This window comes from Pristiophorus japonicus, chromosome 12 (assembly GCF_044704955.1).
Source record: "Pristiophorus japonicus isolate sPriJap1 chromosome 12, sPriJap1.hap1, whole genome shotgun sequence".
Taxonomy (NCBI): Eukaryota; Metazoa; Chordata; class Chondrichthyes; family Pristiophoridae; genus Pristiophorus; species Pristiophorus japonicus.
In genome coordinates this window covers 158986702-159058790 of record NC_091988.1, presented here as the reverse complement: position 1 = coordinate 159058790, position 72089 = coordinate 158986702, and the positions used below count along the sequence as shown (strand labels likewise).

At 45.5% G+C, this 72089-nt stretch overlaps 1 long non-coding RNA gene across 1 annotated transcript; it reads left to right on the top strand.

The window, feature by feature from the left end:
- The first annotated feature begins 27700 nt into the window (after positions 1-27700).
- LOC139277024 (uncharacterized) lies at positions 27701-39307 on the top strand. Its single transcript, XR_011596016.1, has 3 exons — positions 27701-27841; positions 30160-30308; positions 39020-39307. It is a non-coding gene; the product is annotated as an uncharacterized lncRNA (long non-coding RNA).
- The last annotated feature ends 32782 nt before the right edge of the window (positions 39308-72089 follow it).

Genomic DNA, 72089 nt, shown 5'->3' with positions numbered 1-72089 from the left:
TTGACCAGAAGAGCTGAGAAATATTTACAAAAATCAACTGGGATAAAACCAATTTAGATAGCTGTTAACCGTCAAAAATCTGCTAAATATATATTCATACCAATACCGTAAGATTGTTACATTTGAATTGAATAGCTTGACCCATCCCGTGAACACCTATCAGAGGTAAAATGACTAAAATGTATAGCATCTGTATCAAAATAAACACCGTGCTAAATCTTAGCCAAAAAGGAAGCATTTTTTTCACATCATGATTGCGTATTTTTTTCAGAGACGCAAGTTCCTGCAGATTCCTTAATGGGTAATAAATTACAATGTAACACTGGCATTTCACCCTTTGAACAAAAAGGAAAACATTGCCTATTAGGAGGTAATGGGTGACATTTAAGCGGAGGATCAATAAAGATCTGTCGAGCAATATTTTGTAATACTTTTTGCAGGTTTAATTTGTTTCAATTGAAGCCTTCACAGCCAGCCCATGCAATCAATGAGCCTCTAGAGTGGCATTTCTCTTCATTCTAGACTGAGACTGAAAGCTTGGATATAACAACATTCAGGTTTCTGCTTCAAAGGTCCAGTCATTTCGTGATTTGCGAAGCCAAAACAAAAGAAGAACAAATCTGGACCTCAACCAAAGCCCTTCCCTGAGACTCCAGCACAGAAAGTTACACCTCTTCCTCCCCAACCCTCACAGAACCACCAGCAGTTGACAAAGATTTTTAATATGAGGGAGAAATTGGAAATAGCAATTTCCTTTGTTACAGTTATTTCAACCACAAAACATCACAGGGCAGAGTGTTCAAGGACTTCAGTGTATACCCCGGAGAACCAACACAGACCCCCCGAGAACCAACGCAGACCCCCCGAGAACCAACGCAGACCCCCCGAGAACCAACGCAGACCCCCCGAGAACCAACGCAGACCCCCCGAGAACCAACGCAGACCCCCCAAGAACCAACGCAGACCCCCGAGAACCAACGCAGACCCCCGAGAACCAACGCAGATCCCCGAGAACCAACGCAGATCCTGGAGAACCAACGCAGACCCCCGAGAACCAAGGCAGACCCTGGAGAACCAACGCAGACCCTGGAGAACCAACGCAGACCGTGGAGAACCAACGCAGACCCCCGAGAACCAACGCAGACCCCCGAGAACCAACGCAAACCCTGGAGAACAAACGGCGATCCCTAAGAACCAACGCAGACCCCGGAGAACCAACACAGACCGTGGAGAACCACGCAGACCCTGGAGAACCAACACAGACCCTGGAGAACCAACGCAGACCATGGAGAACCAACGCAGTCCCTGAAGAACCATTGCACACCCTGGAGAACCAACCCAGACCCTGGAGAACTAACCCAGACCCTGGTGAACCAAAACAGACCCCCGAGAATCAACACAGACCACCGAGAACTAACGCAGACCCTGGAGAACCAACACAGACCCCGGAAAACCAACATTGACCCCCAAAAACAAACACAGATTCGGGAACCAATGCAGACCCTGGAGAACCAATGCAGACCCTGGAGAACCAACAGAAACCTTGGAGAACCAACACAGACCCTGGAGAACCAACGCAGACCCTGGAGAACCAACATAAACCTTGGAGAACCAACACAGATCCCCGAGAACTAGGGAACTCTTGAATTCCCTCCGTTAACCTCTCAGCCTCTACCTCTCTCTTTTCCTTCAAGACGCTTCTTAAAACCTACCTCTTTGACCAAGCTTTTGGCCATCTGTCCTAATATCTCCTTTTGTGGCTCAGTGTCAAATTTAGTTTGATAACAATCTTGTGAAGCACCTTGGGACGCTTTACAATGTTAAAAGTGCTACAAAAATGCAAGTTGTTGTTGTTGTGAATGGGCACAAACCCCAGAGAATGTCGCAAGCCCCGGAGGAAACAGTCATTTACGCCAGGGTTTCCGCTGAAGTTATGGTGGGGGAGCAGGAGAGCACCTGCGGAAATTCTACCACTACTTCCCAGCCCTGAGTCACTATTGTAACAATGACATTATTCCAGCAATGGCAAATCTCATCGTGCAGTGAGACATTTTGCCACTGTACAGACGCAGCCCAATATGGACGTAAAATGATGTCAGCTCTGGAGAAAAATTACCTTGCAGTAAAAAAAAAACATAATGATCCATTTTGTATTAAATTCAGATCTATGGTAATAAACTACATAAAAGGTAGTCTTGTTTCAATTAGTAGCATTCGCACCTCTGAATCTGACAGTCAGTGGTTCTTGTCCCAATCTTGGACAGGAGCTTTTAATTCAGACTGACAGTACCTGGAGGTGCTGTCCTCTGGATCAGCATTTACGGAGGGAGGACCTATCTGCTTTTGTGAACCATGTAAAGAAGAGCAGGGAGACAAAAATTCTTCCCGTAACCAATGGGACCAAAAACAGGTCGTTTTCTAAGATCAGGATTTCCCGTCCTCAGTGCATCAGGAGGTAGGACCAAGTGCAGCAATCAGAGTGGGAATTGCAGGGGAGAGGAAGATGGCAACAGGAACTGAGGAAAAGTGAAAGATGCAAGTGGGAACTGAGGGGTGGGGGTGATTAATGGTGCCAGTATGATCTGGAGTGAATGATGTCGGTATGAACTGGGGGTGAAGGGTGGCAGTATGAATTAAAAGGCACCGGTTTGAAAGGAGGGCGAGAGTTCCAATGGATGTTGGAATAAGAGGAATAATAGGCCGTATAGAAATACAATTTTTTCTTTAATCAAACAGCAGTCTCAATGTTAAATACTGTTCTGAAACAAAAAACGATTTGACTTCAATGGAAAAGACGATCGGGCAGTGTGTAACACGGGCAGCCAATTCGCTATCACCTGTTTTGCGCTCCTGCCCAGGCCAAATTTATACCTCACGCTCATCTTTATAGGCAGGCCCTCAAAATCGAGGAAGACTTACTTCCACTCTAAAAGTGAGTTCTTAGGTGACTGAACAGTCCAATACGGGAATGACAGTCTCTGTCACAGGTGGGACAGACAGTTGTTGAAGGAAAGGGTGGGTGAGGAGCTTGGTTTGCCACACACTCCTTCCGCTGCCTGCGCTTGCTTTCTGCATGCTCTCGGCGACGAGGCTCGAGGTGCTCAGCACCCTCCCGGATGCTCTTCCTCCACTTAGGGTGGTCTTTGGCCAAGGACTCCCAGGTGTCGGTGGGGATGTTGCATTTTATCAAGGAGGCTTTGAGGGTGTCCTTGAAACGTTTCCTCTGCCCACCTGGGGCTCGCTTGCCATGTAGGAGTTCCGAGTAGAGCTCTTGCTTTGGGAGTCTTGTGTCAGGCATGCGAGCAATGTGGCCCGCCCAACAGAGCTGGTTGAGTGTGGTCAGTGCTTTGATGCTTGGAATGTTTGCCTGATCGAGGACACTAACGTTGGTGAGTCTGTCCTCCCAGGGGATTTGCAGGATCTTGTGGCGACATCGTTGGTGGTATTTCTCCAGCGATTGGAGGTGTCTACTCTATATGATCCATGTCTCTGCAGCCCTGTAGACCATGAGCTTGGTGCCAGATTTGAGGGCCTGATCTTCGAAAACTCTCTTCCTCAGGTGGCCGAAGACTGCACTGGCACAGTGGAGACGGTGTTGAACCTCGTCGTCGATATCTGCTCTTGCTGATAATAGGCTCCCGAGGTATGGAAAGTGGTCCATATTGTCCAAGGCCGTGCCGTGGATCTTGATTAATGGGGGGCAGTGCTGTGTGGCGGGGTCAGGTTGGTGGAGGACGTTTGTCTTACAGATGTTTAGTGTAAGGCCCATGCTTTCATATGCCTCAGTGAAGATGTTGACTATGACTTGGAGTTCAGCCTCTGTATGTGCGCGAATGCGAGCATCGTCTGCTTACTGTAGCTCGACGACAGAGGATGGGACGGTCTTGGATCTGGCCTGGAGACAACGAAGGGTGAACAGGTTCCCACTGGTTCTGTAGTTTAGTTCCACTCCAGCAGGGAGCTTGTTAAATGTGAGGTGGAGCATTGCAGCGAGGAAGATCGAGAAGAGGGTTGGCGCGATGACGCAGCCCTGCTTGACCCCAGTCCGGACGTGGATTGGGTCTGTGGTGGATCTGTTGGTCAGGATCATGGAGCAGGCGGAGGATGGTGACAAACTTTTGGGGGCAGCCGGAATGGGGGAGGATGTTCCATAATCCCTCGCGGTTAACAGTACAAGGGTTGGTGTTGTTCCCTGCATTTCTCTTGCAGTTGTCGTGCCGTAAAGATCATGTCCATTGTGTCCCATAGGGGACGGAATCCACACTGTGACTCCATGAGGAGCTCCTCAGCCATAGGGAAAAGATGGTTGAGTAGGATTCTAGCGATGACCTTCCCAGTGGCTGATAACAAGGATATTCCTTTGTAGTTGCCGTAGTCGGACTTGTCCCCTTTTTTAAAGATGATCATGATTACTGCATCTCTGAGGTCTCCCGACATGCTCTCCTCCTTCCAACTGAGAGAGATGAGGTCATGCATTTGTGTCAATAGTGCCTCTTCGCCATACTTTAGTGCCTCAGTGGGGATTCCATCCGCTCCCGTTGCCTTGTTGTTCTTGAGCTGACGGATGGCCTTTTCCACCTTGTGCAGGGCTGGGTTTTTGCTGACATGTTGCCGAGTAGCATGCTGTGGGATGGAGTCGAGGACACTTGAGTCAAAGGCAGAGTCTTGGTTAAGGAGATCTTCGAAGTGCTTCTTCCAGCGGGTCCTGACTGCCTCCGTGTCCTTGATGAGTGTCTCCCCATTCTTGGTCAGCAGTGGGGTGGGACCTTGGGTGCTTCGGCTGTAGGTGGATTGACTGCAGTGAAAAATCCTCGCACATCATTGCTGTCGGTCAGCTGCTGAATCTCCAGTGCTTTCTCCACCCACCATCTATTCTTTAGATCGTGGGTTTTTTGTTGAACCTCGGCATTAAGCCATCTGTAAAGCTGCTTTGCTGCTCTTGAGTTGGGCTGTTGTTTTAGGTTCAGAAATGCCCTGCACTTGTGATTTATTAGCTCTTGGATCTCCTGGTCATTCTCATCGAAACATAGAAACATAGAAACTTGGTGCAGGAGTAGGCCATTCAGCCCTTTGAGCCTGCACCACCATTCAATATGATCATGGCTGATCATGCAACTTCAGTACCCCCTTCCTGCTTTCTCTCCATATCGCTTGATCCCTTTAGCTGCAAGGGCTACATCTAACTCTCTTTTGAATATATCTAACAAATTGGCCTCAACAACTTTCTGTGGTAGAGCATTCCACAGGTTCACAATTCTCTGAGTGAAGAAGTTTCTCCTCATCTCGGTCCTAAATGACTTACCCCTTATCCTTAGACTGTGACCCATGGTTCTTAAAAAAATAGCAATGTGATAATGATATAATGTTTTTTTTTTAAGTGATGTTGATTGAGGGATAAATATTCACGAGGATACCGGGAATAACTCCCCTGCTCTTCGAAATAGAGCCATGGGATCTTTAACGTCCACCTGAGAGAGCAAATGAGGCCTCGGTTTAACGTCTCATCCGAAAGATCAAACCAGTCCTGGTGTTTCCTGGTTGAGTGACCGAGCATCTCTTCGCAGGCACTGATTATGATGGCCTGGAGGGCAGACCAAGCGCTGTGGGCATTCTGCATCTCAAGGTCGTTAAGGATCGGCAGGTTAGCTGTGAGGCACTGGCTGTATAGGGCTCACTTAGCTGGGTCTTTGAGTGTTGATCTTTTTGCGGCACTGCTTCTGCTGCCGTCACCACTTTGAGGCTACATTTATGTTGATGATAGAACGGATTAGGCAATGGTCCATCCAGCAGTTGTCAGCTCCTGTCATTGCGCAGGAGAAACGTTTAAAATTCTGACGGGTTTAGACAGGTTAGATGCAGGAAGAATATTCCCAATGTTGGGGAAGTCCAGAACCAGGGGTCACAGTCTAAGGATAAGGGGTAAGCCATTTAGGACCGAGATGCGGAGAAACTTCTTCACCCAGAGAGTGGTGAACCTGTGGAATTCTCTACCACAGAAAGTTGTTGAGGCCAATTCACTAAATATATTCAAAAAGGAGTTAGATGTAGTCCTTACTACTAGGGGGATCAAGGGGTATGGCGAGAAAGCAGGAATAGGGTACTGAAGTTGCATGTTCAGCCATGAACTCATTGAATGGCGGTACAGGCTCGAAGGGCCGAATGGCCTACTCCTGCACCTATTTTTTATGTTTCTATGTTTTCTATGTGCACATCCTTGCGATCCCTGGCTCGAATTATGACATTGTCGAGCAGGTGCCAGTGTTTGGAGCAAAGGTGTTGCCAAGATGCCTTGTACTTGTGCCTCTGTTGGAATAAGGTGCTAGTGATGACAAAGTCATGTTCTAGGCATTTTGTCAGGAGCAGGGTACCGCTGGAGTTGGTTTTCCATACCCACTCTCTGCCAATCACGCCTCCCCAGAAGTCTGTGTCCTTACCGACTCTGGCATTGAAGTCGCCGAGGAGGATCAGTTTGTTATCCATAGGGATGTAGAATAGGGATTGTTCGAGGATGGAGTAAAATCCCTCTTTGGTCTCATCTGTTGCATTGAGTGTTGGGGCGTACGCATTGATGACTGTGGCACACTGATTCTGGGATAGAGTGAGTTGGAGAGTCATGAGACGTTCGCTAATCCTGCAGGGGGAGTCTCTGAGGCAGTCGACCAGCTCGTTCTTGATGGCTAAATCGACTCCATGGAAGCAGCGTTTTTCCTCTGGTTTGCCTTTCCAGAAGAAGGTATAACTTCCACCCTGTTCCTTGAGCTGGCCTTCCCCTGCCCGCCAGGTCTCACTTAGGGCAGCGATGTCGATGTCGACCTCAAGCTATCCAGCGACATTAGTATTAAAGAGCAATCTTGCATTGTGAAAGTCAACCTGTTTAATTGTGGCAGCCTCTTGAGAGAGTCAGCTCTATTGATGGTCTGGACTGTCATTCTCCACATAATTGGAAGCTGTCAAACCCCGGTATTTTAAAAGCAAAATCCTTGCTCTGAGTCTGTCAGACCTGTCCGTGTAGCTTTCCCAATGCTTCTGTGTTTCCTTTGGCTTTTCTCTATATCTTCAGCATGACAAGTAAACCTGTTAGGTATTTAGTTTTTGTCAGAATGGCTTAAGCAATTTCACATCAAACTTAAAACCAAGGACAGGGCAAAAAAATTAGATGTGAAATGTACTTTACATCAACATATATTAGATTGCTTTCCTGGCTGTTTTCAAAGTTAATGTCATTAACTTGTGCCTGCACAAACAGAATGATGCAGAATGATTGAAATATGGAGAAATGTTGTCCTGCAATCAATACTGAGACAGTTTCTGTCAGCAAATGCCATTATCTTTATGCCACATTAGGCAGACACTTACACAAAGTAATATCCAAACTCCCACACCAGCCAATGGCGACATATTTCAATCTGTCACATAATCTTGTTTATTTAAAATTATAGGCTGCCATATTTGCCATGGCAACCCACTACCCCTTTACTTTGACAGAATATAGGCTGTTACAGTGTTTGTATGTATGTTCAATCAACCAAGTTATGCGCCCATTTTGAGCAAATAGATGTTTGCTAATGACCCTTTCTGTTTAAATTAATGAAAAGATTATTATAGTCATGAAAAATGTAGCCGTTTCAGTAAAAACATCTTAAAAGATACTGAGTAAATTTATTTCTAAATTAACTCATGTCAGTGAAATGGTGCATGCAAATGCGACTACAGGCGACTCCACACAAGCGCTTTATTGATCGAGGCACGAATCTTGTACATGCATTGAAGATAAATGCTTAGAGGTTTTGAAATTGGGGTCTTGCGAAGGGTAATGGCTGATCTCCCCCCCGCCTCCCTCACCCACAATATGTGTCATAACATAAGTCTCAGTAGATTATCAATGAACATTAACCTATTTTCCTGTCTCAAACCTTCAGAGAATAGACAGTTATGCTCATCAATACATTGGGCTGAAAATTGTGCGCACACACCCGGCGAGGCCGCGCACATGCGCATGCGCCGAGGACCAGCTTTTCCGAGCTGTCAAAATGTCTTTTGACAGATCCAATGCATCCATGTGAGATTGACATCTGTGTGGCAGAGATTGGGCTATTTGCCCAACTCTTGCCCAGCGAATGTCTTTCAAACTCTTACGCCTGGTAAAAGCAGCCGTATAGTCTACTTTTATCAGCTAAGAGTTTTAAAACATAGAAAAATTAAATGTAATCACATTTTTATATTAAAAACCATGTCCATTAAGGTAAGTTTATTTTTAACCCTATTAAAATACATTAAAAACAAATTCAACAAGTTGTTTTTTTTAAACATTTTATTTATTGTGCTGTATTTCTTGTTTTAGGGGTATAAAGAATACAAAATGCCAGTATCCTCATTCTGATATCCCACAATCTCTTCCGATTTACAAGCTACACATGGTGTAAGCATGCAGATCTTGCTTTTCTGCCCCCCTCTCACCACAACCCTACCCTTGTGCCTTCCTCATTTCAGCTACCCAAAAGATCCAGCCTGTCCAGCCAACAGTTGACCAAGAAGAGGGAAAGTAAAAGAAGAAGATGACGACACCGGCACTCGATTTCACACTCCCAGCCACCAGCTCCTTAAGGTCATCCAGCAAGGCCGTCTGCAATCTCCCCCACTGCAAGTCATCAGCTTTCCACCAACCATGCAGCAGTCACTGGAGTAGCACTGTGTAACATCACTATAATAGGCAAAGGCACATAAAAGACAATCATTAAGGGATTGCACAAAAGCGATTTTGATGCAATATTTGCTGTGTATATGGATAAAGTTGGATTGCAAAGTTTGCTTTGTGGTGGCTTTCAGCAATGTGGCCAAGAGGATACGGTGATGGTCAGTAACAGAGAGAAGGTAAGGAGTGGGACAAATGTTGAAAGGGGAATTTGGGTAGTACATACAAGTACCACAGATGGATGATTTGATCCCGGATACGCCGGCTAGAAAGGGGATGTCTCGGCTGCCTCCTTCCTTCTGCTTTTTCCTCTTCTGCTTCCTCCTCTTCTGATTCGCCCCCCCGCCCCCCTCTCTGAGCAGCTTGTCCCCTTTTCTACCTCTGCTCTGTCTCCAAGGGGGACTGCAACTAGAGCCCCCAGGACTGGGAGCAAGACATCTTCTCAGAGGCTTTCCTTTAACAGCCAAAGCCTTGTAAATGTACAGCAGCACTCTCCAAATAATTTAATTTCTTTTTAAATGAATTGCACCAAGCCACTATTCCAATAAAATGTAGAAAAACAGTCCAGAAGCAAAAATTTAAACTTACCTGAAAGTTGTGTATGTGTCCCTTTAAGACACTCTGACCATTGTACTGCTGCATGCACGTTCTTCCTTGTGGGGTGTGAGAGGACGGTATTAAGAGTGGCGATGTCGAAAATCACAGATCGTGCGTTAATTAAGAACATAAGAACAAAAGAAATAGGAACAGGAGTCGGCCGTATGGTCTCTCGAGCCTGCTCTGCCATTTAATATGTTCATGGCTGATCCGATCATGGACTCAGGTCCCCTTCCCCGCCCGCTCCTCATAACCCCTTATTCTCTTATCAGTAAAGAAAATGTCTATCTCTGTCTTAAATTTATTCAATGTCCCAGCTTCCACAGCTCTCTGAAGCAGCGAATTCCACAGATTTATAACCCTCAGAGAAGAAAATCCTCTTCACCTCAGTTTTAAATGGGTGACCCCTTATTCTAAGATTATGCTCCCTAGTTCTAGTCTCCCCTATCAGTGGAAACATCCTCTCTGCATCCACCTTGTCAAGCCCCCTCATAATCTTACATGTTTCAATAAGGTCACCTCTCATTCTTCTGAATTCCAATGAGTAGAGGACCAACCTACTCAACCTTTCCTCATAAGTCAACCCCCTCATCTCCGGAATCAACCTAGTGAACCTTCGTTGAACTGCCTCCAAAGCAAGTGTATCCTTTCTTAAATATGGAAACCAAAACTGTACGCAGTATTCCAGGTATGGCCTCACCAATACCCTGTATAACTGTAGCAAGACTTCCCTGCTTTTATACTCCATCTCCTTTGCAAAAAAGGCCAAGATTCCATTGGCCTTCCTGATCACTTGCCGTACCTGCATACTATCCTTTCGTGTTTCATGCACAAGTATCCTCAGGTCCCGCTGTACTGCGGCACTTTGCAATCTTTCTCCATTTAAATAATAACTTGCTCTTCGATTTTTTTCTGCCAAAGTGCATAACCTCACACTTTCCAACATTATACTCCATCTGCCAAATTTTTGCCTACTCACTGAGCCTGTCTATGTCCTGTTGCAGGTTTTTTGTGTCCTCCTCACACATTGCTTTTCCTCCCATCTTTGTATCATCAACAAACTTGGCTACGTTATACTCAGTCCCTTTATCCAAGTCGTTAATATTGATTGTAAATAGTTGGGGTCCCAGCACTGATCCCTGCGGCACACCACTAGTTACTGATTGCCAACCCAAGAATGAACCATTTATCCTGACTCTCTGTTTTCTGTTAGTTAGCCAATTCTCTATCCATGCTAATATATTACCCCTAACCCTGTGAACTTTTATCTTGTGCAGTAACCTTTTATGTGGCACCTTGTCAAATGCCTTCTGGAAGTCCAAATACACCACATCCACTGGTTCCCCTTTATCCACCCTGTCCGTTACATCCTCAAAGAATTCCAGCAAATTTGTCAAACATGACTTCCCCTTCATAAATCCATGCTGACTCTACCTGACTGAATTATGCTTTTCCAAATATTCTTTAATAATGGACTCCAACATTTTCCCAACCACAGATGTTAGGCTAACTGGTCTATAGTTTCCTGCTTTTTGTCTGCCTTCTTTTTTTTGAATAGGGGCATTATATTTGCCGTTTTCCAATCTGCTGGGACCTCCCCAGAATCCAGGGAATTTTGGTAAATTACAACCAATGCATCCATTATCCCTGCTGCTACTTCTCTTAAGACCCTAGGATGCAAGCCATCAGGTCCAGGGGATTTATCCACCTTTAGTCCCATTATCTTACTGAGTACCACCTCCTTAGTGATTGTGATTGTGTTCCTCCCCCCTATAGCCCCTTGACTATCCACTGTTGGGATATTTTGTGTGTCCTCTGCCGTAAAGACTGATACAAAATATTTGTTCGAAGTTTTTGCCATCTCCATGTTCCCCATCACTAATTACCCGGTCTCGTCTTCTAAGGGACCAACATTTACTTTAGCCACTCTTTTCCTTTTTATATACATGTAGAAACTCTTGCTATCTCTTTTTATATTTCGTGCTAGTTTACTTTCATAATCTATCTTCCCTTTCTTAATCATTTTTTTAGTCAGGCCTTTTTAATTCAGGCCTCGCATGCCAAATGATATCACAATATGAATCATTTAAATATGTGCGGCGAGCGCAGACAACGGCAGCACTGCCGACCCGCCCAAAATGGCGGCTGCCGCTTTCCTTGCTGGAGTAATTTTAGACTTTGCTGCCTGAGCAATAATCTGGCGGAGCACTTATAGAATCTTTATAGAATCCGCTCGATTTTCATTCCATTTATTTCAATGGAACGAAAACCAAGCAGGTTCTACAACTGCAACCACCAACTAATTACTGATAAGGAAGTGACAGCAATGTCCAAGGCACTGAAAGAGATCGGCAGGAGTAACTGATGAATTAGGTCATGTTCTGGTGAGGAATCATTAGAACTGGGAGTAGTACTAATGAATTGAAGACTGCTATCTTTTAAAAAACAGCAAATGGACTTTCCTGGAAATTACAAGGCGGCAAGATTATTTAAAATATTAAAGGCTCTCCTTCTTTTTCGTATGGTAGCAGCAAAGCAAATTACATGTCAATATCTAAGTCAGATATCCAGCCAAGGCTTCCGGTGTAACAGCATGGATGGTGACAACCTTCTCGCAGCCCACCCTGTTGCGTGATCTTAGATCACAACTAATGTTGTCTCAAAGGACACCGAACTGGTGAAATCGACCTCCCGGCGACAGTCGCAAACCAAGCAAAAGCTAACCTGAAAAGGCGAATTGTAAAAAACCTAAAATTTATGTCGTACCTTTCACAGATTGGGACGTCGTCTTATAATCGGCAAATGAAATTAATTGTCGACAAGTGAAAACTGATGAGACTAGGAACGAAGAATAAACTGTCGGAACTGTAACCTAACTGGTGTTAGACTACAGAAGGCAACGCAGGAAAAGGAATGGGGGAGCTGCGGGGGTTATATAATTGAAACCATCTGCAATCTGTGTGACTGCGATAAGTGAGGTAAATAGGAGCTTGGGTTATATAGCGCATGGAATCGACCACCAATCACACCATGTGAAACTAAGCCTATACAGGGCATTGGTTCTTCCCCATCTGGAGTACGATGCACAATCCTGGTTGCCGTATTCTCGGAAGGACTCCATGGCACTGAAAAGATAACTAGCATCAGACTCGTGAGTTACAAGGAGAGACTGCAGAAGTTGAGATTTTTTGTCCTCTAGAGAAGAGAAGACGGAGAAGGGATTTATGTAGAAAACCGACGGCGCTAATAAGGCGCAAACGACTTTTCGCTGAGCACAGCGCCACTAAAGACTCCTGCTAAATTCCGCGGTAACCTGTGGCACCCCCGCTCCGCTGCACCGACGATGACAATATCATCACCGTCTGCAGCACCCTGTTATCACCACCAGAACAAAAATTGGAGAGCCCCCCTCGTTCTAGTGCGCCGGGCGATGCCAGCGACAGCTTCAGGAGATGTGAACCAGGCCGCAGGCCGCTTGCTGGGCGCTACATAAAGGGGAGGTGGCGGCCATTTATAAAAAATATGCCAACTTTCTTCTGTGTTCTGTTGGCGCTTTGATCACGGGATCCGTTGGCATGGCACCCTCGCTCCTCGGTGGTCCTGGGAGGCCCGTTTCCTCACTGCAGAGTTTGCAGCTTGGGCCCTTCCCTTTAATGCGCCCCGCTCCCGACCCGCCCACCTCACGATTAGCCCAGAAAGAAAGCGGAGCCCGTTATTTTGCATTATTTTTCTTCCGGGGGGGGTGTTACTTTTAATTTTTCGAGCGGGACGGGACTTCCACGCCTGCCGCAAATTTCCCGCCTCCCGGATGTTACCGCCCCCAAATGGGGCACAACTGAATTTCACCCCACAAGTTCCTTCCTTCAGGGCTTTTATGTTGAACCCTGAGAACCTGTTTATCATCTCTCCAAGACTGGCAATGTGTAGGCATGAGATGAAGCTCAGAAGAAGGAAGCTGAATAGGCAGGTCAGATATATCTATTTCACAGAGTGTTGAATATTTGAACTGCCCAGGAAGCCAATCAAGATTGACATGAATCATTTTAAAAGGGAGCAGGACAGGCAGTTGGCAAGAAAATCAATTAAGGGATGTTGGTAATGAACTGTGTTTTCTGCTTTTCAATTCTGGGATTGGCCACATGGACCAAATACTCTTTTCTGGCCCGGTACATTCCTATGATTATATTATAGTTAGAATTTAAAATACTGGAAATATCATTAGTTTACTTACAAAGAATTGTCTACTAACTGCTGAAGTACACACCACCTGGCTATCGCCATTGTTGCCTCTCAGTACTTTGCATTAAGGACTAGCCAGTCACACCCTCACACCTTCCATTCAGATATATAACTGAACGGGCACTTTGATAAATGCTCCTGTCTACATGTACTTATCTAAAACATGCTCAAAACAACATCCTTAATATTGTCCTCAGTGCTACCTCAACTACCACCTATGCCTATCCTTTGTAGTGCTGCTACCTTATTCTGCACTATCAGAAAGAAACTCCTTAATAACACCAAAACAAAGCGCATCCAATTTACGTCCCTATATTGCATTATGTATATCTGAAGATACTGACTTTTGGCCTGTAGCTCTCTTTAGTGTTCATTTGCTGTGTGTAGCTTTTTACTCCTAATTAACGATTTCTTCTAAGTGACTTCCCAATGGAAGGGATAATTGTGATAGCTGACTGTTTGGTTTCAGTGGGAGCCTTTTGGAATTGAGGTGGCTTTGTATGCATTATACTGGTTCCCGAGATGCATTTTTGCTGTAGCAACAGCTGACTTACCCTGCCAGGTTTCTGGCATATCTACCGTCATAGCACAGGGAGGGGGAGCTAGATGGGCTGGATTTTCTATGTTTCTATAGTCCTTACTACTCGGGGGATCAAAGGTTATGGCGAGAAAGCAGGAAGGGGGTACTGAAGTTTCATGTTCAGCCATGAACTCATTGAATGGCGGTGCAGGCTAGAAGGGCTGAATGGCCTGCTCCTGCACCTATTTTCTATGACTCTATGTTTCTATGTGGCATTGCCTTGAGACACAGCGGCCTCATTCACTTACTCCAACCCTGCCCATTCTGCTGGGCACTCCCTCAACATGACCACTGATCTGAGGCCAGTAATGAGGTCTGTGAAGACCTGCGTCATGGCTCTCTGCATCCTATCCAACTGCAAGTTATTAATTAGAAACCAAAGGGCTGTATATCAGTGGCCTTAGCATTCATGAGTGATATTTCTCTCCTACTGGGGGCTCTGTTGCTGATGCACCATGGTCGACTGCAATGCCAAGCCTAACTGCACAACCACATGTTTCCATGTCGTTAACAGTCTATCCTGAGAGGTTTTGACCCTTGTACTGCTCATTTCCACCCTATTCTGTGAGAATTTTGATTTTAAACGCTCAGAGAAATGTAGGCAAAAACAGTGATTGTTAGAATTAAATTAATATCCCTGAGTGGGGAAAAGTGTTTTCTTTTTACATCTATATCTTTATCCATATTAAAATAGAATTAAGATGATTTATTATTCTTTATTATTAGAATATCCTTCTTCACATCTCTATATCTCCCCGATCTGCGAGAGGACACTACCACAGGTCGGGAGTATAAGAGCTGGAGTGCTGGGCCCCTGGAACACTGTGAGTCACTCCGACCTGCGAGAGGACACCACCATAAGAGCTGGAGCATGCCACTGCAGCTTCCAGCACGAGCTAACACAAGTGTGCGATGGCTTCGAGGTAGGCGACTGGGTGACGTCATCAGGACCAGGTCGCCATTTGGATCATGGCCAGGAACATCGGTGGGGCCCCTGGTAAAGGAGAGGAGCAGGAAGGTCGTGGCGGACCTGCGATGAGTGATCGTGGCGGAGGAGTGATGAGGGATCGTGGCTGAGATTTGATGGGTGATCGTGACAGAGGTTCGGCGAATGTTTGGTGCGGAGGTGCGGCGAATGTTTGTGGTGGAGGAGCGGTAAGAGATCATGGTGGAGGTGCAGCAAATGAGGGCACAGGGCCCAGAAGAGCCGAGGGCCCAGGGGCAGCACGGGTCTGCCCACACTGCAATATGTGTGCGCACTAGGTCCGTGCAGCAGAGCAGGTCTCCAGTCGTCCTGGTTAACTCTTGCCACTGGATAAAGACCTAGCCCGTGTGGTGGCTGATGTGCAAAAAAAAAATCCACGCACAGCCATCTTCCACCCCCTCAATTGGAGTTCAGGACTGGAACATCGGGTCCTTCATTGAAACTTCTGTGAACTCATGTGGAAGCAAGTTATCCTAGTTCGAGGAACCGCCTATGAAGATGATGATATCTCCTGCCACATAATGTCATCCCATATGCGGCCCTCATTTCTATATATGTCATTTGGTATCACTTTTCAGCAACATTTGTAATGTATCTAGACGCACTTATTCAGGACATGAAATTCATACCTGATTTATTGCACAGTTCTTTTATCTCTGGACCATGCCTGTGGGCTGCCTTGCTACATCAAAAGGTCCTCCTTTCAGTTCACAAGGACCTCAATGGCCCAATCAAAGAAGTAGGATTCACAGTTTTGGCATGTTGCTAAAGTTTTCTGCTATCTATGGTTTGATAAATGAAAGTTTGGTTGTTTAGTTTAATTAAGTAGCTTGTTAGTTACTTGGAAACTATGAAAGGAGCATTGTAGGAAGTGCGTCATTGGCTGCTTTTCCGTTGTTTCTGTTCCATAAAATAGGCTTGCTAAAATAGATCACAGCAAAATTACTGCCCCTCATCATTTTGACTGACATTTGTTAAAAGCTATCATAAATAGGGTTATTAAATCCTTTTTATGGAGCAAAATATAGTCCTTTGATCATGGAGCCAAAATGTGAAGCTCAAACTCTCTAAAACTTGGTTTACACACTTGTTTGACATGCCATTTTCCATTACTAAAGGGGTAAATTTATCAATTAAAGAAAGATTGAGGGGATCAGCACCCATATTCCAATACACATTCCTAATGGGAAAAGGTCTGTGCCAGACTAACTTATCAGATAAAACTGCCCTGGGCAGCCAATTACAAGACTCTGCAAAAAGGCATTCTTGCATCTCAGCAGTAATTGTGCATTGTTACAATCCATTTGCCATCAAAAGTGCCTTAATGTCTGCACATTGGATAAACAAAGGCCCTGAAGTGATTATTTGCCACAGTTACTGACGCAATTTTGGCAGTAACAAAGGCAAGATGAAAAGAAGAAGCCAATTACATGATTAAGAGACCTCAGTGACTCAATAAACCACAATGTGTCTGATAAGATTCACTCTATCATTTGAGTCCAGTGACTTTTATAGCCACTTTGTACTCTTGCCCACTAAATGATTTTATGTAATCTAGTGGTTTTTATCTTCTATGCTTTAATAAACAATGTTAACTTTCTCTTCTCCAGTCGATTTTTATTCTTTACTCTTCAGACAGTTTCTCTTGTTTGACCTTCAACACAGTTTATAACCCCAATATTTGCATATCGTCAGATGTAAAATCTGCCTTGAAGCAGGGCATTTATGATGTTTTAGGACGTCACTTAAGAAAAAATTGCATTAGAAAATATCCCTTGACATATTTAAGAGTGCTAACCTGGTGTCGTTTTATTAGTGCAGCTGAAAATGGATTTATCACAAAAAGGAAGCATTTTTAATCAGAGTGTGTGGTCCACCATCTGTGAGCAAACCTATTTTAAATAACTGAAAATGACGTTAAAAAATGATACAGAACCATTTGCTAGTTATATTGGTGTACAGTATTCAGTTTTAGTAAATTAAAAAATATATATATTCAAAAGCTGTTAAAACATGCCTATTAGTGTCCTTGGCCGGAATCTTTACCTTGGAGTCAGGCCGCGGAACGGGTCACAAACCTGATGTTCTGATCAGTCATGTGCCTTTCCCGGCACAATTAAATGGAGTGGGTCTGATGATGTCATCGATGACTCATTTCCAGCACTGATATTTAAAGCAGTCTTTCACACATCACGTTTGAATGTTGATGTAGGAGTGCTCAAGGTGATTTCCAGAGGTCTGAATAGCATTGTGAAGCTGATAAACTTTGAGTCATGGATACACAAAGGCAGAGGGTCACAGTAAGATTTAACGATGTCTCCCTGGACGTTCTGGTGCATGCAGTAAGAGCACACAGGAATGTCCTCTTCCCTGCCGATAGACACAAAAGACCCCCCAAAGACACAACAAGAGCCTGGTTGGAGATCGCAGAGAAGGTTAGCAGCAGGGATGTGGTCAGGAAGATGTGGATCTAGTGCAGGAAAAGATTCAATGATCTCATGAGGACAGAAAAGGTGAGTGCAAAGCCACAGTCACCTACATCCTGTTGTGCCTGTCACCCCAAATCCATCATTCTGCCTTCCCAAGCCTACTCCTGCACATCATTCCTCACACCCACCTACCTTGCAGGTCCATCCATCCCTCGTTCTCTATGTACATACTCACATACTCACCACTGACACTCACCCTCATCCTAATACAATCATCGCAAGTAACACCAGAAAAGGAGGCCATTTGGCAATGTCACGCCACTCCCTCATAGTCATCCTCTACAGATGTAGCCCATCCATTCCTTACACTTATTCCATTACCCTCACTCAACGTTCTCTTCTTTTCATTCTTGCCTGCGAAGAGAACCCACAAAAATAGGGAGAGGCAGAGAACCGGAGGTGGGCCTCCAGCCTTCACTCAATGACTCCAGCAGAGGAAAGGGTCCTGGAGATGTCTGGAGTTGCAGAGGTACGGGCAGTAGGAGATGGAGCAAGGGGGACATCCCAGAACCAGGTGACAGAATGACATCTCATACAGCCACATGGCATATAGCAGTCCCTCCTGTGGTGACTGGTATCAGCAGCCAGTGAAATGTCATTATGTCCATAATGGTAACATTAACCATTCTTAATGTAACACTTTTATTTAATTTCTTTACTCTCCCACGAGTCCATCAAGTGCCCCCACCTCCACTGTCCAGCCAGAGGAGGAAGACGACTCCTCAGAGGAGCATCCAGCCTTTGAGTGTGCACTCACAGGCTCCAAAACCCAGGGGACGTCTGCCAAGTAGTCACAACAGGGACATGAGCAGCTGCCTCTACCTCTGCTGAAGCCACAGGGGTTGCACCTTGTGGAAGCACACGTAAAAGAAAAAAGACAAAATCCTAGATGCACAAGAATGTGTACGTGCATGTGGTATGAACAAATGTTAGTGATAAATTTCAGTTATATTTATGACACAGATAAAAGTATTTCTTTGCACCACTTTCCGGTCTTGTCCATTTTTCCTGCTACCTTGCTTTGCTGCTCCCAAGTTGGGTTGTTGCTTTAGTTTCAGAAATGCCCTGTGCTTGTGATTTATTAGCTCTTGGATCTCCTGGTCATTCTCATCAAACCAGTCCTGGTGTTTCCTGGTTGAGTGACCGAGCGTCTCTTCACAGGCACTGATTATGGTGGCCTAGAGGGCAGACCAAGTGCTGTGGGCTCTCTGCGTCTCAGGGTCATCGAAGGTCGCCAGGTTGGCAATGAGGCGCTGGCTGTATAGGGCTCTCTTAGCTGGATCTTTGAGTGCCCCGGCATTGATTTTTCTGTGACATTGCTTCTTTTATCATCGTCGCTTTCGGACTATATTAATGTTGATGACGGAACGGATTAGGCGGTGGTCTGTCCAGCGGTCATCGGCTCGTGTCATAGCATGGGTGATGCGCATATCCTTGCGATCCCTTGCTCGAACGATGACGTAGTCGAGCAGGTGCCAGTGCTTTGAGCGAGACAGCTGAAGGCCGAGGTCCAACAGTAAACCCGTGACCTAAAGAATAGATGGTGGATGGAGAAAGCACAGGAGATTCAATAGCTGGTCGACAGCCATAATGTGTGAGGATTCTTCACGCAGTTAAGTCCACCTACATACGGCCCAAGCACCTCAGGCCCAACCCCACTGCTGGCCAAGAACGGGGAGACACTTATCAAGGACACCGAGGCAGTCAGGGCCTGCTGGAAGGAGCACTTCAAAGATCTCTTTAATCGAGATTCTGCCTTTGACACGAGTGTCCTCGACTCCATCTCGCAGCATGCTACCCGCCACCATCTCAGCAAAACCCCAGCCCTGCACGAGGTAGAAAAGGCCATCCGTCAGCTCAAGAACAACAAAGCAGCATGAGCAGATTGAATTCCCGCTGAAGCACTAAAGTATGGCGGAGAGGCACTATTGGCATGAATGCATGACCTCATCTCTCTCATCTGAAAGGAGAAGTGCATGCCTAGAGAGCTCAGAGATGTCGTAATCGGAACCATCTATAAAAAAGTTCGACTGCGGCAACTACAGAGGAATCTCCCTATTGTCGGCCACTGGAAAAGTCATTGCTAGAATCCTCCTCAACCGTCTTCTCCCTGTGGCTGAGGAGCACCTCCCAGAGTCACAATTTGGATTCCGTCCACTACGGGGTACAACGGACATGATCTTCATGGCACGACAACTGCAAGAGAAATGCAGGGAACAGCATCAACCCTCATACATAGTCTTCTTTGACCTCACAAAGACTTTTGACATTGTTAACCGCGCGAGACTATGGAGCGTCCTCCTCCGTTTTGGCTGCCCCCAAAAATTTGTCACCATCCTCCGCCTGCTCCACGACGACATGCAATCCGTGATCCTGACCAACGGATCCACCACAGACCCAATACACATCCGCACCAGGATCAAGCAGGGCTGCGTCTTCGCGCCAATCCTCTTCTTGATCTTCCTCACTGCAATTTCTCCATCTCATGCTCAACAAGCTCGCCGCTGGAGTGGAACTAAACTATAAAACCAGTGGGAACCTGTTCAACCTTCGTTGCCTCCAGGCTAGAATCAAGACTGTCTCATCCTCTGTCATCGAACTACAGTACGCAGATGACGCTTGTGTCTGCGCACATTCAGAGGCTGAACTCCAAGCCATCATCAACAGCTTTACTGAGATATACGAAAGCATGGGCCTGACACTAAACATCCATAAGACAAAGGTCCTCCACCAACCTGGCCCCGCCACACAGTACTGCCCCCCCCCCAGTCATCAAAATCCACGGCGAGGCCTTGGACAACTTGGACCACTTTCCATACCTCGGGAGCCTACTATCAGCAAGGGCAGACATCGACGACGAGGTCCAACACTGCCTCCAGTATGCCAGTGCAGCCTTTGGTCACCTGAGGAAGAGAGTGTTCGAAGATCAGGCCCTCAAATCTGGCACTAAACTTATGGTATACAGGGCAGTAGTGATACCTGCCCTCCTATTTGGCTCAGAGACGTGGACCATATACAGTACACACCTCAAATCATTGAAGAAACACCACCAACATTGTCTCCGCAAGATCCTGCAAATCCCCTGGCAGGATAGACGCACCAACATCAGTGTTCTCGATCAGTCCAACATCCCCAGCATTGAAGCATTGACGACACTCGACCAGCTCCGTTGGGTGGGCCACATTGTCCGCATGCCCGTCACAAGACTCCCAAAGCAAGCGCTCGACTCAGAACTCTTACACGGCAAGCAATCCCCAGGTGGGTAGTGTAGTGTCCCTGCACCTTGCTACTGAATCACATGAGGCATGTATTGCAGACACGGTCACTGCGTGACCTTCCTTTATTCCACAGGACCAAGAAGTGATGAGCCTGCTTGGGACCTCCCTTTAAGCACCTGAGTGCCCAGGTGAGGAGTGTCTCCCACAAGTTCACCCCCTGTGGTCAAGGTGTGCATTTCCAGGGCATATATACAGTGTACAGTGTGGTTGCATGAAGGTTACAGTTACATGAAGGTTACAGTTGTATGAAGGTTACAGTTGTATGAAGGTTGCATACATGACAGGTAGAGGAAACATTTCAAGGACATCCTCCCTTGCTAAAGTGCAACATCCCCACAGACACCTGGGAATCCCTGGCCAAAGATCGCCCTAAGTAGAGGAAGAGCATCCAGGAGGGCGCTGAGCAACTCGAGTCTCATCACCGAGAGCATGCAGAAACCAAGCGCAGGCAGTGGAAGGAGCATACGGCAAACCAGACTCCCCACCCACCCTTTCCTCCAACGACTGTCTGTCCGACCTGTTAAAAAGACTGTAATTCCCATATTGTACTGTTCAGTCATCTGAGAACTCACTTTTAGAGTGGAAGCAAGTCTTCCTCGATTTCGAGGGACTGCCTATGATGATGATGATGCTACCTTGGAAATGGCTTTGATGAGATATTACATTACCTTGAGCATTGGGGTTTCGGCTGAAAGGAATGGCTTGGTCATTAGTGTCGTTTGGGGGGGGGAGGCGAGGGATCTTAACATAGCATGTGGCAACCATATGGTTGCATTGGAGGAAGTTAAATAAATCTGACCATTATGAGGTCATCCCGGGCCTCCCTGGCAGCTGGTGCCATTTCCACCTCAGGCTCTTCCTCCTCCTCGTCTGCCTCCTCCTTCTCTGGAGGCTGTGCACTCTGCGCCTTGTTCCTCCTGCAGCTCCAATCCTCGCTGCTGCACTATGTTGTGCAACGCGCAGCAAACAATGATGATTCTGGAGACCGTGGCTGGTGCGTACTGAAGGGCTCCTCCAGATTTGTCAAGGCATCTGAAGCGCATCTTCAACATGTCTATTGCTTGCTCTTTGACATACCTGGTGGACATGTGGCTCTCATTATAATGCTCTTCGGCCTCAGTACTTGGCCTCCTCATAGGTGTCATGAGCCACATCTTCAATGGATAGCCTTTATCTCCAAGCAGCCAGCTGGAAAGTCTCTTTGGAGGTGCAAAGAACTGAGGGAGGGTGGACTGGCGCAGCGCGAAAGAGTCATGGCAGCTACCAGGGAATCTCGCGCACACATGCACAATGATCTTTTTATGGTTGCAAATGAGCTGCACATTAAGGCCATGGAAGCTCTTTGGGTTTGCAAACACTTCTGGGTGATGATGGGGTGCTTTCATAAGAACATAAGAAAAAGGAGCAGGGGTAGGCCATACAGCCCCTCGAGCCTGCTCTGCCATTTAATACGATCATGGCTGATCTGATCATGGACTCAGGTCCACTTCCCCGCCCGCTCCCCATAACCCCTTATTCCCTTATTTGTTAAGAAACTGTCTATCTCTGTCTTAAATTTATTCAATGACCCAGCTTCCACAGCTCTCTGAGGCAGCGAATTCCACAGATTTACAACCCTCTGAGAGAAGAAATTCCTCCTCATCTCAGTTTGAAATGGGCGGCCCCTTATTCTAAGATTCATTGCCACATGTGTGCAGTCAATGATACCCTGCACCTGTGGGAAGCCAGCCGGAGACACAAAGCTGAGCGGCCACTCAGTAACACTGGCTTCATCAGTGGCAGAGTTGACATAATTGGTCGACTTGTCAAACATGACATCGGTGATCTGTGTGATTCATCTGTGAGCGGCCGACTGCGAGATCCTGTAAATGTCTGCTGCAGATCGCTGGAAGAAGCCTGAGGCGAAGAAGTTGAAGATGGTCTTGACTTTGACAGCCACTGGTAAGGCGTATCCTCTGGGTAACAGGTCTTCTTCCAGCAAGCTACAAATGTCTGCGATGACCTGGCGCGATAACCTGAGCCTCCTGAAGCATTGCTGCTCAGTCATGTTGAAGAAGCTCATCCTCTGTCTGTATACCCTGTGTTGCGGATATCACCTCCAGCACAGTGCTGCCCTGTGCTGAACCCCTCTCTCCTGTGGAGCATCAGCTCATTGAGGAGAAGGATGCTGTTGTGGTTTCTGCTGCTGCTGGTGTTGTGGCTGATGCTGATGTGGGTGATATTGTTGGTGTTGGGGCTCACCTTGGTCCGATTCTAAGGTCCAAGGTGAGACAGCATTAGCGGCATCCATGCTGATATAATAGATGGCAGGTAAAGTGGAGATTAGAGTTACAATCCCTCAATGTTGTGATAGTGACAGCAATGTGGTGAGAGTTGCTTCCGAGGTTGCAGAAGTGACCTGCAAACAGTTGACCGCTAAATCTCTGCAGAAAATGGAGTCAGCAAGAGACTTTCCTTTAGCCAAGGAAGCAGGTATAATGTGTGAGTATTTATGTGTTTTTCTCAGTTCTTATTTAATGGACACGCACAATGGCCACTGAACTGCCGACTCCCGTTCACAGGTGAGGTTCCCGAGGTGTGTGAATCCCATGCTCCAGAAGTTAAAGCCAAAACATGCTGTTAAAAAGCCTCTTAAGGAACTCTCAACAAGCAGTTAAGTATTTGAAATGAGGTCACCCGCTTTTCCCGAGTGGGTCCGTGGGGCGCTGGGAAACGCACCCGGGTTAAATGCCCAAATCAGCGGGATGATGGCGGGTTCACGATGCGCTGGCAATTTCCACGAATTTAACTGCTGACCCGCCCTCCCAAACCTGCATGCTCGGGACTGAGAAAATTCTGGTCCCTGTGCCCAAAAGAATCAGCTTTATTTTAAAAGCCACCTTGAAGGCTCACAAACAATTGTAATTAGCGGAAACACCCAATGGTGATTAATTCGACCTGGGTCTCTGACCAGTTTTGTGGGCGCGTCAGCTTCCAGCACGATGTTTTTTAATCTAATGTAAAAGATCGCGGAAACTCGATTTGCACCGGACATAATTAGCGTTTGAAATTCTGTGATCTTTTGCGTCCTTTTGGCCGATCTTGGGCGAATTACAATGAAAAGAACAGCACAAGTGAATGGAAAGTCCAGGCCAGGCTGTTCAGGGGTGAGGTCAAGAAAATAAGCAATTCTTCACAAAAGGTAGTGGAAATGGAAATCTGGAACCCTCTCCCCCAAAAAGCTGGTGAGGCTCGGGGTCACCAGCATTTCAAAACTGGAACTGATACATTTTTGTTAGGCAAGGGTATTAAGGATTATGGGACCAAGGCGGGTAGATGGAGTTAAGCGGCAGGTGGCAGTGAAACGTCTGGCGGCAGGAGACCGTGGTCAGGGGCCAAAGCAACAGTCCTCAGCATGCAGGTAAGTCAGGGGGAGGGGATTGGGGGAAGGCCTCACGCTCAGGGTGGGAGAGGGAAACCTAGGGCAGAGTTCGCCTAAACTTTCTTTGTGGGGTCTGACAGGATGAGATGTTGTCATCGGAGCTCGATCAGCTTATTTAAAGAAGGACGCCGCTGATTTACGACAGGTGTCCTTCCTGCCTGCTTAAAAGAGCCGGTTAAAAATAAAGACCGATAGAATGGAGCAGGATGTTTCCCAGGCTATATTAACTGCTCACCTGATGGGTGGGCCAGGTTAAATTTGCCCCTATAATTGGCTGCTCCCACAAACTGCAACGTGATAATGCCCAGGTAATCTGTTTTAGTGATGTTGGTTGAGGGACCGGGTGAACTCCAGTGCTCTTCTTCGAAAAGTGCCACGGAATGTTTTATGTCCACCCGAGAGGTTTAACGTCTCATCTGAAAGACGGCACCTCCAACAGTGCAGCACTCCCGACCTACTGGCACTTGGAGTGTCGGCCTGGATTATATGCTCAAGGCTCTGGCGTGGGACTTACAATTAAGAGCAGCACATCAATTTTCTGTCATGCTGAAAGCAAATGGTAAGACAAAACTTTTCAGAACTGTTGGCACACAATAGTCACACAACTGGCAATTTCAATTCTCAGAAATAACTGTTACATTACAAGGAAACTTCTCAACTATAATGAAACCTAATTACTTTGGTTTATTATGCAAATGTCGGCAGTTATCGGTGATTTACTGACACAACTGCTTTGCATTTTAGTTTGCTTTATTATTATATGAATATTACAATGCACTGTTCAGTTTCAAAATAAAATCTTTTTTGGCAGTATCAGTAAGATGTTGGTCACATCATTACCCACAGATGTTACGGCCATATTTCCTTTGCTGAGTTAATAAGATAGTTAGAGCAGAGTGGCTCAGCAATGCACCAATTAAAATGTTCGCGTCACATCTGTGTTGCCATGGGTTTTGAATTCTGGTGCTGGCTGGCAATTAAATCTCCCAGCCGTGCATGTGACATGCTTCATGAATCATCGGAGGGCTGTGGGGAGTGGTGTTGTGTGTACACCTCTGGTTATAAACTGGCTCCACCAGCCTCCATCAGCAGTAAGGACATGGCTTTTTATTCTAATTTGTTGAACTGTACTCAAATCATTGTTTCTTACAGAATACGCTACAGTGTAAAATAACTCAATTTTTCTTCCATTTTAGAATGCATCCTACCTATTTATGTGTGCATTGATGCTGATATAGGAGAATCTTATTGCACACTTTAAATGCTGTGGGTGATATTATTTCACAACATTTTTATTTATAATTGGTTACAAATCCCTTTCTACAGGGAAGGGTTCGTACTTTGTCAGCAGTATTTATATTGTTTTCTTATCTTTGGTCCCCTCCTATTTCTCGTCTACATGCTGCCCCTTGGTGACATGATCCAAAAACACAGCATCAGTTTCCACATGTACGCTGATGACATCCAGCTCCACCTCACTACCACGTCTTCAACCACTCCACGGTCTCTAAGTTGTCAGACAGCTAGTCTGACATCCAGTTCTGGATGAGCAGAAATGTTCTCCAATTGAATATTGGGAAGACCAAAGCCATTGTTTTCTGTCCCCACCATAAATTGCGTTCACTAGACTCTGACTCCATCCCTCTCCACAACTTCTGTCAAAGGCTGAACCAGACTGTTTGCAACCTTGGTGTCATATTTGACCCTGAAATGAGCTTCCGACCACATATCCGCAGCATAACTAAGACTGCCTATTTCCCCCTCCGTATTATCACCTGTCTCTGGCCCTTGCCTCAGCTCATCTGCTGCTGAAGCCCTCATCCACACCTTTGTTACTCTAGACTTGACTATTCCAACGCACTCCTGGCTGGCCTTCCACATTCTACCCTACGCAAACTAGAGGTGATCCAAAGCTGCCCGTGTCCTAACTGACACCAAGTCCCGCTCACCTATCACCCCTGTACTCGCTGACTTATATTGGTTTTCGGTTAAGCAACGCCACGATTTAAAAATTCTCAGCCTTATTTTCAACTCCCTCCATGGCCTCGTCCCTCCCTATCTCTGTAATCTCCTCCAGCCCCACATTCCCCCGAGATGTCTGCACTCCTCTAATTCTACACTCTTGAACATCCCTGATCATAATCGCTCAACCATTGGTGGCCGGGCCTTCTGTTGCCTAGACCCCAAGCTCTGGAACTCCCTGCCTAAACCTCTCCGCCTCTCTACCTCACTTTCCTCCTTCAAGACGCTCCTTAAAACCTACCTCTTTGACCAAGCTTTTGGTCACCTGCGCTAATTTCTACTTATGCGGCTCAGTGCCAAATTGTTGTATCTCATAATACTCCTGTGAAACACCTTAGGACGTTTTACTACTTTAAAGGTGCTATATAAATACAAGTTGTTGTTGTTATAAATGACGGATTTCTCCCATAACCAAGTCCACTGCACAAGCTTTCTCTTAACTTCCAGGGAAAATAAATGTTGGTCTATCCTCCACTTGCCCTCATATTGGGCCCGATTTTCCCCATGACTTGCTCCAATTTTTTTGGAGTAAAAGTTGTTCTTTCTGGCGTAAGTTTAAAAAAATGCCATTTTCCCCAACAAAATTTGCTCCAGAGTAAGTCAGTTCGGTTTGATTTTTTTTACTTCAGTTTTTTTCAAAAGGGGGCGTTTCCATAGACTTACTCCACTTTTGGCCATTTGGTGCCGTTTTGGCCAGCTAAAAGTTACTCTAAATCCACTTAGGTCAGCGTACGTGGCCAGCTTTGAAAAACCTTGCGGGCAGTTAACAAATCGGCGCCTATAGGACCTGCACCAAGCACCAAGCAGCAAACATTCAATATAAAAGTTCAAATAACTACATAAAAATAGGGTAACCAATTGAACAACAATTAAAAACTTGTATTAAATCCTATCTTTAGTTGAAATTGGCCAGGGAAGGCAACGGGCCGGGTCAGGAGGGGGGAGGGAAAGGAAAGGATACAAAGTGCTTCACAACGTGCTGCTCGAAATCAAAATCCTCCAGGTTGAGCGGGAAGATGATCTCACACACTGGGCACTTTTGGCTGTCAATGCTCTCCTCTCCAGTGTCTTATGAATTCTCCTTGCCATCCTGGCTCTGCACCAAGTCAATGCTCCGTTGAGCCGGTGCTGGCTCTCTGCAAGAGCACTTCAGCTAGTCCCGCTCCCCCACCCGTGTCAAAAGTGCCACAGCCCATCTGCCACTAAAACTCACATGTCCCTTCATCACCTCCAGACTCCATTACTCCAATGTGATCCTTTGATATCGGAGTGTGCGACAGGCCACTCGGCCCGGGATAGGGATGGCGTGTTTCGGCCCCTCCCACACAGCGTCGGGCTGTGATGAGCTACTGCACATGCGCGCACACTCTAGCGCGCAAGTGCAGAGATGCTGGCAGCGTTTGCTGCGCAGGACTGTACCTCCGCCTCCCACCCCAAGAGAAACGCCACGCCAGGACCCGGGACACACAGCAGAGCGGCCAGAATGGGGGCACATTTTTTCGGCGCCGTTTCCAGCGCTCAAAGTCGGCGCATTTACAGTAAGTGCGCCGAAAAACTGCTTGGGAAAATCTAGCCTATTACTAGCAATCAAGCATATCGTCACCACTTGATGATCAGGACATTTGCCCACTTTGAGACTGTGGACACATGTCCCATTCCCTCAAACCCACCACATAAAAATGGTTTCAGACTGGAAAAAGTGCAATAAAAAAGAGTTACATAGCATTTACATTGCAGAAATAGGCCATTCAGCCCAACTGGTCTATGCCAGTAATTATGCTCTGCATGAGCCTTCTCCCACCCTACTTCATCTCACCCTATCAACATATACTTCTATTCTTTGCTCCCTCCAGCTTCCCCTTAAATGCATCTATACTATTTGCCTCAACTACTCCTTGTGGTAGCAAGTTCCACATTCTAACCCCTCTCTGAGCAAAGAAGTCCCTCTCAAATTCCTGATTGGATTTATTAGTGGCTATCTAATATTTATCTTAGTTCACTTAGCTTTGTTGTTAAGGGTCCACAAAGGCCAAATATTAAGCATCATGATATTGGAACTGGATGAGGGGATGATTAAAATGCATGTGTAGAGGGAGCTGTCCTTCTCCCTCTCTTGGCACGACTACTGCTCTGTGTGAGATTAGGAATGGCATCGCACCAAATGTATTTAAAAATGTAATAAAGCACGGGTGACAGGTGCTGGTTTAGAGCCCTCCCTGCTCAGAGGTGGATGCCCAGCAGCAGAGGATTATGCAGCAGAATTGTAAATAAAATTAATGGTTTTTTTCGGTAAAATTGAAAATGTTCATTTGCTTTCCTGTAGACGCCAATACTTGATTCTTAAATCAGGATAACAGCTGTAAAAATGAACTCTCTTAAGGCAAAGTATAACGCTCCTGGTTACCACTAGTGGGGGGGAAAGACAGGTGCAATAAATTAGCCTTTAAGAACATAATAACAAAAGAAATAGGAGCAGGAGTAGGCCATTTGGCCTTTCGAGCCTGCTCTGCCATTCAACAGGATCATGGCTGATCTACGTCAACTCCACCTTCCCACATTACGTGGCGATTTTCTCGGCGTTGCACGTCGGTGGTTTGGGCGATACCACTAAAAAAATAATGGGGAAACTTTTGCTGGGCGGAAAAACAGCTGTACCACCGAGAAAATCGCCGAGAACCCGCCGAAAATTATAGGAAGGTTTAGCCCTTAATCTCTTTGAAGCATATTTGCATCCTCCTTATTGCTTACTTTCGCATCTAACTTTTTATTATCAGCAAACTTGGATACATTACACACAGTCCTTTCATCTAAGTCATCATATTGATTGTAAATAGCTGAGGTCCAAGCACTAATCCTTGCTATACCCCGCACGTTACAGCCTGCCAAACCCGAAAAAAGTCCTGTTTATTCCTACTCTCTGTTTTCTGTCCATTAACTAATCCTCAATCCATGCTAATTTATTACCTCCAATCCCAAGAGTCCTAATTTTGTGTAAATTGAGAACAACTCAAACCCCTTAACTAGTACAAAATAACAGCACATATAAATCTACCAAAATCAACATGCAAACAGTCCACCCAAACCTTGCACTGTTGGCCATTGTAGATCATTCAGTAGATTCCATTGTGAATAGCCAATTGTTTGTTTTATGAACTTGACCACAGCACTCGTACATCGAGGAACTTCTGCCCCCGGCATCTTCGCCCATTCTAATTCACCTTCCTTCTCAGCTGTTCCTCTGTTGATTTCTCAATCCTTAAATCTTAATGGTTAAGGAGATATACTGTTTGTCTCGTTGTTCACTAAAGTCCCAGATGCCCCATTGCTTTCGTTTCCAGCAACTTTGTGAGCAAATACTTATTGAGCTGAAGGGTGCAGGAACAAGTCTAACTAAGAGGATGCCCCACTTTTGGGTTATTGTGTTGTACTTTAACAGTAATAAACCTTCACCTGATATCCTAGTAACATCGTAATATCAGGCAATTTTTGAACCTAACACTGTGTGAACTGAAATCTTATATAAAAAGATGCCGGGGACAGGATTCCCTCGATGTGCGAGTGCAAACAGTCTATTTGCATGGGGATGGGTGTGGGCGGGGGCAGAGTTTGGCTGTGGTAGACTCCATCGTAACTCTACTGAAAATCTAGGGTCTTGTCCTTAACTGTGGTAGCCTCCCTTCCAACACCATTTTTTAACAATTTGTATGGTAGCATTTGTGTCTATATATATATGCAAGGTTTAGGCTTCTAAGAAGGAATTTTTATTTTAAGCTTTAAAAGACAGCTTCAGCTACCTTTTAATTCAGCTTTTATTAAAAATAAGATAACAATTTGAATCTGTCTCGGATTCTTTTAGAAATTGAGCTACCAAACTAGAATCTGCTACTGAATACTGCAGAACAAATGCCTGGTATGGCTAAGAAGGCATCTCTGTATGGAAGATAATATGCACTGCAGATCCTTACTGCTGACAAAGATAGAGACAAGAGAGACCATTTGGAAAAGGTATACTTCATTGAATACTAAAATCTTCAGGCTCTAGTTCCCCTACCGGCCATATGATGTCTAGGTTTTTTTGAAGCAGAAAACCTACATACACAGCACTCTGGTGGGGACAGAAAACAGGAAGAATAAAGGAAAATAATTGAGTGGGGGGGGGGTGAAATTCTTCCATCCTGAAATAAGAGAAAAGACGGGTTTTGGGTGTAGACCCTTTGTCGAAACTGGAAACAGGAAGATAAGCGATCCCCTAAACAGAACTGAACAAAATAAGGTGGGGGAGGGGGGTGAGGAAGAGAACAGCAGGGAGAGGACAAGAATCAAGAATGTAGACTTCCTGTCACAGACAGAAGATCATGGGCCAATTAACAGGATTTATGAAAAGCTGGAATAAGGTGAACACTGTTGGTTAATGTACGAAGGACATCAGAGTGAGCCAATGAAATGAAGGAAAGAGCATGGATTTATCTAGGTGAGATGGCCAAGATGTTTAGGAATTATGGGTAAAAAAGCTGCTTCTATATTGATGCCAGTAGGGTACCAATGGTAATGGTTTGCAGGCAGCAGGCATAACCCCAAAGCACCCTTGCTAAAGCCTAGCCTATGAAGGCCAGCTAAAAACATGCCTTCCCCACCCAGTCCCACCAATCCTGGTAAGTCCATTTGACACCACCAGCTGCACAAGGCCCACACATCAGGGGTTGTCGGCCCTTGCATTCCTCCAACAGTAACTCAACGGCAACTTAAAAAGTAAAAGCAAGAACATATTGGGGGAAAATACCTCCCCAAAAAAGCCCTGTAAATTCTGGAAACTTGAAATAAAAGGATAAATTGTTGGAAATGTATAGCACACCAGCCAGAACAAGGACTGAGGAGAAAGACAAATAATCTGAGGGAATGCTGCACTGTCGGAGATGGCAACTTTTGGATGAAACGTTAAACCGATGCCCAATTTGTCCTCTCAGGTGGATGTAAAAGATTTCTTGGCACTATCCGAAGAGCAGGGAAGTTTTCCCCAGTGTCCTGCTCAATATGTATCCCTCAACCAACATCACTAAAACAGATTATCTGGTCATTATCTCATTGCTGAATGTGGGACCATGTTGTGCATTTCCTACATTTATTGCACTTCAAAAGTACTTCATTGGCTGTAAACTGATTTGGGGCATCCTGAGATCTTGAAAGATGCTTTTTAAATACAAGTCTTTTTTTTAAATTCCCCACCCTCGCTCCACAGCTAGAACTGTGTGCCAATAAAGAGTCAAATTTCAACCTCCTTCCCCTCCACCCAGAGTCCAATTGATTCACTGCCATCATGAAAAGGGCACAGATAGCTAAAGTCTGGTTAGTCTTCAACTCGGGGGACTACAGAGTGACCAGCAAGAATGTGGGGTATCGGGGTGATTCCACATACCCATGCTCCAGTAGATAGCGTGGGTCAGATCTAAGGCCTGCTCCCTGGAAGTGCGGCTCTCTGCTGGGATCATAGAAGTGAGGAATCAGCCTTATTGTTCCTGAGGTTTGTGTTGACCTTGGCTGGAGCAGTGTAGAAGACCAAAGATGGAGAGGTCAAAATGGGAGTGGAAAGGGTCGTTGACATGGCAAGTCAGAGGACGTTTCGCATTTCATATGCGGACAGAAGACAGGTATTCAGCAAAGCAGTTACCTGATCTGTGTTTGGCCCAGTCTATATAAAGCAGTAGTGTAGTAGAGCGGATCAAGTGCAGACAGATTGCTATCTCACACAGAAGGAGTCCTTGGGGCCTCGGACGACATTGCGGAACGAGGTGAATGAAAAGGAGGCTGCACAAGCAAGTGCTAGGAGAAGGGCAGCTGAAAGTCAGATGGTTGAAGAATGTTCTCCATTCCTGAAGCAGGGGCTGTAGTGCATGGAGAAAGAGTCAGACTGAACACTGTGAGCTCAAAGTAAAGTGTGATCTTAGTCTTTTATTGCAGGTCTCTAGATTGCCTCTCCAACCTTTGAAGCCTTGTTAAATACCTGTGCTCCCAAGGGATTATGGGATCCCTTAGGACTCCAGGGGATGAGCCCTCTAGTGGCTATACAGAGTAAATACAAGTTTACATATATTACAACACTCCCCCCAAAGTCAATAGTGTAACTATTTACAATGTGAGTCAATCTGGGGCCCTTCTTGCCCTGGTTGATTGTCCCGGTGTGAAGGCTGGTGTTGTTGAATCATTTGTTGGGCCCTTGCTGGGCTGCTGTGCAGCTGGCCTTGCTGGGCTGCCTGGTGTGTTGGGCCCTGCTGAGCTGCTGTGGATGATGGGTTCTGCTTCGTGGTCAACCATGGTGCCGGTTGCCACTGGTGTGTATATTGGGGGATCAAAAAAGGTAGGGTCCAAGGTGGGTTGCTCAGGATAGTCCGTGAAGCTGAGTTTGATTTGGTCCAAATGTTTCCGGTGAATGAGTCCATTTGAAAGCTTGACCCGAAATACCCTGCTCCCCTCTTTGGCCATGACAGTATCGGGAAGCCACTTGTGACCTTGTCCATAATTTAATACAAATACAGGATCATTGATTTCAATCTCGCGTGACACGTTTGCGCTATCATGGTATGCACTTTGTTGAAGCCGTCTACTCTTTACCTGTTCATGTAGATCAGGATGAACTAACGAGAGCCTTGGCTTTAGTGCTATTTTCGTGAGCAGTTCAGCAGGTGGGATCCTAGTGAATGAGTGTGGTCTAGTGCGGTAGCTAAGCAGGACTCGGGACAAGCGAGTCTGCAGTGAGCCTTCAGTTACTCTCTTCAAGCCTTGCTTGATGGTTTGCACTGGTCTCTCTGCCTGTCCATTGGACGCTGGTTTAAATGGGCCAGTTGTGATATGTTTGATCCCGTTACGGGTCATGAATTCTTTGAACTCAGCACTGGTAAAACATGGCCCGTTGTCGCTCACCAAGACATCGGGTAGGCCGTGTGTGGCAAATATGGCCCGCAGGCTTTCAGTAGGCTTTCAGCGGACGTGCTAGCCAACATTATCTCACATTCAATCCACTTGGAGTACGCGTCTACAATCACAAGGAACATTTTACCCAAGAACGGGCCTGCATAGTCGACATGTACCCTAGACCACGGTTTGGAGGACCAAGATCATAAAATTAGCGGCGCCTCTCTGGGTACATTGCTTAACTGCGAGCATGTATTACATCTGTGTATGCAGGACTCTAAGTCTGCGTCGATACCTAGCCACCCACACGTGGGATCTGGCTATCGCTTTCATCATTACCATGCCTGGGTGAGTACTGTGGAGATCATTGATGAAGGTGTCTCTGCCCTTCTTGGGGACCACTACTCGATTGCCCACAGAAGGCAGTCTGCCTGTATAGACATTCATCTTTGCGCTGCTGAAACGGCTTTATCTCTTCCTGCATTTCCACTGAGACACTGGATCAGCTCCCGTGAATCACACAGCTTTTGACTAGAGATAATAAGGGGTCCTGGCTTGTCCAGGTTTTGATCTGTCGGGCAGTGACCGGTGATTTCTCACTCTCAAATGCTTCCATAACCATGGCTAGATCTGCGAGCTGCGCCATTTCCACCCCCATGGTGGGCAGTGGCAGCCTACTGAGAGCATTGGCGCAGTTTTCTGTGCCGGGCCTATGGCGGATGGCATAATTGTATGCGAACAACGTGAGCGCCCATCTCTGGATGTGGGCCAATGCGTTGGTATTTATCACTTTGCTCTCGGAAAACAGGGATATAAGTGGCTTATGGTTAGTTTCCAATTTGAATTTTAGCCCAAACAGGTATTGATGCATTTTCTTTACCCCATAGAAACATGCTAACGCTTCTTTCTCAATCATGCTGTAGGCACTCTCAGCCTTAGACAGACTCCTGGATGCATAAGCAACTGGTTGCTGTTTCCCGAAATCATTAGCTTGTTGCAATACACACCCAACGCCGTATGACGAAGCATCACATGCTAGTACCAAAAGCTGACATGGATCATACAGCACAAGCAATTTGTTTGAGCATAACAATTTTCTCACTTTTACAAAGGCATTTTCTTAGCTTTTACCCATTCGTTCCCTTTTCGTCTTAAGACATGCAGTGGTTCGAACAGTGTGCTGAGCCCGGTAACATGTTACCAAAGTAGTTCAGGAGTCCCAGAAATGACCGCAGCTCCGTCACTTTCTGTGGCTTGGTGCATTCTCGATTGCCTCCGTCTTCACGTTGGTAGGCCTGATGCCATCCGCTGCAATCCTCCTTCCCAAGAACTCCTCTTCAGGCGCCAGGAAAGCACACTTCAAGCGATTTAACCTGAGCCCCACGCGGTTGAGTCGACTAAGAACCTCCTCCAGGTTCTGCAGATGCTCAACTGTGTTCCGACCTGTGACCAAGATGTCGTCCTGGAAGACCACGGTGTGTGGGACTGATTTCAATAAGCTTTCCATTTATCTCTGGAATATTGCCGCCACTGATCGGATTCCAAACGGGCATCTGTTATAAACAAAAAGACTTTTGTGCATGTTGATGCAAATGAGGGCCTTCGATGATTCCTCCAGTTCCTGCTTCATGTAGGCTGAAGTCAGATCCAGCTTTGTGAACATCTTTCCTCTCGCCAGCGTTGCAAAGTGGTCATCGGCTTTTGGTCGTGGGTATTGGTTCTGCAGGGAGAAATGATTGATAGTTATTTTGTAATCGCCACAGATTCTGACGGTGCCGTCTCCCTTGAGGACTGGGACGATAGGACTGGTCCACTCGTTGAACTCGATTGGGGAAATGATGCCCTCTCTTTGTAGCCGGTCTAGCTCGTAGGTCCCCTGAGTCCCCTACAGTCAGAATCAGGGGAAGTCATAACGGGGAACAAAGAAATGGCAGACCAATTGAACAAGTACTTTGGTTCGGTATTCACTAAGGAGGACACAAACAACCTTTCGGATATAAAAGAGGTCAGAGGGTCTAGTAAGAAGGAGGAACTGAGGGAAATCCTTATTAGTCAGGAAATTGTGTTGGGGAAATTGATGGGATTGAAGGCCGATAAATCCCCAGGGCGTGATGGTCTGCATCCCAGAGTACTTAAGGAGGTGGCCTTGGAAATAGCGGATGCATTGACAGTCATTTTCCAACATTCCATAGATTCTGGATCAGTTCCTATGGAGTGGAGGGTAGCCAATGTAACCCCAGGTAACTTGATAGGTCCAAGTCAGCATGGATTTGTGAAAGGGAAATCATGCTTGACAAATCTTCTGGAATCTTTTGAGGATGTTTCCAACGGATTAGGCAATGGTCCATCCAGCAGTTGTCAGCTCCTGTCATTGCACAGGAGAAACGTTTTACATTCTGATGGGTTTAGACAAGTTAGATGCAGGAAGAATGTTCCCAATGTTGGGGAAGTCCAGAACCAGGGGTCACAGTCTAAGGATAAGGGGAAAGCCATTTAGGACCGAGATGAGGAGAAACTTCTTCACCCAGAGAGTGGTGAAACTGTGGAATTTTGTACCTCAGAAAGTTGTTGAGGCCAATTCACTTAATATATTCAAAAAGGAGTTAGATGTAGTCCTTACTACTTGGGGGATCAAGGGGTATGGCGAGAAAGCAGGAATGGGGTACTGAAGTTGCATGTTCAGCCATGATCTCATTGAATAGCGGTGCAGGCTCGAAGGGCCGAATGGCCTACTCCTGCACCTATTTTCTATGTTTCTATGTTTCTATCTCTACCCTTTCTCTCGTCATGTATGGTACTGCTCTCGGCTTGTGATAGATGGGTCGCGCCCCTGGAATTAGGTGGATCTGCAGTTTTGCTCCTTGGAATTTCCCGATGCCTGGTTCAAACAGCGAAGGAAATTTGTTTAAGACCTGGGCACACAAAGTGTTGTCAGTGGGCGATAACGCTCGGACGTTGTCCCAGTTCCAGCGTATCTTTCCCAGCCAACTCCTGCCGAGCAGCCTGGGACCATCACCCGGTACCATCCAGAGTGGTAGCTTGTGCACCGCTCCATCGTAGGAGACCTTTACGGTAGCACTGACGATTACAGGAATCTGTTCTTTCGTGTAAGTTCTTAGTTTCGTGCGAACTGGAGTTAATACTGGCCTTGAGGTCTTGTTGCACCACAACCTTTCGAAAGTCTTTTTTCCCATGATGGACTGGCTTGCGCCCATGTCCAGCTCCACTGACACCGGGAGTCCATTTAGTTCAACATTCAGCATTATTGGGGGACAATTCGTGGTGAATGTGTGCAGCCCATGTACCTCTGCCTCCTCGATCTGAGGCTCTGGTTTGTCGTGATCCTCTGTGGATCTGTCGTCCTCTGCAACATGGTGGTTTGCAGGTTTAACAGGCATTGCAGCTCACCTGCACACTCGTTGGAAGTGTCCCATTGTTCCACAGCCCTTGCAAATGTACACTTTAAATCGGCATGAATGGAAACGATGATCACCCCTGCAGTGCCAACAAGGTGTTAATGGCCTTGCATTCATCACCCTTGATGGTGGACTCTGAGACATCTGCGGACGTGCAGCTGCATGTAAATGTGACCTGTCCTGTACGTTACGATTCGAAAACATCATCACTTTGTTTACAGCGCTTGTAGCAGTACTTGTGTGCTGAGAGATTTGCTTCGTATTGTCACTTGTGGCAATGAATGCCTGGGCTATCAATATGGCCTTACTCAAGGTTGGGGTCCCTACAGTCAAAAGTTTGCGAAGTATGGTTTCGTGGCCAATGCCAAGTATGAAAAAGTCTCTTAGCATGTGCTCCAAATGTCCTTCAAATTTGCAATGTCCTGCAAGGCGTCTTAGCTCGGCGACATAACTCGCCACTTCCTGGCCTTCAGACTTTTTGTAGGTGTAGAACCGGTACCTCGCCATCAGAACACTTTCCTTCGGGTTCAAATGCTCTCGGACCAGTGTGCACAAATCGTCATATGATTTCTCCGTGGGTTTAGCTGGAGTGAGCAGATTCTTCATGAAGCCATACATTGGTGCCCCACAGATGGTTAGGAGGATCGCCCTTCATTTGGCAGCGCTCTCTTCCCCATCTAGCTCGTTGGCCACGAAGTATTGGTCGAGTCGCTCCACAAAAGTTTCCCAATCATCTCCCTCCGAGAATTTCTCCAGGATGCCCACTATTCTCTGCATCTTTGGGTTCAGTATCTGTATTTCGTCACCAGTTGTGGTGTATGGAGAAAGAGTCAGACTGAACACTGTGAGCTCAAAGTAAAGTGTGACCTTAATCTTTTATTGGAGGTCTCCAGAGTGCCTCTCCAACCTGTGAAACCTCCTTAAATATCTGTGCTTCCAAGGGATTATAGGATCCCTTGGGACTCCAGGGGATGAGCCCTCTGGTGGCTGTACAGAGTAAATACAAGCTTACATATATAACAGGGGCATTCTGCACAAACAGCTTCAAGGATTGCACAGGCTTTAGTAGGATCTGGAGAAAAATTGTGAATTTGACGGTGTTGTTTTTAATGATATCTTACTAGATTTCATTGAATCCTAAAAAATGATTTCACAATCGTATCCATTTTTTGGGGCGGGAAGACATTACCAAACAAAATATTTTAAAGCATGTGAAAGTCTAACCACTTACTCGTGTAAACAAATCAGTGATGAAAATAGTTGTGAACGTGCAAGCCATTGAGAATCCAGCAAGAAAACAGGTGGCAGTAAACACTGCTGCATGGAAGGTTTTTTTGCTGCTTTAGACAACTGCACCATTAGTGACAGTAAAGATCCCTCTGGCCCTCCACCTTCTGCATGGTCTGTGTGAAAGAACGTCTGCTATAATCTTGCAATAAGTTTCTTGCAATAAATATTGAACAGATTCAATTAAAGATTGCCCCCGGGGATACGAGGGGATGAATGCTTAACAAAGTTGTTTGAGATTTCCCCTTCCGCTACTTTACTGGAGCCGTTAATCTATTTATTTTAAATGGATTGATGTTTTCTGAAATGGTGAGGAGAGGAGTTTCAGATGAATGAGTTTAGCGTTCATCCATTAGCATTTCAGGGCCCGAGAGTTTCTATTCTTTGTCCTTCATTCTTTCCACCATTTCTCTCCTCCTGTGCTAATGGTATTGGTTGATGCTGGTCGATGATTCCACAGGAATTGGTAGCTCTCCGTACTTCACCTGACGATCATGTGTGGTCTCAGTGAGTGTCAGTAGGTTACTGGGACATTGGGGTAACACAACGGGTCCTTACAAACACACACAAACACATATACCCGCACACATACCCGCACACACACAAACACACAAAAAAAAACACACACACACACACACACACACATACACACACGTATATACATACAGGCACGCGTATACATACACATACATATACACAAGCACATACATACATACACACATGCAGACATACACACACATATATACACATATACATACACACGCACACACATACGTACTCACTTATCATCAGAGATTAAGTCTGAGAATTGAAGATGATTTATTTCCCCTCTTCCAGCTCACTAGCACTGAAGTCAATTGCACTGCCCTTCTTCCTAACTTGACTGAGATCAGCTAACTCAACACAGAGCAGGAATCAAAGAGAAACACCCCTGTTTGTATGCTGCACCAGATGGGGCATTTAACCAACAAATAGCAGTGTGTCATTCAGAAACAGGCTTGAAAAAAAAACAGGCTTTATTGTCTACAACCACTCCAGGAAGAGCCAACACCCTTGGGCTAGAGAGAGCTAAATCAGTCAGAGTTTATGCTTCTGATTGTTTTCCAGAAACCTCTACTAGTGAAGACAGGACAGCAACGGGATCAGCTGTGAGGCTCCCCATAGTCAAATGACCTGCCGAAACTCATTGTCAAAGCTCGCGCATGAATAATGGGCACTTGAGTGCGATACTACAGGCAACTGGCACTCACTGAACCGTACAACATCAGTGGGTCAACATCTTCGGGAGAGGACGGCAAGGGAGGGGAAAAATTGACAGGAAAAATTGATGCAAAATAAAGAGCATGTCAAATCCAAATGTGTTCATCACTTAAAAACCTATTTCTTACAGCCCATTAAAGAGCAGATTTCCAGTAAGATTGTTGTGCAGAGAATGATTAATTTTTTTTGATGTATTTCTGTTAATGACATTATTAAATTTCATTAAAGTCATCATTTATTGTGGTGGAAGCTGCAGGATTCATGTTAATAGCTATCACCTCTTGTCTGTTCCCCGGTTCCTGAATGCTAATGTCAGCTGAATTCCCGATAATATGAACATTATCAGTCTAGTCATATTCTGTCACAGACTGTTTGCCAACTGTGCAGATCAGCAGCTCTCAGCAGATTTCTCTGCTCAAAGGGGCATGGATGACTGAACCAGAGAATGGAATTCTTTCCCCTTTTTCTATCAGGTGACAGTCATAAGCCCTTCTGGTTTATGTATCCTTATAAAAATGTTGTGTACATGGAGTAGATTTGTTCAATAATTAATGACAGACCAGCATCAAAACTTTCCGGTTCATTGTATTCCATCTGTTTGCTGATTCAGAGCTCCCAAAATGCAGGATGAGAAAGGATAGCATCGTGAAACTGGGAAATAGAACAAAACTGCCCCTCACTTTAGGATTTAAATTGAGAGCCTCACCTCCGTGAGTCAAAATTAAACAGTGTGGAGGATGAAGAAAGTCATGTTCAGCCAGACTTATACAGAAGGAGCGAGAGTATTTCTGTTTCGAATGAACGATCAGCTTGCTCTCATCGAGTGGACTTGGGCGTGAGATTGATTGTTGAGTGAGGCTTGTAGAGATCAATTCTCTGTAACTCAAACCCAAAAGGCATAGTCATTTATCTTTTTCAAATCTTATGTAACGGGCGCAGTGCAGTTTATATTTTTTCTCTCGGCTCAGAACAAAATAGCAACAATACAGTGTCACCTGTGACTCAGTGGATAGCACTCTCACCTCTGAGTCAGCAGGTTGTGTGTTCAAGTCCCACTCCAGAGAATTAAGCACAAAAATCTAGGCTGACATTGTAATGCAGTGCTGAGGGAGTGCTGCATTGTCAAAGGCGCCGTTTTTTGCATGCGACGTTAAACCTGCTCTCTCAGGTGGATGTAAAAGATCCCATGGCAATATTTCGAAGAAGAACAGAGATGTTATCCCCGGCGTCCTGGCCAAAATTTATTATAAGAACATAAGAACATAAAAAATAGGAGCAGGAGTAGGTCACATGCACCTAGAGCCTGCTCCACCATTTAATAAGATCATGGCTGATCTGATCATGGACCCGGCTCCATTTCCCTGTCTGCTCCCTTTATTCCCTTATTGCTCAAAAATCTGTCTATCTCTGACCTAAATATAATCAACGTCCCAGCCTCCACAGCTCTCTGGGACAGAGAATTCCATAGATTTACAATCCTCTGAGAGAAGAAATTCCTCCTCAACTCAGTTTTAAATGGGTGGCCTCTTATTTTGAGACTATGTTGCCTAGTTTTAGTTTCCCTATGAGAGGAAATATCCTCTCTGCATCCACCTTGTCAAGTCCCCTCATTATCTTATATATTTCGATAAGATCACCTCATTCTTCTGAACTCCAATATGTATAGACGCAACTTACTCAACCTATCTTCATAAGTCAACCTCCTCATCTTCGGAATCAACCTAGCGAACCTTCTCTGAACAGCCTCCAATGCAAGTATATCCTTCGTTAAATACAGAGACCAACACTGTACGCAGTACTCCAAGTGTGGCCTCACCAATTCCCTGTACAGTTGTAGCAAGACTTCTCTGCTCTTATACTCTCCCCCTTGCACAAAAGGCTAACATGCCATTTGCCTTCCTGATTACTTGCTGTACCTGCATACTAACTTTTTGTGTTTCATGCACAAGGACCCCCAGATCCTTCTGTACTGTAGCACTTTCCAATTTTTCTCTATTTAAATTATAATTTGCTTTTCTATTTTTTCTGCCAAAATGGATAACCTCACATTTTCTCACCTTATACTCCATCTGCCAAATTTTTGCCCACTCACTTAGCCTGTCTATATCCCTTTGCAGATTTTTTTTGTCGTCCTCACAATTTGCTTTCCCATCCATCTTTGTAACATCAGCAAACTTGGCTACATTACACTCGGTCCCTTCATCCAAGTCATTAATGTAGATTGTAAATAGTTGAGGACCCAGCAACGATTCCTGCAGCACCCCACTAATCACTGTTTGCCAACTGGAAAATGACCCATTTATCCCGACTCTCTGTTTTCTGTTAGTTAGCCAATCCTCTATCCATGCTAATATATTATCCCCAATCCTATGAACTTGTGCAGTGACCTTTTATGTGGCACCTTATCGAATGCCTTCTGTAATCCAAATACACCACATTCACTGGTTTCCCCTTCCCCTGCTTGTTACATCCTCAAAGAACTCCAGCAAATTTGTCAAACATAATTTCCCTTTCATAAAACCATGCTGACTCTGCTTGATTGAATTATGCTTTTCCAAATGTCCTGCGACTGCTTCCTTAATAAGGGACTCCAGCATTTTCCCAACGACAGATGTGAAGCTAACTGGTCTATAGTTGCCTGCTTTTTATCTGACTCCTTTTTTAAATAGGAACGTTACATTTGCAGTTTTCCAATCCGTGGGGACCGCCCCAGAATCTAGTGAATTTTGGTAGATTACACCCAATGCATCCACTATCTTTGCAGCCACTTCTTTTAAGACCCTAGGATGTAAGCCATCAGATCCAGGGGACTTGTCGGCCATGGCCCCATTATTTTACCGAGTACTACTTCATTAGTAGTTGTACAGGGCCTTGGTGAGCCAACACCTTTAATATTGTGCATAGTTTTGGTCTCCTAATCTGAGAAAGGACGTTCTTACTATTGAGGGAGTGCAGCGAAGGTTCACCAGATTGATTCTCAGGATGGCAGGACTGACATATGAAGAAAGACTGGATCGACTCGGCTTATATTCACTAGAATATAGAAGAATGAGAGGGGATCTCATAGAAACATATAAAATTATGACGGGATTGGACAGATTAGATGCAGGAAGAATATTCCCGATGTTGGGGAAGTCCAGAACCAGGGATCACAGTCTAAGGATAAGTGATAAACCATTTAGGACCGAGACGAGGAGAAACTTCTTCACTCAGGGAATTGTGAACCTGTGGAATTCTCTACCACAGAAAGTTGTTGAGGCCAGTTCGTTAGATATATTCAAAAGGGAGTTAGATGTGACCCTTACGGCTAAAGGGATCAAGGGGTATAGAGAGAAAGCAGGAATGGGGTATTGAAGTTGCATGATCAGCCATGATCATATTGAATGGTGGTGCAGGCTCTAAGGGCCGAATGGCCTACTCCTGTGCCTATTTTCTATGTTTCTATGTTTCTATTAGTGATAGTGATTGTATTAAGCACCTCCCTCCCTATAGCCCCTTGATTATCCTCTATTGGGATGTTTTTAGTGTCTTCTACCGTGAAGACCGATACAAAATATTTGTTCAAAGTCTCTGCCATTTCCCTGTTCCCAATTATTAATTCCCCAGTTTCATCCTCTAGGGGACCAACATTTACTTTAGCCACTCTTTTTTCCTTTTTATGTTCCTATAGAAACTCTTATTATCTGTTTTTATATTTCATGCTAGTTTACTTTCATAATCTCTTTATCACTTTTTTAGTCGTTCTTTGATGGCTTTTAAAAATTTCCCAATCCTCTGGCCTCCACTAGTCTTGGCCACATTGTATGCACTTGTTTTCAATTTGATACCATCCCTTATTTCCTTCGTTAGCCACGGATGGTTATCCCTTCTCTTACAGTCTTTTCTTCTCATTGGGATATATTTCTGTTGCGAGTTATGAAATATCTCCTTAAATGTCTGCTGCTGCTCATCAACCGTCCTGTACTTTAATCTATTTTCCCAGTCCACTTTAGCCAACTCTGCCCTCATACCTTTGTAGTCTCCTTTATTTAAGTTTATTTGCTGGTTTGAGAACCAACTTTCTCACCCTCCAACTGAATTTGAAATACAACCATATTATGGTCACTCATTCTTAGAGGATCCTTTACTACGAGATTATTTATTAATCCTATCTCATTACATAGTACCAGATCTAAGATAACCCGCTCTCTGGTTGGTTCCGCAACGTACTGTTCAAGGAAACTAGCCCGGATACACTCTATGAACTCTTCCTCAAGGCTACCCTGGCCAATTTGCTTTGTCCAATCAATGTGAAGGTTAAAATTGCCCATGATTATTGCTGGTCCTTTATTACAAGCCTCCATTATGTTATCCCTCAATTAACATCACTAAAACAGATCAGATCATTATCATGTTTCCATTTGTGGGAGCTTACTGTGCACATATTGGCTGCCATGTTATCCACATTACTGCACTCCAAAAGTACTTCATTGGCTGTAAAGTGCTTTGAGAAGTCCGGTGGTTGTGAAAGGCACTACAAAAATGCAAGTCTTGCTTTCTTACCAATAGCTTCACAACATCCTGAAATGCAATCTGAATTTGCACAGTTCAGAGGGGAAGGGGGGCTGGTGGTGAGGGTGAGGTGCAATGCCTAAGTGCTGTAGCGGTGTTTAGCATTGCCCTTTAATTCTCACGACGGCTGATATAAAATGACTTAAAACTTGGTGTAAAGTAGAAAGCGTTTCACTCTGAAAGAATTCTTGCGATTCTCCAATTCCCCTAAATGGAATTGTAAGACCAGGATTTTAACTGCCAGCGAGTTACTGGCTGAATACCACTCGGGCGAGTTAGTCTCCCGCCCGCCCATGGCAGAATGCGACCCGGTTGATTTTAATGGCTGGGGTCTTATTTAAATTCCTCTGCTTGACTTCCCACCCACTCCAGGCAGGGAGTCGGCACCAACGTCAGTTAAGTAGTGGGCTCAGCTGCCAGGCTTTCCTGAGCAGTCCCCGCGATGGGGAGGCTGGTGCGACATTACAGCCGGTGAGACCTAAGCTCATCCAGTGCGGCTCAGAGAAACATTCATGCTGGTCCTGGCCTCACAAGGAAAGTTATAATAAAATAAAAACCTTCCTGTATGGGATGACCAGAAATGTTCTTCAATTTGGGAAGACCGAAGCCATTGTCTTTGGTCCTTGCCACAAACTGCTTTCCGTAGCCACCGACTCCATCCCTCTCCCTAGCATCTATCAGACTATTCGCAACCTAGGCGTCATATTTGACCATGAAATGAGCTTCCGGCCACATATCCGTGGCATAACAAAACCGCCTATTTCCATCTCCTGCCGCCCGCCGCCGCCCCTGCATCAGCTCTTCTGCTGCTGAAACCTTCATCCATGCCTTTGTTACCTCGAGACTTGACTACTCCAATGCACTCCTGGCTGGCCTCCCACTTTCTACCCTACATAAATTGAGGTCATCCAAAACTTGGCAGCCCGTGTCCTAACTCCACCAAGTCCCGATCACCCATCACCCCTGTGCTCGCTGACCTACATTGGCTCCCGGTTAAGCAACGCCTCGATTTCAAAATTCTCATCCTTGTCTACAAATCCCTCCAAGGCCTCGCCCTTCCCTACCTCTGTAATCTCTTTCAGCCTCACAATCCCACGAGATGTCTGCGCTCCTCAAATTCTGCCCTCTTGAGCATCCTGGATTATAACTGCTCAACCATCGGTGGCCGTGCCTTCAGCTGCCTGGGCCCTAAGCTCTGGAACTCTCTCCCTAAACATCTCTGCCTCTCTACCTCTTTCCTCCTTTAAGACGCTCCTTAAAAACTACCTCTTTGACAAAGCTTTTGTTCATCTGCCGTAATTTCTTCTTATGTGGCTCGGTGTCAAATTTATTTGTTTGGTCTTATAACACTCCTGTGAAGCGCATTGGAACATTTTACTACGTTAAAGGCACTATATAAATATTGTTGTTGTTGCTGGCCACCGCTTGCTCCCCACCCCCCGACTCTCTTTAGGCCCTCAGGTTGCGTCCGACCTGGCTGATCTTGCTGCCCCCCCCCCCCACCCCACCCCCCATGACTGGCGACCTACCTCTGAAGCTCCAACTCAGCCTGTGTCTCACTGGGACTATCTTAATGAGGCCGGCACACCAATTTGCCATATTGTTGTAGCCGGCCTCAGAAGGTGCGTGCAGCACGCGCTGTATCAGGATTGCACCCTGATTCGAGCACAATCCAATCCTAACTCTCATGTCTTCTAGAAACCAACCTGCACTTGGTTCTTGTCTTCAAACACTGATGAGAGATGATGATTGCGGTATCTAAGCAATCGGAAATTAAGATATCATATTCAGTTCCTGGTCGTGAATTGTTAACACGCACTTCTTTTTCAATTTTATCACTGCACAGTAGCAATGCTCTACAGTTACTGAGGCACAGAGATTTCTTTGGCAGAGAAACATCGAGACCAATGGTCAAGACTTTAAGTTCCTTATGAACACTTATTACACTGAATCCTTAGAAGCTGAAATGATGATGAACGGCACAAAGGTATCTTTGAACTGAATGGGCCAAGGAAGAGTATTTGCTGCTGGAAGGGACCTTTCTGATTGAGCATCTGAAATAGTAAGCATGTTGTGTGTAAGAACTGCTTATCATGAATCATCGCAGCACAGAAGGAGGCCATTTGTTCCACCGTGCAAGTGAAAGGATTTGCCTATTAGTCCCACTCCCTTGCTCTTTTCCTATAGCCCTGCAAGTTGTTCCTTTTCAAATATATATACAATCCCTTTTTAAAAATTACTATTGAATTTGCTTCCACCTTTTCAGACATAACAATTTGTTTCTGTTTTTTTTAAATGAGTGAATTTTTAAGAATATAAGAATTTGGAGCAGGAATAGGCCATATGGCCCCTCGAGCCTGTTCTGCCATTCAATAAGATCATGGCTGATCTTCGGTCTCAACTCCACTTTCCTGCTTGATCCCAATATCTTTTGATTCCCCTGAGTCCAAAAAATCTATCTATCTCAGCCTTGACTGTAATCAACAATTCAGCATTCACAGATTTTTGGGACAGAGAATTCCAAAGATTTACAACCCTCTGAGTGAAGAAATTCCTCCTCCTCTCAGTCTTAAATGGCCAACCCCTTATCCTGAGACTTTGCCCCGTAGTTCTAAACTCTCATGCCAAGGGAAACAACCTGTCAGCATCTACCCTATCAATCCCCATCAGAATCTTATATATTTCAGTGATAGAGTATAAGCCCAATCTCATAGGACAATCCTCTCATCCTAGGAATCTAGTGAACCTTTGCTGCACCACCTCTAAGGCAAGTATATCCTTCTTCAGATAAGGAGATGAAAACCGTGCACATTATTCCAGGTGTGATATCATCAAAGCTCTGCACAATTATAGAACGAGTTCCTTACTCTTGTACTCCAACCCCTTTATGATAAAGACCAACATGCCATTTGCCTTCCTAATTGCTTGGTGTATCTGCATGTTAACTCTCTGTGTTTCCCATACGAGGAGACCTACATTTTTCTGCACACCAACATTCAGTACAAAAGCAAAATACTGTGGATGCTGGAAATCGGAAATAAAAACAGAAAATGCTGGGAATAATTACCAGGTCATGTAGCACCTATCAAGAGTTAGCGACCTGAAACATTAACTCTGTTTCTTCCACCAACATTTAATAGTTTCTCACCATTTAGAAAATATTGTGTTTTTCTATTCTTCCTACACATATCCTCACTCTGTACTCCATCTACCACCTTATTGCCCACTCACTTAACTGGCATCAAGTAAGTCACTCCCATTATATTTAAAAACCACTACAGCAATTCTCATTAAAAGGTGAAGATCCACATCTCCAGCAAAACTTCAATAAACACCCCATCTGCCCCCAGGATTTAATCAGCAAGTGGCCAGTTTATTGCTTCCTCTGCTCCTGGGAAACTCAGAATCACTTTTGATTAGAGCCCTTTAAGATATTTCTAAGTATTATTCATTACCTATTGAAAAAAATATTGTATACGATGAAAGGAATAGAACTAACAGATGGAAACTTTGATAGGGACCTGGGAATGATAATAGACTCATCACTTTCAATGTTGGGAGCAGCAATTTAAAGAGCAAATAGCATGTTGGGAGTATAAGGTCGAGAGTTTCCTTGGCCAACCGGAAACATAGTAGGGTAAGACATCCTTCCACCTGCATTTGACAGTATTTTCCTGACTGGGGGGGGGGGGTTAATTTAATATGTAGAGTGGGCTCGAAGGAATTAGTTACACATAATCAGTGTCACAGGTAGGGAATGCAACCATTAAATGGGCACAAGGAGGACGCTCCCCAACATTTAGACAAACACACCCAGAAATCGGTGGGAGGTGGAGAAGTTAGAGGAGAGCTGTCATGTTGAGGTCGGGAATGGAATGCTAGACCACAATGAGTGGTCACCGTCTTCAGACATTCTAATTAATGGAAAGGTGACCTGTCATTGCTCAATCACTTCTCCTGAACCATAAACACAAGTGCATCCTCCTCATGTATCCCTCGCAGATGCTGGATTTTTAGAGGATGAAGAATCTGCTGAGCAGACAGGCAGCTCTACTGTGCCCACTCCATCATGGCATCTTACTCATTCAAGCACCCGTCCAGGTGCACCCAGTCAGGAGAATGTTATTCGTCAAACAGAGGTTCTATCACAGGGCAAACTATAGAGCACCAGGAGGAGTTGGGAGGGGATGATGAGGCACTAGCATCGGGTACATTTTTAGTTGGCCAATAATGGTTCCTGCTTACTTCCACATAGGCAGACAGGTGTTTTGATCGATTTCAGCGATTTGCAGTTGAAGGAATGTTCCAGCTGTTAAAGATTTGTGACTTTCATTGAGGGCAGATTTGAAAGTCCAACATTTATATAATTTCATGGGGGCTGTGCTAGCACTGGACCTCGCGCTCCTACCTCACTGTCGGAGGCAACTGAGGCATAGAGAAAGAGTACAAAATGTGGCCAGAGGGAGGAGGCCCAACAGGGCTGTCACCAGGAGACCTTACCCTCCTAGGGTTTTCCAGCAGCAGTTCTCCACATCAATTTCACTGAGGAACATTGTGTTTGAAGATTGCACTTTAGCAAGGACATGATCACAGAGCTCTGCCACATCCTACAATCAGACCTCGAGCCTCAGACCGGGATCAGGACGGCTCTCAGTAGCAGTCAAGGTCACTATCGCGCTCAATTTCTGTGCCAGCGAGTCCTCCAGTACTCGCAAGCAGAAGTCCCTTTTCGTTGTCGTCTGCTACATGCTGCATAGCTCCTCAGGAGGAGGAGGAGGAGGTTGAGGAGGAGCAAGATGAGGAGCAAGAGGAGGAAGAGGATCAGGAGGACCAGGAGCAGCAACAGCAGCGACGGAGGAGACAGGCACTCAAGCGCCATTCTGCAAGGGTGGTCGGCGAACGCCTCATTAGACTTTGGTTCCAACGAATTCTAGTCCACTTCCTGGTTGCTCTGCATGTCCCCATTAGCACATCAATTTCCCCTTCCATACCACAGCCCCAAAACTGAAATGAGAGACAGCACCAAATGTACAACATTCCAACTAAAATTTATCTCATAACATTTAACTCAATTATAAACAACAATTAAATTTAAGAATCTGAGGTGGGGCATTAGAACTTTGCTATAATTAAAGGGTTAAGAATGGGTCTCGGGACTCAAATGAACTAATAGATTTTTTGCAGTGTTCAGCTTTTTGGAGGCTTGATGGGCAGTCGAGATAACATTAGAAATAACATGTTGACTTTGCAATAACCAACGGATGTAAGCTGTGTGACTTGGAGATTGAACCATGGGGGCATGGGAGGGCAGGAAAGCAGAACAATGGGGCAGAAGTCAAATGTTAACAGGATACTATCTGGCCTGAGCAACAACAAATTGCGGTCACATCAGTAATGAAGGCGGTATCTTAATGTTACGTGAGCCAGCATAAAACATAGGTGAATGGTTGTGTGACGCGAAAGGGAATTAGTCAAACAGCAATTGTGCACGCTGGTTTTGGGCCAATTAAACAGCATAGGAGGATCGTGCATGAGGCTGACATGCATCATTAAGTTTATAAAATATTGCTTGGAACTTTGCATGATCGGAGAAGCCTGGCTACAGACAGAGAGCAGGCGGTCCCCCGCCGATGCGAATAAAGACTACTTGAATCCTAGAACCCAGACCTGGCATTGAGTGCTTATTTTAAATACCCCCACTACAATTGGCATAGTCGGCAAGATCTCAAGCGGATGGTGGACACCGGCAGAAGGAATCCATGTCAAAGGCGTGAGTACATTTTAATTACCATGGACAGTAAGGACAAGGGTAGAAATCTGTCTGATGTCAGCTGCCTGAGAGATCCGAATCTTCAAGTCTGGCCGAGACGTCAAGTAGTCAGCAGAAAATCCCAGGTGAAACAATTACGATCGGTTATATAGAAATGTGTCTGTGTAACATTGTGATTGATAATTGATATAGGTTAAAAGTAATGGTCTTACTCGTGAGGAATAAGCATGGGACGTGCCGCTGACAACCAATGGGTTGCAAGTAACAGTCTCACTCAGGATGAGTAAGTAAGGGTCATACCGCTGACAGCCAATAGCCATGGGAAGTGAGAAACTTGAATGGGGACGAGAGGGGTCTCTGACAAGGTAACTAGCAGACAAAAATCAAAAACTAATTGAAATAATGATTAAACAAAATTGGAAACCAGACGATCCACCCGCTGAACAAAGAAAATGGTGGGAGTCGGAAAAGAATCAAAAGGAGGATAAAGCCCTCGTTTTAGTCACTCGCGCATATTATGAATTAAATAGACAGACTAGACTACTGACTTGACCGACAAAATAGCGATAAACCGACAATAGGTGTGATGACAACAGCACCCATCAGGACACACGGAAAGGACGACGATGTAGACTGGGGGGTCTTAGGCAGAAAGGCAGCTGAGTACAACCAAGACCACGGGTGGGACATACTACCCCCTTATGAGAAACAACTGCCAGCAGCCCCCATTAATTAGAATCAGTGGGGGTGGTAAGAAAACCCAAAGTCTGTTATAACTGCAACAAACTCGGACAAAAGTGATGTGTGGAATGTGAAGGGAGAGGCCCCTCTTTTGTGCTGCAAGAAATAAGGGTTGAAGTTAGTTGCTAACCATTTTTAAAAAAGCAGGAAGGAATTTTTTTTTTTAAAAGAGATGTTTAGTGGAAATTCAAACCATGAAGTTGGAGGCATATAGCTGAGAAAAGTATTAAAACCTACAGGGGACATAGGTTTAAAGTAATTGGGGGGAGGTTTAGCGAAGATCACTTCACCCAGAGGGTGGTGGGGGTCTGGAACTCACTGCCTGAAAGGGTGGTAGAGGCAGAAACCCTCACCACATTTAAAACATACTGGGAGGTGCACTTAGAATGTGCGGGGATCAGAAATTGAAACTGGTTTAAGGAACAATGGATAGTTATGACTCAATAAAAACGAGAAAAGAGAAGATCATGTTTCTTTCTTACTGTTCTGGTGTTTTTCTTTGTATAAAGTGTTTGGGAAGGCATGTTACTTTGTGTGGCTATGGCTCCTCCCCCTTTTCCAAATGGCATTGGGAAGTTTAAAATTGGAATTATTGAGGTTAATTAACCTACCTGGTGTACCCGGTGGCACGAGCGTCATTTACAGAAACAGAATGACATCACCCTGTTAGAGATAGTATGGTATTACCCAATCATGCCTGAGAGAATTTAGTAGGATACAATGAACATTGGAAATGTAACCCGGGTGGATGGGAATAACATGTGTAGCCCCAGGCCGAATTGGGTGTGCTCAAGCTCAGGACATGTTCATTTGCCTCTACAACGTGGTAGAACAAGCAGCCTCTGCATGCAGGTTTAATTGGGATGGGATAACATGGAACTGCACCATGAAGGTAATTGCGGGACAGCATTTTCCCATATGATTTGTATAAAGAGGGAAGGGTGAATATTGTGTCAGTGCCATACACTGGGAATACCAGTACGATACCAACCTGATTTGTCCCATCACGACGGGAATGTTGGTTTCACCCCAGTCCAAACTGTGAGACTTGGAGCACAGGTTTCATTAAGCATTTATTTGTGTAGGCAAGTAAATATCACTGTAAGAAAGGAGTTAAAAGTGTAACTGCCAAAGGGAAGATATAATGAATTTGGATAGTTAATTGGGCCAATTGACGACCAAGTACAATGCACATTAAGCGAAATGGGGAACAGAGGGTCACAACGGCTAGAAGCTGAGGTGATACTTACGGTGCATATGATCGAGATAGTCTGACAATGAACCACGAGACGATGTTTTCATGTTATCTATTGTCTAACAACAAATGACACACACTATCGGTATGCGGTGGGGGTGGCATCTGTTAACACATTTGACATAGCCAGTATTGACCAAGAGGTCCAAGACTTAGCCCAATGCTTGATAAACCTTTTACTAAGGGGAACCGGTCTGACCTCTCAGTTGTCAGAAACAGGGGACGAGGTCGAGGAGATCCTAGAGCCACATGCCCAGACCATCAATAAGATTAGTGCGCGACTACATGCCTTAGCCCAAGAAACGCATTAAGAACGTGTATGTGCAATGTATGGAACGTGGTTACTGGAGAATATCTGATACAATGTAAACCAGATGAAACAGGGAAAAATACCCAAGTGGATAAATAATGAGCAGTTGTCCAAATGGACTAAGGATGATACTGCCCTCTGCAATGTTCGCAAGACAACACAAGTGTTCTTATCCCCAAGTAATTGTATTACCAGAGAAGTGAAATTGATAGGTATGGTCCTAGCAATTCCACAAATGGAGAGCGTGGAGGCCAAATCTCTGTGGACAGCACAGAATATAGGCGAGATACAAGGTCAATCCTGGGTTTTATTCCACGATATACCCCCCCTGCGGTGAAACTAAGTGGCCCATTCCAAGGGGTGCAAAACGACGGCAGCACACAATATTTGGATGTGATAGTGTGCGCACACCCCATAAAAGGAGGGCAATGTATAGCGTGCGGGTTCACTCAGACGGTTAACTGAACATTGGAAATCAGCCCCCTTAGTCGGGGAGAGACTGAGGTGGCAGCCCAGGATAATGGGACGTATTGCATATCTATCAAGAGAAATGAGTACAAGCATGGTAATATCATATGTGCAATCCCACAATCTAATTTCTGTTTTATGCCTAAAGCTGTGGTCACAATAAGCCATTGATATCTGTTCCCACAAAGAAAGGAACACGTCGAGAACATCACGTCAAACAACTCGAGATGGGATGATGAAATGAAACAATATGAGATACCAAGTTGGCAAGACTTTCCCCATCTCGAAGAACATTTGACGCAATTGAAAAAAGACACTGAGAAAAGCATACGGCACTATGAAATTTTGGAAGATTCCATACAGCATTCGAAAGGCATTGAGGAAATCCTGAAGGACACTCAAGGGTGGGAACATGTATGGAATTGGGGAATGAATTTGAATATCCATCCATGGATTCGTATATTCTCTCGCATATTGGTGATCATATGGTTAGGGCTAGCTGTTGGATGGGGAATTAGGTTATGCATGGCATGCAGAAAGTAGCAAAGGAAAAGGACAGCAAAGGCTTCAATTATGGAACAGCGAAAATTACTAGCCAAGCACCCTGAAATATTCTGGGACGTAGGTTACATCCCGAGTCCCCCAAACCAGGTGGCTGATCACCACAGAACAGAGCAGGGGACACAGGACAAAGTAGAATTAGGTTGGTAATCTTGGGCTGGGTAGCCAAGTACCAAAAGGGAGGAATGAAGTGGGGCTTTCGAGCTCTGCTATAATTAAAGGGTTAAGAATGGGTCTCGGGACTCAAATGAGCTAATAGGCTTTTGCAGTGGTCAGCTTTTTAGGAGGCTTGCTGGGCAGTCGAGTTAATGTTAGAAATAACATGTTGACTTTGCAATAACCAACGGATGTAAGCTGTATGACTTGGAGATTGAACCTTGGAGGCCTAGGTAGGCAGGAAAGCAGAACAATGGGGCAGAAGTGAAATGTTAACAGGATACCATCTGGCCTGAGCAAGATTCATAGTTGCAACAACAAATTGTGGTCACATCAGTAATGAAGGCGGTACCTTAGGGCTAGACTTTCCACTTGGTGGCTAAGGCCGAAAAAAATGGGCCTTGTTCCAGTGATGCAAGACATATCGCCGTGCTGATCGCCGGCTCAAGGCCCATTTTTTTTTTGTTGCAATTTTCCACTTGGCCTTACCCCAACGATGTCAAATGGGCGATGTGATTTCTCGGCGATCTCACGATCGCCCAAAGAAAACGGAACTGAATGAAAAAGAAAGCTTCCCTAGCAACGCATTACTGCGCATGTGCAGGTTGATTTTTTTTTTCAGGTTGGTGCTCTTTCCTGCGTTTTGAGAGGTCAAGGGTCTTCACACATGCTCAGAAGCTCTGTGTGGATCTGGGAGAGAGAGAGAGAGAGAGAGGAGAAAGGAAGCAGGTATTTTGATAAAGCCTTAATTCATATCAATTTAAAGAATGGCGGGATCTATAGAAAGGCGAAGGGCCAAGCCCTTCGGCGAGGATGCCAATGGGGCCATAGTTAACAGTGTTAGCGTGAGGTGGGAGGATCTGACACGGGGTGGGCATGGGAAACCTCCACCCCGTGCAAATCGGAGGATTTGGGCAGAGATTGCCGACGCGAAGCGCGGACACCGGACCAGTGCCGCAAAAAATGGAACAGTCTACTGGCAGCTGCATGAGTAAGTTGAAATTTGTGTTTGAAATCATCTATATTTATTATTAAATGATGTATGGAAATTCTAATTAGAATCTGCAATGTTATCTCGTAATCTTTAAGCATAACTAAATAACTAAATTAGTATTAAATTATGATTATATTTATGCACCGCAACATAAATTTGAATGTTACAGTATGAAATATCTTATGCAATGTCGTGTAAACTTGTAACTGAACTTATAAATCTGTCAGTCTTAAATGTTTATTGCAAAATCCATTTGCTTATGCCGTGCAATGTTACCTTATCTATTACAGAAGAAGATATCTATCAAGCAAGAGCTTCGCAGAACGGGCGGGGGCTGTGCCATGCTACAGTCACTCACTGCCTATGAAGAGCTTGCAGTGGCCTTGGTGGGGCCAGAAAGCCGTTCGGTCACAACCCATGGTGTGGCTGAACCCACCCTAGAGTCACGTGAGTAATGAGAACTGTGCATTGTGCAATGTGTGAATCAATAGTAAATATTTGTTACGCGGGTAATCCTATGCAATGATACTTTAATTTGATATATAATTGAGTTACACTATTGAGATGTACTATTGATCTTCAAATGAGGTCACGTTTGGCCTGGTGGGCGCTTGTGCATATAGGCTAATGGTAATGTTTTGAGTTCTTGAAAAATTGAGATGAATTGATTTGAATTGTAAAACGTTGTTTATAACTTCCATTTGTCTTTCAAAGGTCAACAAATATTACTGGAGTCAGCGGACATGTCCACTGAACATTCAGGAACCACCCAGGAGGAAGAGCCAGAGGAGAAGCCAGTGCAGACTCCTGCTGCTGCTGTGCATGAGCAGGAGGAGGAGGAGGAGGAGGAAGAACAGGAGATTTTTTTTGTGGGTTGGGGGACAACCTGCGACCATCTCTTTTGAGACAGATGAGGCACCGGGACCAAGCGGTGTGCAGGTGGTGACGCCAAGGCACGTGACATTGCAGACGCCGACTCCACGGCAGTCCGGTCAGCGTGATATGCACTCGCCTGCCACAGAGGACCAGACGGAGAGCTTACTATCCCTGTGCAGGGAGACCTTATCCAGGGGTTTGCGGGTTTGTCAGCCAATTGGAGCCAGTTCTCCACAACCTGGAGCGAGTTCTGCTCGCACTTCTCCAGCTGGTCTTCTGAGCAGTCACAGACTGCTTGGGAGATGTTGGAGGCGATCAGGGAGCAGACAGCCGCAACAAATGCCCTACAGCACGTGTTGCTGGCTGGACACGGCACTGCACCCCAAGGTGTCGTGTCCACTCGCAGCGAGACCCCAAGCACACAAGCGAGTACAGAGGACACAGTTCCTCCGGACTCGGAGGTAGGGCCTGAGGCTTCTGCTTCCGCTCCGTTACCTCCACCACGGCAGGAAGTCGTGCCGTCCCACTCTGCACGACGTCTTGGTGTCGGTCTGCGTAGACCAAAACAGGCGGGTGGGGTGCGAACACGGGGTGGGACAGGATTTGGAGGGAAACGTGGCCGCAGGTAGGGAGGGGGGAGTGCTTCTCAATAGTTCACTTGTTTCATAAATGTTCACTTGTTATTATCACTTTATTATTCTCTTGTTATTGTTACTAAATTAGGCACTTGTTATCAATACTTAAATGTTCACTTGTTATCATTACTTAACTGTTCACTTGCCATTCTTACTGAAATGGTCACTTGTTATCATCACTTAAATGGTCACTTGTTATCATCACTGAAATGGTCATTTGTTATTATTACTTAAATGGTCACTTGTTATCATCACTGAAATGGTCACTTGTTATTATTACTTAAATGGTCACTTGTTATCAACACTTAAATGATCACTTGTTATCATTACTTAAATGGCCACTTGTTTTTTAAAACTTAAATGTTCAATTTCTTCTTCTAACGTTTTTGGGGATTTGAGGGAAGGTTGGGTTGGTGCGGGGGGTGGGGGGTTGGAGGGAAGGTGTTGTTCATTAGTTCTTCAAAAAAAATTTGTTTCTTAATAAAAAAAAATTTTCTACAACTTTTGTACCTTCTCTCTTAGTTACATAAGTTTTACAACGTACAGTTTTTCATGCATAGATGTTTGTTTATTCTGTTTCCCCACGGAAATGAAACTTTTTATTAACCGTAACTGTAATTGAATATCAACAATAATAGTTCCTGCGAAGGGTTCATTAATGAACTGCTGACGCAAAAGCTTAACGGCCGTGTAACTGCCACTGGCTACTGGTCTTCGGGAAAGGTGAGGTGGTAGATCGCCATGCTGATTAAGCTCCCCTATGTCCTCGCCCATGTTCTCTCCCGCCTGTTCCTCCTCTTCATTCTCGCCGGCTGCCTCTTCTGTCTCATCTCCTTCTGGAGGTGGACCTGCAGCATGATCTGGCATTATTTGTCCTCTCTTTATAGCTAGGTTATGCAGCATACAACACACCACAATAAACTCTGCTACCTGATCAGGGTGGTACTGGAGGCTGCCTCCCGAATGATCCAGGCATCTGAAGCACTGCTTTAGGACTCCAACTGTCTTTTCAACGATGTTGCGAGTCGCTATGTGACTTTCATTATATCGTTTCTCTGCTTCAGTGACAGGATTACGCAGAGGGTTCATGAGCCAACCGGCAAGGCAATAGTCTTTATCCCCCAGCATCCAACCGTGACCTTCTGGCTGATTGGCAAACAGGTCAGGGATAGCACTTTCACGTAAGATGTGTGCATCATGGATGCTGCCAAGAAATGTAGCATTTACTGTCATAATTGTTTGATTGTGGTCAACAACAAGCTCCACATTTAGTGAGTGGGAACCCCTTTCTGTTACGAAATACCTCCGCGTTCTTTAAGGGTGCTTTCAGGGCAATGTGCGTGCAGTCTATTGCTCCCTGCACCTTGGGAAGTCTGCCAAAGCCCTCTTGGTCTGTGCCTCCCTGGTCATTGGGAAGCTTATGAAGTCCATCCTGCGAGCGTAAAGGGCTTCAGTCACCTGTCGAATGCAGCAGTGTGTAGCGTGCTGAGAGATATGACAGATGTCACCAGCTGAAGCCTAAAAGATCCCGATGCGTAAAAGGCTAGGGCAGCAGTAACCTTCACCTCAACGGACAGTGCGGTTCTGATGGTGCTGGAAGGCTGCAGATCATCCTTGACGAGTTGACATATCTCATCGATGACCTCCTTCCGGAATCGTAGCCTCCTAAAACAAGCATTTTCAGACAAGTTCAGGTAGGATTGCTTTTCCAAGTACCTTCATTGGCTGTACAGTCTCCTCCTCTGTCTTCGTTTCCATCTACGCAATTCTCTGCCACCTCTTCGATTGATCCTTTCAGTAACCAGTGTGTGAGCAGTTGCAATTAAAGGCAGGGAAAGCATAGGCCCCATAATCACTATCAATAATTACTTTCACTAATTTTAATAATCTCTCTACTCTATACTCTCTAATCACTGTAGTCTGCCCTCTCTGTATTCTCTAAACTGTATACCATTCAGTTTGATAGGCCTCAACAATATCATTACATAACTTCACTATGTAAACCCTATTTACAAAATAATTCCAATATATGAGATCTATTTAGCATAAATAAGTTGATAATACCTATTTATATTCCCTGTTCCAAATTTCTGAGTACAATTTTCTTCAATTTTACTCTCTAAATGACTCACAACTAATTCTCCACCCTTCCTCCAAAGTTCAAAATGGCGTCCGTATTCCTTCTCTTAGGCCGTGAAAAAGCAACTATTTCTCAGCACTCCTTTGGGCCTTGCATTGGCCCAGCGAAGTGCATGCTAGGTGCCAAAACTTGGGATGGGCCTTGTGTGGGCGATCATTTGGGCGATCATCTCGGTGATCAAAGTGGAAACTTAGGCACCTGTTTTTCCAGCAATATTTTGGGCCTAGTTTCCACTTTATGCTCAAAATGGGCGATAGAGGTCCATTTTGGGCGATAGATGGGCCATAGATGGGCGATGTGAATTGGAAAATCTGGTCCTTAATGTTATGCGAGCCAGCATAAAACATAGGCGAATGATTGTGTGATGTGAAAGAGAATTAGTCAATCAGCAATTGTGTACGTGGGCTTTGGGCCAATTAAACAGCGTAGGGGGATCATGCATGAGGCTGACATGCATCATTAAGTATATAAAAGATTGCTTAAAACTTTGTATCATCGGAGAAGCCTGGCTACAGACAAACAAGCAAGCGGTCTCCCCGCCGGTGCGAATAAAGACTACTTGAATCTTCGAACCAGACCTGGTGTTGTGTTTATTTTAAATACTCCACTACAGAAGCACACTCTTAACACTGGCTTTACCTATTTTAGAGTTCCTTCGCAGTGTGTCCCCTGTGCCTATAGCAGGGCTGGTGGAAGGCTGCTGAGTGTCAGGGCCAGAGATTACAGATGGCCTTGCAGTACGCCCTCAAGTAGCTCTGGGCCTGGAAAACCTGGCTGTAGACTGCACCACCTCAGGCTGGGTGGCAGCAGTCTGGGCTGGCTGGATGACAGGCAGCGACCAGTGCAATGGCAGAGTGGCTGTGATGGGATCAGGAATGCTGCCATCCTGAGAGAGAACAGCATGTTCCTGCTCCACTGACCCACTGGCACTCCCCTGGAGCAGCACCTTCACATCCGCACCAATCTGCCGGAGCTCTGATTGGTGGTCTGCTGTGACATTGTGAGATCCCCGGTTGACCATTATGAACTCAGTGGTGATAGCAGCAGTCAGAGCTCGCGTGGCATCTAGCTGAGACTGCATGAGAGCAGTCTGAGCTTCCATGCCGCCAATCATTGTCTGCATTGCAGCACTAAGATGCTGCGTTGCTTTCGCCTGTGCTGCAATGGAGGCTGCCACATTGCCCATAACACAAGTCATGAGGTCTAGATCTGCACAGTCTCTCTGTTATTCCACCATTGCCTGCAGAGTAGAAATGATGGGCTCCATGTTGTGCGGGGAGCTCTGTGCAATGTTGAGAGGCTCTTGGGCACCCTTCCTTTGCACTTATCATCTTGGAGTGCATGGCTATTGCACTTGTTGTGAACACCTCCCCATCAAGGTCTTCATCTGAATCCTTGCAGCAGAACTCATATGCCAACTTGCCCTCCGGGGAGCTGGCTCCCAAGATTTCCTTTCCCCTTGGCCTTGCTGCAGCTCGTTAGACCCTGGTGCATCAGCCAGTGCAGTCCCCTCTACTAAGCTAACCTCTAAGGAACATGTAGTGCCAGTCTCTGAACTGGTGCCTGTGGGTGGGAGATGCAGTGACACGGTGCTTGGGTCCTCCTCCTCTTCACCATCGTCACTATCATGGCGAGGCGGGGGTGGAGGGGGGGCTGAGGTACAGGCTGGTCATCTGCTTGCTGATTATCTGAAAGCACAAATGGCACAAGACTCACGTTAAGGTGAGGGCAGGAGAGCAGGTATGGAGCAAGGAAGAGCAGATATAGGACACTGAACAATGGACTCCCATAGGATTCTGTCCTGGCACCAATATTATTCAACGTTTACACCAGTGTTCTGTCCGAAACAGAGCCCCGCAAGTTCGTACACACTGATGACATTGCCTTGGCTATACAAAACACGAATCTGTTCATCACCAAAGAGAACCTGATCAGTGATTTACAGAGGATGGAGGCCTACTTCCACTGCTGGCGACTCTGGCCAAACCCACAAAAGATATTTGACATCGACCTCGATATTCCATCTCAACACCCATCAAACAAACTAAGCTTTGAAAGTCTCCTTTTGCGGTGCAGAGGTAAACCATGCCAAAAAAATCTTCTATTTAGGAGTCACACTTGATAGGGTGCAATCAGATAGACAACATTTCCAGAACCTTGGGAAGAAACTAAGGAGTAGAGTTAACTTGATCCAGAAACTCACCGGATCCAGATGGGGAGCAGACACTCAAACCCTCCGTACGGCAGCACTCGCCCTGGTGTACTCTATAGCAGAGTACTGCTCTCCGCATGGCTATCGAGTCCGCATGTCAAATCTGTTGATGTCCAGCTGAATTCTACCATGAGAATTATCACCAGAACGCTTTTATCGACACTACCACCTTGGCTGCCTGTGCTTGCAAACATTGCACCACCACACTTACGCCGCGAATATGCAGTCTCCAGAGAATACAATCGCTACACTGGCAAAGACATGCCGATCCAGGCCAACTTGAACAACCTACCACCAACCCATCTCAAATTTAGAAAGCCATTTTGAACCATCGCTGATGGCCTTCAGCGATCTCCCTCAGCCTTGATGACCGATGGTGAAATGCTTGAAACAACTGCAACATATGGAATAAATTCTTTATAGAGCATCCCACAGCACAACCTGAAGGATCAAACCTTCTTCACAAACAGTGGACAACCATCAACCGCCTCAGAACCGGTCATGGTAGATGTTGCCACCTTCTCCATCGGTGGAAGATTAAAGCATCCCCCATCGTGCGGCTGTGGAGCTCCTAATCAGACCCTGATTATTGAACACTAAACATTGAACATCATTGAACACTGGCCTCAGAGGAAATTTGCAAGCAGCTTACAAGATATCTACACTGTTACACTGGAAGCTTACACCGATGGCCACGGCACCCCCCACATCTGCGGGGCAATGAGCTGCAGTATTTGCTCCTCCAGATCGGACAGCTGCTGGAGCTGAGGTTCACCCCCACCAGTCCTCTATTGCTCCCTCCAATTATGTGCCACCTTGGCCTGCAAAAGAAAGGAAGTTGTGTGAGTACGAGTCCAGCTATGTGTATGGGAGATAAGCCTGCCGTCGTGGAACAGCCGTGCCCTCTCCCTTTCAGCTGGATTATCAGCAGCCATACCAGAAACTTCTTCCACTTGCTCTCAGCTCTCCCTTAAATGCAGCACTGGTGAAAATTATAGCTGCAGCTTAATATAACCTCCCCTTTAAGAGCTGGAATGAGCCAGTGTGAATAATTGAATGACGATTGCTGAATGTAAATCACCCGAAATTGGGTAGCGCTCTGCTGTGAGAACCCCACTGAGGTGAATGGTACTTGATTTATCGCCCCCCCGCCTTTCCTTACTGGTGCGCTAAAGCTGAATTTAGAAGAACTTAGGATTCGTTTGTGCCTGATGCTAACTTTTCAAAATTTTAAAAGTTAACACCCCAAATGGGGCGTGACCAAATTTCTCTCCCTAAGGGTGTAATATCCTTATTATTTAGGAAGGGTAATGCATTTTCAACATGAGTATGAATGCCATGTGGGTGCATTCAATGTACCTTGGGAATGCTAAACCTGTTGCAAAATCAAATGTTATCTCCTGTTGTTGCTGCTGCGATGGATATATTTCCCGGTATGCCAAAATGACGTATCATAACTTCAAAATAGGAGATTGTGACTGGTATATAATAGATTGGTGGACCTCTATGAAGTCTCTTGACAGTGACGTAAAAGTTTAAAGCAATCATGATTCAAGCTCACTGATGGCAGCACCTGAGCAGTATCTCTGACAGTTCCCACCCATATTGCAGCTCCAGTTTCATTTCTGGCCAATTAGCACAAACTATGGTTAAGGTTGAATAATATTGCACTAAACTGGTTAATTGTTTCTTAACAAGCAGAAACATCATTAGCACAAGGTCAGTGCATTAATGTGCATTGCATCTTAACTCCCCACCCATCTCAAAGCACTTTTGCGACAACATTTTTTGAATGTTGCATTTGCCATCAATACTGAAAATTGCTGTACCTCAATGCATTTAATGAGAACAACTCCTATAAAACACAGAGCAATCCCCCTCCCCCCACCGCCCCACCTCTCAGAATTGACAACCTTTTTTGTATTGTCCTTCAGAAGTCAATCTTTTCTTGAGGATAAAGTTGCCCTCTCTGTGCAAGACTAATCCTCAAGATTAAATGTGGCCATTGTCTTGCCAGAAGCAACATCAAATTCATATTCTGTGTGCAAAAGTGTGGTCATCACCCTTTTCTATTTCAATGCATTGTCTATAAGCATTGTGCAATTTGTCCCTCAAGGGAAGTGATTTAAAATGAGAACAGCTCCAGTCGCCTAATCGTATTCTGGCATCTTTGCTGAGTTTTTCCCTATCACCATATGTTGATTATTGACTTCTGGCAGATCTACAGAAATACATGACAGCATTACCATCTTATCTAGAATGCATTAAGCAACAAACTGTTGGCAAGCCTTAAAGCTGTGTTGTGATTTGCCCTCTAAAATCTAAACAACAGATGCAGTTTCAAAATGCCAAATGTGCTACATCCTACTATGAGTGCGAGTGTCTGTCGTGTTATTCCACACTTATGCTCCTGTTTGTGGATTTTGAGGTACAGCTTCTGTTACTTGAGAAAGGAACAAAAGAGAGATAATAATATCTCCCCAGTGCAGTTCTCGCCAAACAACCAGATTCCAGTCAATCATTCTTTAGGAAACTTGATCAGAGTTTAGCATGTATTAATATAATGGCTAGTGCCAGGCAATCTGGCAACACAGAGGTTATGATTACATTGTGGGGATTTTATTTTCCTTGCACGTTAACTCATGTTGGACATCACTTGCAGGAAGCACTGAATGCACAAAATGTACATCGGGAGTGAGACTTTAATGTCTACCACCGAGAATGGCTAGGCGGTACCACCACTGACCGAGCTGCCTGAGTCTTGAAGGATGTAGCTGCCTGACTGAGCCTGGATCAGGTAGCAAGGAATAACTTACTTGATCTCATCCTCACCAAGCTGCCTGTTCATGATAGAATTTCTCGGAGTAACCACCACATAGTATTTGTGAAGGCAAAGTCTTGCTTTTGCATTGAGGACCCTCCCACCCCACTCCCCCACTGTGTGGTGTGGCACTACCACCAGGCTAAGTGGGAAAGAATAAGGACAGGTATAGCAGCCCCAAAACTAGGCATCCATGACGTGCTGTCCATTGGGAACAGCAGAATTGATTGCCACCACAATCTGTTATGATCTGGCACATCTCTCACATCTCTATCTTCACCAAGCCAGCAGATCAAAAGATCTGAATCCTTTTGGATCTTATTGCTCAGACTGGACACCACACTTAAGATGTGATCTGACCACAGCACTGTTCTGGCTAATTAGTTCAGCTTTCTATGTTCTTTGTTTATAGCTGTAGTCGGACAAGTTGAGTATCAAGTCTACAAGGAAGTCTTGATTTCTTTCACCTTCCTCCTTATCTATTTTGACACCGTGCATGGAGTATGTGTGCTGCTTCATTTTCTTTCTTTCCTGTGGACAGTATTTGACGTCATACTCTGAATTCAAATAGGCTATTTTACATAAAATTGTAATTAATGGATTTTTTTACCAGATATTAGCTTATCTGTAATTCCAATCATACTTGATTGTTAGACCTTTTGATTCGATATATATTTTTCCTTATTACCTGGCTGCCCATTTTTACTCAATTCCCTTTTCAATAGTTTGGAATTGAATTAGGATCATATTTCAAAAGCAAAGTACTGCAGATGCTGGAATCTGAAATGAAAACACAAAATGCTGGAAACACTCAGCAGGTCCGGCAGCATCTATGGAGAGAGAAACAGAGTTAACAGAGCCTTCGTCAGAACTGGATATACCGGGGCCGGAATTCATCCCCGCCTGAAATTCACCCTCGCACCTTGCGCTTTTGAAGTGATTTCTCCGCCACGTCGGATGAGGTGGCCACTTTTGCGAAATTCAGCTCATTGTTGATTTTTTTGAAGCGGACCGGAAGTCGGTCATAATGGGGGCAGATGTGAGGTGGTAAGTACTCTAGAGGGGTGGAAGTGAAGGCGGGACCGAGTCTCTGCCGCTGTCAGTCAGCAGCAGAGCGGTGATGACATCATTACGTGTGTGCATCACCACAGCTCTCCCCTTCACTTAAAGGGGAGGGAAGCAGTGATTCTTTAGGTTCGGTCCAATGGATCACCAGGCAGGGTTTCGGCCGGGCCAGTGGTCTGGCACCCAAGGGGGGCATAATTGTCCGGCCGACCTGGAAGTTGGCCGGCAAAAAAAGATTAAATGGCGGCCGCAGCAGTGGTCCCTTGCCTTTATTGGAAGATTTTTAAAGCTGAATTTTGCTGGAGGTGCGGGAGATCGTCGGTGCGCACTTTGATTACGCACTTAGGACCAGTCGGCAGCGGCGGGGTGGAAGTGGGGAGCACCTGAAAATCTCCGAGCTGAATTTTGCTGGTGGTGTCCATTCGACACCGCCATCTGGCCACCGCTTTCCAGCGGTAAGCGGCCTTTTCGGCCCCAACAGGTTTTTAAGCAATAAATCATTCTTCCTTCATCGCCATAGGGTCAAAATCCTGGAACTCCCTCCCTAACAGCATTGTAGGAGTACCTTCACCGCAAGCATTGTGTTCCTAACACAGATGAGACTTCATACAGAGGGGTTAAAGTAACAGTGACCTCAGTCTTTATTAAGACACTCCAGAGTGAGGAACAGGCATTAGGGGTCGGCTTATATACAGTGCTCCCAAGGGATGCTGGGATCCCTTGGGACTTCAGGGGATGCGTTCCCTGGTGGCGGAACATGGGAGTGCATGCTTTACAGATACACAACATCACTCGCCAAAGTCAAAGTGAAAACTATTTACAAGGTGAGGCGGTCGGGAGCCTTTCTTTCCCTGGTGGACTGTCTCGGGACAAATGTCTGTTCTGGTGTGTTGGCTGTACCCTCGCTGGGCTGGTGTGTTGTTGGCCCTGCAGGGCTGCTGGGTGAGCCTGGCCTTGCTGGGCTGTTGGGCGTGATGGGTTCGATTTCCTGGTTCGGGGTGGTGCCGTTGATCCTTTTGGGTGTGTGTTGTGGGCTCGAAAAAGGTGGTGTCTGCTGTGGGTTCTTCAGGGCAGTCTGTGAACCGCTGCCTCGTTCGGACCAGGTGCTGTTTGCAAATTTGTCCATGGTCTAGTTTGACTACAAACACCCTACTCCCTTCTTGAGCTATCACCGTGCCCGCGATCCACTTGGGATCATGTCCATAGTTTAACACATACACAGGGTCATTCAGATCAATTCCCCGTGACACAGTGGCGCGACCATCGTTTACATTTTGTTGCTGCCGCCTGCTCTCTATCTGATTATGCAGGTTGGGGTGAACCAGCGAGAGTCTGGTTTTAAGTGTCCTTTTCAGGAGTAGCTCAGCCTGGGGCACCCCTGTGAGTGAGTGGGGTCTCGTGCGGTAGCTGAGCAGTACTCGGGACAGGTGGGTTTGGAGTGAGCCTTCTGTGACTCGTTTAAGGCTCTGTTTGATTGTTTGTACTGCCCGCTCTGCCTGCCCATTGGAGGCTGGTTTAAACGGGGCTGAGGTGACATGTTTGATCCTATTGCGGGTCATGAATTCTTTAAATTCGGCACTGGTAAAACATGGCCCATTGTCACTGACCAGTATGTCAGGCAGGCCGTGGGTAGCAAACATGGCCCTCAAGCTTTCAATGGTGGCGGTGGGGGAGCTTCCCGACATTATTTCACATTCAATCCATTTTGAAAAAGCATCCACCACCACAAGGAACACTTTACTGAAAAATGGGCCCGCATAGTCGACATGGATTCTCGACCATGGTCTGGAGGGCCAAGACCACAAACTTAGTGGTGCCTCTCTGGGCGCGTTGCTCAACTGAGTACACACGCTGCATTGCCGTACACAGGACTCGAAGTCAGAGTCAATACCTGGCCACCACATGTGGGATCTGGCTATCGCTTTCATTATTACTATACCTGGGTGTGTGCTGTGCAGATCCGAGATGAACATTTCCCTGCCCTTTTTGGGCAGCACTACGCGGTTACCCCACAAAAGGCAGTCTGCCTGAATGGACAGCTCGTCCTTTTGCCGCTGGAACGGCTTGATTAGCTCTTGCATTTCAACAGGGATGCTGACCCAGCTCCCATGCAATACACAATTTTTTACGACGGACAGCAGAGTATCTTGGCTGGTCCAAGTCCTAATCTGGCAGGCCGTGACAGTTGATTTATAATTTTCAAATGCTTCCATGACTGATAGAGAATTCAAACAGGCTGCATTTAGGCTGTGAAAATTCACAAACACCAAGTCAGAGATGCTATGTGAGTGGGAGCATGTTGCATTAAGTCATCAATCAACTTGACATTTTAGGACCTTGGGTAGCGAGCCAATTAAAAGGTTAAAAGACTATTAATTGAGCCAATAAGGTCAAAGAAGGCGAGTTCTTTTCTGTAAATTGAACCCGGTATAAATACAGCCATTTTGGCCATGTGATATCAGAAGGACAAAGACCTGCCTTAAAGCCAGAGCTTGTAACTGCGGCCAAAATAAAGTGACATTAAAACTACAATCGGAGTTCGTATTTCATTGGAAATTAAGAGATCTAACAATTTTGGCGTCACGAACATGATCGCTGAGGAAAGAAACTGAATTTTGGACATCGGACCTACATACTGATGTAAGAACTCCTCTTTATAAAAGTCCTCGGTCAAAAGTCTAAATTCGCCTCTCCTTCTACGCGATTCCGAAAGCCTCCGGTTTGCGAACTCTCCGGTTGGCAGTCGGCTCGAGGTCCCATAGACGTCTAACTTCGGCGGTGTGTTAGTTAATTAATCACCGACCCACTGATCGGCTGGAAAGCCTATGACTCGAGACCCCAGTAAAGAAATCAGTATTATGGCAGCAGGAGACAAGAGCAAAGAATTGCCTACAACTGTTAAAGGTGGGCAAGCACCACCTGCGGTTTCGCTAGATGAAATTCTCGAACAGTTGAAAGAATACATAGAGCAACAATTCAACTTATCTAAAACCTGTATTAAGATCGAACAAAAGTACGGAACCTCCAAAGGACAATGGTCCTTGGACGAGATTAAAAGGGTCTGGGGAAAAATGACCCGTATGAAAAATAAAGAGCGAACGAGATGGCGAACTAGCCATTATGGGAAAGATCCGAAACCGGAATGAAATTATAATGTGTTCCCAACATGATCGAGAACTGACCAGTACAAAGGATCAATTGCAAGCAGTTTGTGCACAGCTGCGACAGAAAAAGCTTGAACTTGAAAAGCTGGAAGCGGAAGTTAAAGATCTTAAAGGTGAAATTAAAGAATGGAAAAAATCATTAGGTCAAGAGACAGTAATAGGAAAAGGAAAATGTATTGGTCAATTCCCAGGGTACCCATGTTTGGATAAATTAAAAGAGCAAACCCGAAGACACGACCGAGGAATAGATACGGATTCTGAATCCTCCGACGATACAGGATCGGAGGATGAAGAATTAGGGGTGCGCTTTGCCCCATTTAAAAAAAGACGAGTTGTAGTCAAATCAGAAGAGACTGCAGATGAGGGCGGAACCAAAAAAACGAGGAAAAGTGTGTACGAAAAATACTTAGTTCATGATCCGGCAGACCCAGAGAAAATTGATAAATGGTCCAAGGAATTGCCCAATCCAAAGAAAGGGGGAGTGAAAACGTGGGACCAATTGGACCGCTTAAGAAATATATATCAACTTCATCCCTGGGACGGAGTGCAAATTTTGACCATAATGGTGCCAAAAACACAGGGAAGAAAATTGCACGACAAGGTAGAAGAAGCTTTGGGGCAGGATGAGCAAGAATTAGACGCAGGAAGGGAGGCGATTAAACACTGGCTGCAAGCCTTCAGTCCAGCTAAGACAGACTGGGGAAGAATTGCAGCCTGCCAACAGAAAGGAACAGAGGAGGTCCTGGAGTATGACGAGCGGTTTAGATGCACGTGGCTAGAACATTCGGGTATGAATAATACGGATGAGGAAATGGATGAACAAGTGTTTGGACCCCTGAAAGCAGCTTTCGTGGCAGGTCTAAAGCCAGAACTGTCCAAAATGCTTAAGGTAGTGTTGCCGGACTGGGAAGGTAGAGGGACTACCTTTGCAGCATTGGTGGATTGATGTAACCAATTAGATCGGGATTTGGGAGCTAAAATCCGAGCTGTACAGGCTATGGGATGGAAATCCCAGGATTCCAATAAACAGTCATTGGAAGAATTACCCGGAAAATGTCATTATTGTGGGAAAGAAGGTCACTGGGCCAAGACGTGCAGGGCAAAACAGCAAGGTCGTGGCCGAGGAAGAGGACGCAGCCAGGGATACAATTCAGCCAACAAACCAGGCTTGTCACAAGATAACGACCTCATAGAAGCATTTAAGCGACTGACAATACAACAACAGAAGGAGTTACTTGGGATAGCAAAAAACGATTACAGCCCACCCTGGCCCCCCTCCTCGCACTAATACAACAAAGGGGAGATGGGCTATATATAACTGTGAGGGTGGGCGATAAGGATGTGGACTGTCTTTTAGACACAGGGGCGGAATTAACATGCTTACCCCTACAATATGGAGACTTTTTGCCGTTGGATGGTAGGGCACGTACAGCCTATGGAGTTGGGGGCCATAAAATGGAAATTAAAAGGACAACACCGGTACTTAGGGCTGGGTCCACATGAACTAACCACGCCGGTCTGGATAGGCCCAGTAGATCAACCCCTTTTGGGAATGGACGTTCTAATCCAAATGGATTCATCGTTGCATTTCGAGGATGATCGGGTGACATGGTCAATTAGAACTTTGAAGAAAGAAGAATTGAAGGAACACCTGATATGGGCTAAAGATAAGAATGATTGTGGCCTACTCCAGATGGAGCCTGCATCATTTACCGGGACCAAGCCTCCATGCACTAAACAGTATCCCATCAGTCCAACTGCCATCGCGGGAATCTTACCAGTTATTCAGCAATTGGAGAAACAAGGGGTGCTTATTAAAACACATAGCTCCTCCAATAGCCCCGTGTGGCCAGTACAGAAATCTAATGAGACTTGGCGTTTGACTGTCGATTATAGGAAAGCTAACCAGTGTATTGATCAAAAAGCTCCTTTGGTCGCAGATCCCTCCACCATTTTTAATGCCCTCAAACCGGAACATAAATATTTCTCGGTTTAGATATGGCCAATGGATTTTGGTCAGTGCCTCTGGCAGTGGTTTACTTTCATGGTCCAAGGACAACAGTATACTTGGACCCGGTTACCACAGGGTTTCCACAACAGCCCTACGGTATTCCACATGGCTTTACAAAGCCATTTGCGAGAATTACTTCCCCTGTCATCCAAAGTCATCCAATATGTAGACAAAATCCTGCTAGCTTCAAACACGGAAGACCAGCATGAACAAGATTTACGAGCTTTGCTGGACCACCTTCGGCTGAAAGGACATAAAGCTAGCATCGACAAAGCACAAATATCCCAAGAAGAGGTTGTATACCTGGGACAAAAGATTTCACAAGGAAAGAGAGAACTTACCCAGGATAGAACTGCAGCCATTCGGGCTGCTAAAAAACCCACTACTATTCAGGAACTAAGGTCTTTTTTGGGATTGTGTAACTTTAACAGAAATTGGATTGACTCCTTCACACAGCTTGCTCAGCCACTGAATGATATTTTAAAGGGGAAACGTGCCTCTAAAGAAGCCATCACCCTCACTAAGGAACAGCAAGAGGCCTTCCTGAGTTTGAAAAAGGCTTTGTGTTCGGAACCGGCTCTGGGAATCCCCGGCAGTGGTAAGCCATTTACCCTGTTTGTCCATGAGAAAGAAGGATATATGACAGCTATACTGACACAAGAACATGGGGATCGGCAAAGACCTATTGGCTATTATTCGGCAAAACTGGATGCGGTAGCCCTTGGATGGGAAAGTTGCCTAAGGGCTATGGAAGCTACATGTCGAGTGGTAATGATCACTGCGTGTCTAGTCCTCGAACAAAAGCTGATTGTCAAGTGTTCCCACACCATATATGCTTTGCTGTCGATGAATAGAATGTCTCAGGTGACGGCAGCTAGATGGACCCACTGGACAGCAGTTTTGGCAGCTCCTAATCTCCATATCGTCCGGGCCAGCCCGTTTATCCTGATGTCAGAATTGAGGGAGCAAGACGGGGGAGAATGTGAAGAGCATGACTGCGTGGAGATTTTAAAAGAAACAGAAGAAGCAGCCTTAGAGCAGAGGAGCCTCTGCACAACCCAGACCTCATCCTGTTTACAGATGGTTCCTCCTTTGTTGACAATGGTACCAGAAAAGCAGGATGGGCAGTTACAACCTTATATGAGGTAGTGGCAAAAAGATGTTTACCCTCAGGAACGGCAGCACAACAGGCCGAGTTACGGGCCCTGTCAGAAGCATGTCGAATAGCAGAAGGACAGACAGCTAATGTCCACACAGATTCGCGTTATGCTTTTGGAGTCGCTCACGACTTTGGTCTATTATGGCGGAAAAGAGTATTCCTCACTGCTGCTGGTACACCTATCCGAAATGGAAAAGAAGTCAGAGACTTACTGGAGGCCATACAATTACCTCAGGAAGTGTCCATCCTGAAGTGTAAGGCCCATACCAAGTAAAATACCACAGAAGTACAGGGAAATGCCCTAGCCGACCAGACAGCTAAAGATGCCGCCTCACAGGGCGTTCCTCCAGAAGAACCAACACAGATGTGCAGATTGAAAGCACTCAGGACTCTGACACGAGACCTTCAAACAATGCAAGGCGAGTGCTCCCGAGAGGAAAAATGGACATGGATTGAGGCAGGAATTAAGCTATGTGACGATGGTGTCTGGAGACAAAGAGTTACCGACAAGCCAGTCGCGCCACAAGCGCTTATGCCTTTTTTAGCCCAACAGATCCACTCGTGGGAACACTTGGCCTCACAACAGATGACAGCACGGTTCCAGAAAAGCTGGTGGGGTTTGGAATTTAAAAAACATGCCCAGCTGGTAGCAGACTGCTGTGTGGTCTTCCAGAAAAATAATTCTGGACCCATCACGGTAATGCCCCAACTGAGGCCCCCTGCCCCTGTCGGACCATTCCAGCATCTGCAGGTTGATTATATATCTCTTCCTTCATGCCAAGGATACACTAACATTCTTGTCATGGTCGACAGATTCTCTAGATGGGTAGAAGCTGTCCCAACTAAAAGAGCCACAGCCAATCACACTGCAAAGGTCTTGTGTAAGGATTACATTCCCCGATGGGGAGTCCCGAGTAGCATTGACTCAGATCAGGGAACACACTTCACAGGTGCTGTCTGCCAAGAAGTCTGCAGGTTACTGAACATTACGTGGGATTTACACTGTCCTTATCATCCACAATATCAGGACAAGTAGAACGAATGAATCGAACTCTGAAACAACGGCTTGCCAAATATCACCAAGAAGGAACACCATGGCCCCAGGCACTACCAATAGTGCTATGTAGCATTAGGGCAACCCCGAACAGAACTACAGGTCTAAGCCCATTTGAAATTATAACAGGAAGACCCATGTCGCTGCCAGGAACTATCGATTTACGGAAAGCTGATGTTCACTTAATGAGTGATACTTTGTTATCATACTGTCAGAACTTAACCAATGCTATTAGTTCTGTTTCCCGACAGGTATCGGCAGCTTGGGGTAATCCACCCGAAGGAGGACACGACATCATCCCGGGAGTCTGGGTGTATGTGAAAAAGTTGCAAAAAGAACGTTTGGGTGCCAAGTGGGAGGGACCTTATCAAGTGTTATTGACCACCCAGGCAGCTGTTAAAGTCCAAGGAAAGAAAGCCTGGATCCACGCCTCACACATTAAATGAGCACCCATAACTGAAGCTAAAATCTAATAAGGACAATTACTTTTTGCGAAAATGTATAAATTTACTGTATTATTGATTGTAGGTATTCTTGGCATAGGCCTACTTCTTACTAGCCGACCCTCTACACCAAAGGGAAATAGTAGAGTAGCAAGGGAATTACATGTAAATACCTTTTTATATATGTCATACATTTATGCCACACAAGGTAACATTTCTAGTTGTTGGGTGTGTGCGCATATTCATATTCACTCAAAGGGAGGGATTCCCTTGAGGCCAGTTCCCTTGAATATCTCGGAAATGGCTGAGTGGATAATAATACAGGCAATGCGTTTCAGGATACGGAAAACTGGGCACGTAAATGGAAGTCAGCAGGTTACAATCTGACTACCTTTGAAGGGGGGATACCAACCGTGCTACAATAATTCCAAACGGCCCTCATTTTTTGTTATCACTAATACAACGGGAATAGGAGGACCGTGGGAATCGGTCTGTCTGATTAGAAACATCAAAGGAGGCCAAAATATGGGG